Below are 72,089 nucleotides of genomic sequence, written 5' to 3'. Positions count from 1 at the left end.
TGGATAGCGTCGGCGAAGGAAATAATTCTATTACACTTCTTAAAGTATCAGCATTGCATGTTTCTCTTTCTCATGTCTTTATTCTTCATTCTTCTATTGTTTACAATCACAGGTTTATATATTGTAGTTGATTACATTACCAGGTACGTGGCCAAACAATCTTCGCACAATAAAACCTCAAAATGTTCTATAAAGATTTAAAAAAATATATCCCCTGGTTTCTAGATGTCCTATTAAAATATTTCCCCAAGTTCCCATTAATCACAGGTTGTTTCTTAGTAACCAAGCCAAGGAGTTATATGATTATTTCAATTGTAAAAGTTGGAGCTACTTGTTCCTATTTCTCTTCTTGCATGGGCAACCTTTTACAATGGTTCCATGAAAATATTTACAATGTACCTGCACGCTCTTTCTCGTTGTTTCCTTCAACTGAGACAGTGTTTTCTCCCTATCTTGGCAACCAATTCTGCTCTAGTCATTTGCTTTTCTGTAATTAATCTTCCTTTATAATAGAACCATAAATTTCCTATGTCATCAGGAACTCCGGCCCATGGCCATAACTCCATACTAGAGGGTGTTTTTCATAAAAACATCCCCTTAGGGCCTCCCTGGTGGCGCAGTGGTTGAGAGTCCGCCTGCCGATGCAGGGGATACGGGTTCGTGCCCCGGTCTGGGAGGATCCCATATGCCGCGGAGCGGCTGGGCCCGTGAGCCATGGCAGCTGGGCCTGCGCATCCGGAGCCTGTGCTCCGCAACGGGAGAGGCCACAACAGTGAGAGGCCCGCATACCGCAAAAAGAAAAAAAAAAAAAAAAAAAAAAAACATCCCCTTAGTTCCAGGCTCTTAATTCTTTACCCATTTCCCCGGGGCTTTAGTGGGTACTTCCCATTCTGTGGTAGTTTCAGGAGGGGGAGTCCTAGAGGAATTTTTCTTCCACGTGGAGCAACTTCCCCCCAAAATTGCCCCTGTATGTAAATTTATTATCATAAAACATAACAACGGAGCTGTAGTCCACCTTCCTGGCACGGCGCTGCCTTGCAGTTTCGCCTTCCGTTGCTCATGACTTTGTCATGGTGCAATGGCTCCAGGATGGCTTCCGACATTTATGTTAAGCTAATCTTCCCTCCCTCTTCCTCAAAAAGGCAGGGGGGAAGAACTGACATTCTAATTTGATGATGAACACAGTGATTTCTGAAATATGTTCAGAGAATGAAGGAAACAGGCTGGGTGTCTTCTGTCACTAGGATGTGGATCAACCTCTGAATAAAGAGGCAGAAGCTGAAATCTGCATTCCTGAGTGCAGGCAAACAGAGCACAGCATGACTCGCCCTCCCAGTTAGAGGGCTGAGGGTAAGGAGGAATGTGTCTAGAGAATTCTTCCTCCGATACCATGCCTGCGCAGTTTGGTGGTGCTTCAGGCTGTTCTCGCAGAGTCAGTGTCAACCAGCTCATATCCATAATGAACTGGCTGGCAATGCTGGAGCTCCTGCTGCCCAAACCATTGTATGGGACCATGCCAGGCAGTAAGGGCAGCTCAAGCATCAATTTTTTAGCAGCAGGAATGTGAATATACACAGCTAAGGAGTAGTCCGCTCGGATGATGCAGCACAGCGTCCCTTACTGAAGATCTCCAAGGTCTTCCCGTTCCAGGTGCCGGTGCTCCTGGAGGCGATGTGGTTCCCGCGCACGTTGGACACATACGTCTGCGTCTGGAAAATGGCAGCTTTGGGAACAATCAGACGAGAGGAACAATTCCCTATTTCTGCGTAGATTGGAGTAGCTTCTCCATTACAGTATCCCTTTCTTTCAGTTTTGGCACTCAGCGAGACTGGACCAGAGGTGGAAATCCAACAGCCAACCACCTTCTGTTGAGTTTTCAATACAGGGGTTAGTAATGCTGGTGGGTTGACATCGATGCGACTGACGACCTGGAGTCCCCGCTTAACCCTCTGATCAGGTCGTTCCCAAACCGTTCTCACACGGTACTGAGCACTTCCATATCTCCAGGTGAATGAGGTTACCAAAGGTTCCGATGCACGTTGAAAGCTCAATGAGAATTCATGTTTTCCAGGCTGTAGTAAGAGGATGCCGTCACCGGCCGGGGGCTCGCGCAGGCTCAGGCGTACGGTCAGGTTCTCCATCCCCGAGGCGGCGGCGGGGTCCGCGGCGCCGGCGCTCCGGCCCCAGGCGGCGGTGGCGCGGCCCTGGGCCTCTAGGCGCGGCGCGCGCAGGGTCACCGGCTCGGCAGCCTCCAGCAGCACGTGCCCAACCACAGCCTCGCCGCTCGAGTCGCAGCCCTTGCGCCTGTCCTCTCACAGCGGCCCTCGGAGCCCACCCCCGCCGCGGACCCCGCCTCGCCGTCCATCCTACCGGGCGACGCCGCCGCGCCAAGGAGGTCGGCGCCGGCGCGGAGCCGGGGTCTTGAGCAGAGCGGCGCCGCTGTCACAGACGCCACCCGCACGCCGAGGGCCACCGCGGCCGCTGAGCGGGGCCCGGTGGAGGCCCCCACAAGTTATTTTTTTATCCCCTAATAAATTATTATGCTTAAACTGTTTGAGTTATTCCATTTCTGTTCCTAAAAACCACAAAAAGAAATACAACAGGGACATCACAGTCAACATTATATTTACTTATTACAATCTTTTTCTTTTAGAAATTTTAGAAGAATGAATCTAGATGTCCTTAAGAACATATGTAAATGTTCACATTTTTCTTTTGCTCTTCAGGATGTTTTGAGAATGGTTGTTTTATATTCATCATGGTTTTTAGATAAGCCCATAAAGTTAAAAGATCAAAATTCTCCCTCAATATTTTATCTTGAAGTTTTACATCTTTCCTTCCTTACATGTCCTTCCATCACGAATTAAATAAGCCATTCTAATAAAGACATTTGAATGTCTTTTGTATGTGTTAACCTTTTTAACACAGGGCTCCTGGGACAGGAGCAAGGAGCTTCTCTAATCCCTGCTGGGCATTGAAGTAGCCCAGAGACTGGGGCATCTGGAGTCTCGTGGTGAGGGGCTGAGCCTAGTGGTAGAGTGAGTGTGGAGGGTTGAAAGAACCCTGAAACTAAAGACCAAAGTGCAGCTCCTTAGCTAGACCAAGAGGGAAAATTATCTGCGAGAAAGACTTCATGCTTAATCTGGCTCCTTCCTCACCCTAATCACACTCCCAAGACTTAAAGGCTGACTTTGCTTGAGACCAAGAAATAGAGTTCCTTTGCCATTGGCCTTCTGGAAACACCTCACGCTGCCCACTGCCCACCATAGGGAGGGAAGGTTTTTCTCTAAGTCCATGCTAGTCTCACCTAAGGGTCACTAAGGATGAGAGTTTCTCCTGACCATTCTCCAGCCCAGTTATTTGAAACAAACCATTAAACAGCAGGGCACATGCAATAGAGCTCACAGAGGAAAAGAAGATGTCTCTTAGGATACCAAATGTCATGGAGTGTCACTTTCAAGAGGAGATTTTAAACACTGTGACTGTGTCCTGCTGGCACTCCCTGGGTGGCTCTTCTCTCCTGCTTGCTTTACTGAAGCAGGATAACTTGTGGCTCCCTGACCCCTGTAGAGGCCCACTTGGCAAGGAACTATGGGCAGCTCCTAAACTGTGTCAGCAAGGAACTTCATCCCAAACAGGTAAAATTCAGTTGTACAGTTTTGTTGAAAGCAAAATACCAATCATCTTGCATAAATTTCTTTTTTTGTGTGTGTGACCGCCTGGAGGGGTGGGATAGGGAGGGTGGGAGGGAGGGAGACGCAAGAGGGAAGGGATATGGGAACAGATGTATATGTATAACTGATTCGCTTTGTTATAAAGCAGAAACTAACACACCATTGTGAAGCAATTATACTCCAATTAAAAAAAACATAAATTTCTTTTTTTAAAGTTTATTTAACGAGGTTCACATTCCTATAAATGAAAAAATACAGAAATTAAAACAATAGCATGTATCTTTCATCTTGTTATACAAATTCAGAAGACATTGTACATTGATTTTACCAATGATCTTCACATTGCAGGGTAATACGCATTTCATAAACTGCCAATGGGACTGTACTTAGTGAGGGACTCAGCGCAAATCTCGGGGCTCCTGGCAGCCCTGGGTCTTCCGGGCCACTGCACATCGGATCCGCTGCCACCAGCCTTGGGACGTGCGGCGGGTCCGGGGGGCAGGAGCCGGGCGACGCTCCATAGGGTCCCCGCCGTCAGCGTTCTCGGGCTCCGCTCGTCCGTCCGGGAAGCGGTGCCACCCGCCGAGGGAGGCTGCGGGGTCGGTGGCCGCCTCTCCTGGGGCGCCTCTGGGTCCGGGTGGGTCGCGGGCGTCTGGTCCGGGGCCGGTGGCTCTGCGTCCCGTCGCGAGGGCTTCGGCCTCCAGCAAAGTGTCTGTTTCGCGAACGGTCCCAGCGCAGAAGCCCGCCGCAGGGACTGGAAAGCATTTCCCAGTCGAAGGCTGGGCCGTCCCAGGAGAGCTCGCACGGGGCGGGGTAGAAAGGGAGCGTCCAGGGCGCAGAGTCGGCTGAGCTCGGGGGTGGCGGCGTCTGGGGCCCCGGCGCTCACAGCCAGGGAAGGGCTGCGCCATCGCGTGGGTCTCACACCGGGCGATACCGAGTGTCTGGGATTCGGAAGCCCCCAGCCCGCGAGTTTTTATGCTCTTCTGGCCTCCTGACCAGATAGGGGGAGTTTGGGTGGTGACATTAATCCTATAAGATAATTGCATCAGAAGACCTGATAATATTAATACAAAACCCAATCATCTTGGATAAAATTATTCATGGTCAAATCTCTTCATGATAGATGGGATTAGGGTTGAAAGGAAAAGTACTAGTACACCCGAGGGGGGAAAAACTGGGGGGCAATGGGGTGTAGAAGGCCCCAAATCATACTGCTAGTGTTGGAACAGACTTGGAAACCCAGATCTCCAAGCAAAGGAATGCTTGTAGCGGTCGGGGAATGCCACAGGAAGATTTGTGATGTAAAGGAGCGCAAAGAGTGGTGACCTAATTCTCAAAATGGACTTTCTGACTTTCCCAGTTTTGTCCTCTCCTAGTGAATTGCTCACTTCAAAGAACTTCAAATTGTGTTTGGACCAGAGTCACGACAAGAAGCTCCAGAAACTGAACTGCTTGGGTGCAGGGGCAGTTCCACCCCTCTCTGGATGAGTGACCTTCAGCAGATTATCTCCCCTCTCTAGGCCTCCTTTTGTCACCTCTGAAATGGAAAGCAAATAAACAAGGCAGCTTTCGTGAATGCATTCAATAATAAAAATGAATATTTAGGATTACCTGGCAGAAATTAACGTGCTCAAGTATTATTATCAATATCATCATGGATAGAATGATAATTTAATGAGAACAAATGTTAAACACTGCCTTTTGAGGGGAGATTTTTTTCCCTCTAAATGGATTTTTTTTCATTAACATAACATATCCATGGTGTATTGCATTGTAATATATCCTTCTTCATCTGTGTCAACCTGTTGAGAAAAGCATCAGTGGCTACATTATGGATGTCCTTGACTAGACATTTATTTTACTGTGACAAAGTACAGTCATTCCCAACACTTAGGAAGCACATTTTGATGTCCTTCCATGTTCCAGGTGCTGTGATTGGAGCCACACACAAAAAAGATGAAAATCTGGCTACAGCTTTCAGTCCTTACATCTTAGTGAGAGAGCGAAGTGGCAGTCAAGAGACCATTCAGAATACAGCCAAGTCCATGAGCATTGCCGTAGCTGATTTGCTGACCTGAAAGAAACGTTCTAAATGTGATGCCGCCCTTCAAAGCCAGATTTTTATTGTTTGCTTAACTGCAGGGAGGAGGGAAGAGCATGCTAAAATAATAAATGATAAATAACAAAACAGAAAAATCAAACAACAGGACAGTAAAGATGGCAGGTGATTGAAAGCTCAACTAGTTGCAAGGTTTACGGGGGCAATTTAGGACACTCACAGCGAGGTGAAGATTCCCACAAAGATACCCAGAATAGAAGAGCTCTGCCTGAGTGGATGGAGGTCGAGGCCAGCTCAGAATTGTTTGAACCCAGTCACAGCTGAAATTCAAGGAGGAGGGGAAGCACCGCAAGCAAGTGATGTGGGTGCACAAGGAGGAAGTCACTTTGGTGAAATCCAGCAGTGGGGTCCGTCTGCAGATGCTCAGCATCAATCACCAACAAGCTGCACAATATATGACTATAATAGCAGGGCAGGAACAAAGAGGTCTTTTGGCCCCCATAGTTGAGTGTGCAACATCTCCCTTTGGATTATCTAAAGCTCTGAAGTTCAGACAGAATACTGATGCATAATAACACCATCACATTCATATTAGAATTAGTCTACCCCTTTGCCTGGCAGAAAGTGTCTGATCTGCATAGCGGTCTGACAGCTTTCCTTCATTCTTTTTTTCCTTTCATAGGTATTACTCTTCAATAAACAGTTGCATGCCTAACTCCGTCCCTGCATCCTCTAGAACCTGACCAGAGAGAGTGTTTAAATAAATTCTACTCATTATTTTATTTGATATTCAAGTGTTGTTATCTTTGGTCAATGACAGCCCTGTAATCTCACTCTTTTTTCTTTGGTGGCATATGATCTCATAGTCTTTTACAGTTTCCTTGTTTTCTGGTGCAATGAATTGTCCCAGGTGCAGCTTTTACTTTCCTTGCCCCAGACCAGCAATCAGTCTTTTCTCCAAGGAGACTAGGTTCCTTTCATTGGTAACTGGTATGTGAAAACCACAATTTTTAAATTGATGTGCTCAATACTATTTTGTTGATAATTGCACCTAGTACTTTCAAGTACATAAATCTAAAAAGCACAATTTTTTAAGAAAAAAATCATGAATTTATTCTTACCTTCAAATTTAAAGTTACAGATTGCTTTGAGCATAGAAGAACTCCAGGGTAAGAAAATATAGAAACTATTAGAGAAGCTTCCGGGTAAGAATCATGCTTCAGTATAAGCTTCCTTTTATGAATTATGTAGAAAAATTAAACAATGGGACAACAGTTGCTAAAAGTATGTCATTGTTGTATGCCCTGGAAATAATGACAGCACACTCTCCAAAATGGGATGACAATCGTAGTATATAGAAAGAAGTATTTCTATACCATGAAGGACACATGGGTAAAACTGATTGATGACAACAAGGAAAAGAAATTTTCAAAGTCTAAAGTTCACAAGTTATTACATCTATATACATATAACCTCTGCAAATTAAATGATAAGGCAGGAAACCCAAAGGAAAATGTTCAGAAGATATGAATAGGCAATTCACAAAAGAATAGTATAATACAAGGACTTCCCTGGCGATCCAGTAGGTAAGACTCCGCTCCCAGTGCTGGGGACGCAGGTTCGATCCCTGGTCAGGGAACTAGATCCCACATGCACGCCTGCAACTAAGAGTCCACATGCTGCAACTAAGAAGTCCACACGCTGCAATGAAGATCCTGTGTGCCTCAACTGAGACCCGGCGCAGCCAAAATAAATAAATAAATATTAAAAATAATAATAACATAATACAAATTGGCTAAAGAGTGTGTGAAGAGAGGCTCAAAATCATTATAGATAAATAAATGTTAGCTTTTTCTGCTGCACAGCACTTGTGGCCTCTTTCAATTTTGAAGACAGCATAGGGCACTCTTGAGAATAGTACTACAACCAATTTAGTCAGTGACTCAGAAGGCTCTGAATGCTGAATGGGGCCCAGAGGAAGAGAGGGATCACGTCCAAAGAAGGACAAGGCAGCAGAAAAAGCCAACTTGCCACTTAGGCCTTATGACTCAATATATCCAATACTGGGCACCAAGTGACTATGCATACATTTATTAGATCCACTAAGCCATAAAGTTGAGCAGCATCCATTATATGCTGCATTCAGAATTGAGCTTCCACCACTTTAAATTCTCCCTGGCAGTTTATAGCATATATTAGTTCCCTGCACCTGCTGTAACAAATTACCACTAACTGGGTCACTTAAAACAACAGAAATTTATTCTGTCTTATTTCTGGAGGCTAAAAGTCTGAAATCAAGGTGTCAGCAGTAATTACCCCCTCTGAAAGCTCTAGGGGAGAAATCTTTCTTTGTCTCTTGCAGTTTCTGGTGGCTGTCAGCATCCCGTGACTTGTGGCTGCACTACTCCAATTTCTGCCACCATGGTCCATTGCTTCCACCTCTGTGTCAAAACCTCTCACTGCCTCACTCCTAAAAGGGCACTAGTCATTGGGTTTGAGACCCAGCTGGATAGTCCAGGACAATCTCCTCATCTCAAGATCCTTAATTTAATTATACTTGCAAAGACTTTTCCCAAATAAGGTTAATTTCATAGGTTATGGGGATTAGGACAAGGACGTATCTTTTGGGAGGCGACCATTCAACCCACTACAAGCACTATGTCATATCTTTATGTATACAATTTCTTCTGTGTATTTTCTTTAAAAGGAACATCAAATAAACACATCTGTCTATTCCTATAATATTCAGAATCCAGGCAGGTGACAGAAACCACACCAGTTATTTGAGCAGAAATTAAAATATAGAATTGGAAACTAGGTAGAAAGCTATCAATTATGTAAGCAAAAGAGTAAAAAGAGAAATCTAAGATATCACAGAGATAGCAACTGCACGGGCAGCTGGGGAAACAGAAGCAAGAGACTGGATTATTAAACTTTGAAGTGTAAAGAACAGGTGTTGCTGAGCTGAACCCAGACTGGGGAGGCAGGGGCAGCACTGGGCTGCCGCTATTTCTCTGAGCTCACAGGGGCTGTGTGGCTGGGACCCAGATCTTTGATGAGAGGGTGAGCTGATGTGGTGTTTCCAGGGGGACAACATGAAGCTATATGTTAGGAAAAACAGCAGATTGGGTTCAGCTGTTGCTTTGAAAAGGCTAACTACACCTTTAGAGAGAAAAATGCTGCTTTGTGGGAACCAACAGGAAATCTTCAGGAAGCAGCCAGGAAGAAGCAAGTGCTTTCTCTTTCCTCCAGCCTAGCCGTCTCCCTCCAACTTCTTACGAACAGGGAACTTACTCTGGAGCTAGGTGACAAAGTGGAAATGTGACTTGCAGAGTCCCAGCTCAGTATTACAATACAAGAGCACAGAAAAGTGGGTTTGGGGTCCAGAGAAAAATACTTCAATAACTCACATATTTCCACACGTCAATTTCATTAATTCCCTGAAGGCTACTCCATATTATCCTACAAATTGATCTTGGCAGGAAAAGGTAGATGAGGAATTGTGCAAAAAGTAAAGAGACGGCTTCATTTTCCAATCCATAAATTTTTTAAATATATATTTTTTAATTAATTTATTTTTGGCTGCGTTGGGTCTTCACTGCTGCATGCAGGCTTTCTCTAGTTGCGGGGAGCGGGGGCTACTCTTCGTTGCGGTGCGCAAGCTTCTCATTGCGGTGGCTTGTTGCGGAGCACGGGCTCTAGAGCTCAGGCTCAGTAGTTGTGGTGCACGGGCTTAGTTGCTCCGTGACATGTGGGATCTTCCCGGACCAGGGCTCAAACCCATGTCCCCTGCACTGGCAGGTGGATTCTTAACCACTGCACCACCAGAGAAGCCCAAATCCATACATTTTTTAAAACATCATTTTTTTTAATCTAGAAAATTCAAACCAATCTATATGGACAGAAGCAGGTCAGTGGCAGCCTGGGGGAGGGAGCAGGGGACAGTGTGGAGGGAGTACAAAATGGCACAAGACAACTTGACTGTGGTGATAATTTCACAAATTGTACACCTTAAATTATATACTGTAAATTATACACTTTATATGTATGCATTATGGTGTCAATTACACCTCAGTAAAGCTTTAAAAAAACTCATCCAGTTTTCTACCTCGTCAGGACTTCAAAAGCAGGGGGTAACACTACTGGGCATATACCCTGAGAAAACCATAATTCAAAAAGAGTCATGTACCAAAATGTGCATTGCAGCTCTATTTACAATAGCCAGGAGATGGAAGCAACCTAAGTGTCCATCATCAGATGAATGGATAAAGAAGATGTGGCACATATATACAATGGAATATTACTCAGCCATAAAAAGAAACAAAACTGAGTTATTTGTAGTGAGGTGGATGGACCTAGAGTCTGTCATACAGAGTGAAGTAAGTCAGAAAGAGAAAAACAAATATAGTATGCTAACACATATATATGGACTCTAAAAAAAAAAAAGAAAAGGTTCTGAAGAACCTAGGGGCAAGATGGGAATAAAGACACAGACCTACTAGAGAATGGACTTGAGCATATGGGGAGGGGGAAGGGTAAGCTGGGACAAAGTGAGAGAGTGGCATGGACATATATACACTACCAAATGTAAAGTACATAGCTAGTGGGAAGCAGCCGCATAGCACAAGATCAGCTCGGTGCTTTGTGACCACCTAGAGGGGTGGGATAGGGAGGGTGGGAGGGAGGGAGATGCAGGAGGGAAGAGATATGGGGATATGTGTATATGTATAACTGATTCACTTTGTTATAAAGCAGAAACTGACACACCAGTGTAGAGCAATTATACTCCAGTAAAGACGTTAAAAAAAAAAAAGCAGGGGGCAAGGGGCAGGGAAGGCAGTGGGGCTTCTAAAAATGGAAGGAGGCAGAAAGGGGAATAGGAGATAGTGCAAGGGGAAGAAAATCAAAAAGTAGTGTTTGGCTCCCAGAAAATTTTAGAGGCCCCAGATCATGGAATTTTCCCCCAAAGTCTTAAGTCAACCCTTCCCCCTTCCCACTCCCTCCACAACTCGCACATACACCAACACCCTCCCTCCCGCACAGGGGCTTCTGCAGGCACTTCACATAAAAATGACCACTCTGGAGCACCAACCCCTCAGCCTTAGCTCTTGGAAAGAGGAACTCTGACATCCTGCTCAACAGGAACACAAAGAATCTAGAAAGTCCAGGGAATCACCTTTCTACATTTGGAAGGAAATCACCAGGTCCAGGCCACACTGGAGAGAAGGATAGTATAAGAGGGACACAAAGACTAGGAGGTGGGGATAATGGGGGGCCATTGCAAAGGCTCCCTGCCCACTGGGAGAGAAGAGCACCTATTCCAGGGCAACAGTAGGCTTTAGGTCCAGGGGTTTGGGAGGGAGTGGGAGTGCCAGAGAAGACTGGACATTGGTTACATGCAGAGAGACTGTAAGACTTTTTTTTTTTTTTTTTTTTTTCTTTTTGCGGTATGCGGGCCTCTCACTGTTGTGGCCTCTCCCGTTGCGGAGCACAGGCTCCGGATGCGCAGGCCCAGCGGCCATGGCTCACGGGCCCAGCCGCTCCGCGGCATATGGGATCCTCCCAGACCGGGGCACGAACCCGTATCCCCTGCATCGGCAGGCGGACTCTCAACCACTGCGCCACCAGGGAGGCCCTGTAAGACTTTTTAAAATTTTATTTTAACATATGGAGAGTCAGGGCATGTCTCACAGATGGTGGTGTTTATATTCTATGAGATACTGAGGCTTCCATATTGTGCAGAGTTGTTTTAAGTCTTAATGTTGTGTTCCATGGGTCCGTCGGTCTATCCCTTATAAGGCATTTGTTTCACTGACTCTCTCTTCTGTGACAGTGGACTCGAGTGTATCTGTGAGAGGCAGAGACAAATGATGAGGAGAATAAGGGAGAAGTGGGGCTCATTTTAAACACATCTGCATTTATGCCACACCCCTCAAAGGCCACAATGGTCTTGGTTTTAGACTTGGAAAAGATGATGATGGTGCGGAGGCTCAGAGCTATCAGAGCAGGGGAATCTAGGGAGAAAAATAAGTTGGAAGAAAGAAGAAAAGTGAGAGGGAAGGAAACTTTGGGTCAAAAATCCTGTAGAATTGAGAGGGAATCCAAACTGCGATGCAGACGTAAAGTTTTGTCTGCTAGAGTCGCCCCTTCCAAAACCAACGGTCATCAAAATTCATTTGCAAAAGCTAAGCAAAACAAAACAACAAAAACTAAAACAAAAAAGCCCAGAGAGTTTAGATCTGGGTCCCTGCCAGAAGATCCGCTCTGTCCACTTTCTATGTCGTGTTCGTTTTGCACCTCTGCAAGCAGGGGAATAGCGCTGACTGGATAAGGGCTCCTGTCCTGCACCTCAGTTGAGGGACTTCATCTCAGCCCACCCTCCCAGTGATGGGCCTGACGATTCCTGCTGACTGACTCAATTATTTGGGGAGGTTTGAGGGGAGGAGATGAACTGTGGGTGGTTTCAATAGTCCAGCCAGTTTCAGCCTTTGTTAACCTCCAGGCTGGAAGGGGGTTGGGGCCCCCTCAGGCTGGAAGAAAAGCAGTGGGGACTTTGCCGCCCACTCACCATAGGGGGCAACAGCACGCCAGGCTCTACCGTGACACTGTGGTTCAGGGGCAAACCTGGAACCTGCAGTGGCCTATAAATCTGCACCCTTGGTCTGAGAGGATGGATCAACGTTACCGTTTTAAATTCAGCCACCAGGGGGCGGTGCTGCTTTCTTCAAAAAACATTTTTGTTTTGTTTTGGTTTTCTTCCCCCAGTTTTTTTGAGATATAATTGACATATCATATTGTGTAAGTTCAAGGTGTACAATGTGTTGATTTAATACACTTATATATTGTGAAATAATGACTACTGTAGCATTAGTTAACACCTTCATCACCTCACATAATCATTTCTTTTTCTGATGAGAGTATTTATCTACTCTCTTTGCAACTTTAAAGTATACAATGCAGCATTGTTGACCATAGTCTCCATGCTGTACATTAGATCCCCCAGAACTTATTCATCTTCTAACTGGAGTTTGTGCCCTTTGAGATCTCTCCATTTCCCCCGTACCCCAGCCCTGGCAACTATCATTCTACTCTCTGTTTCTACGAGTTCAGCTTTTTTAGACCCCACCTGTAAGTGAGACTGTACGGTATTTGTCTTTCTCTGTCTGACTTATTTCAGTTAGCATAATGCCCTCAAGGCCCATCCATGTTGTTGCAAATGGAAGGATTTCTTTCTTTCTCATGGCTGAGTAGTATTACATTTAGTATATATACCACATCTTCTTTAGCCATTCGTCTGTTGACTGACACTTAGGTTGTTTCCATGTTTTGGCTATTGTGAATAATATTGCAGTGAACATAGGAATGCAGATATCTCATCAAGATCTTGATTTCATTTTCTTTGGATATATACCCAGAAATGGGATGGATGGATCATATGATCATTCCATTTTTAATTTTTTGAGGAACCTCCATACTATTTTCCATAATGGCTGCACCAATTTACATTCCCATCAACAGTGTACATCCACATTCTCACCAACACTTGTTACTTCTTGTTTTTTTGGTGATAGCCATGCTAACAAGCGTGAAGTTTTATCCCATTTTGGTTTTGGTTTTACATTTCCCTCACGATTAGTGATGTTGGTATATTTTTTTGTACCTGTTGGCCATTTGTATGTCTTCTTTAGAAAAGGATGTCTATTCAGTTCCTCTGACCACTTCTTAGTTGTTTTTTTTTTTTTGCTATTGTGTTATGAGTTCTTTATGTATTTGGATATTAGCCATTTATAAGCTGTATGATTTACAAATATTTTCTCACATTCTATAGGTTACCTTTCCATTTTTTGATTGTTTCCTTTGCTATACAGAAGCATTTATTTAATATAACCTAACCCCACTTATTAATTTTTGCTTTTGTTGCTTGGGCTTTTGTGTCGTATCCAAAAAATCTTTGGCAAGACCAACGTTAAGGAGAGTTCCCCTATGTTTCCTCTAGAAATTTTAACGTTTCAGGTTTTATGTTTAAGTCTTTAATCCATGTCAAGTTAATTTTTGAGAGTGGTGTAAGATAAGGATCCAATTTCACTTTTCTTAGAGTGGTTATCTAGTTTTCCCAGCACCATTTATTGAAGAGACTATCCTTTCCCCATTGAGTATTTTTGGCTCCCTTGTCACATATTTGTTGACTGTACATGCTTGAGTTTATTTCTGTGCTCTCAATTCTGTTTGACAGGTCTACTTTTATGCCAGTACCATGCTGTTCTGATTGTTATATCTTTTGTAGTATAGTTTGAAATCAGGAGGTGTGATGCCTCCAGCTTTGTTCTTCTTTCTCAGGATTGCTTTGATATTTGGGTCTTTTACGATTCCATACAAATTTTAGGATTATTTTTCTATTTCTGTGAAAAATGTCAATGAATTTTGTTAGGGGTTGCACTGAATCTATAGAAAGCTTTAGATGGTGTCGACATTTTAACTATATTAATTCTTCTGATGCATGAACATAGGCTATTTTACATTTATTTGTGTCTTTTTCAATTTCTTTCATCAGTATCTTATAATTTTCAGTGTATAGATCTTTCACAGCCTTAAATTTATTCCTAAATATTTTATTGTTTTTGGTGCTACAGTTAATGGGTTTCTTTTCTTTTTTTCCTTTCTTTTTCTTTTTCATATAATCTGTTGTTAATATATAGAAACACAATTGATTTCTGTATGTTGATTTTTAATCCTGTGACTCTGCTGAATTTGTAGGTTAGTTCTAACAATTTTTTGGTGGAGTCTTTGGGATTATATAAAATCATACCATCTGCAAAGACAATATTACTTCTAGCATTCCTGGTGGATGTTTTCTGCTGTTGTTTTTGTTTGTTTTGCCTGATTGTTGTGGCTAGGACTTCCAGCACTATATTTATAGGAGTGGTGAAAGTTGACACCTTGTCTTTTTCCTAATCTTACAGGAAAAGCTTTCTACCTTTCACCATTAAGTATGATATTAGCATGGCTTGTCATATATGGCCTTTATTATGTTGATGTATGCTCCTTCTATACCAAACTTGTTGAAAGTTTTTATCATAAAAATATTTTGTATTTTGTCAAATTACTTTTATGAATCTATGAAATTATCTAATAATTTTTATCGTTTCTTTTTTTAATGTGGTGTGTCACATTTTTTTGTGTATGTTGAACCATCCTTGTATCCCAGGGTTAAAACCTATGTGATCATAGTGTAGGATCCTTTTAATGTGCTGTTGAATTCAGTTTGCTAGAACTTTGTTGAGAATTTTTGCATTTGCATTCATCAGAAATATTGGCCTATAGTTTTCTTTTCTTACAGTGTCCTTATCTGGCTTGGTTATCAGGGTAAAACTGACCTCATAAAATGAGTTTGAGAGTGTTTCTTCTCTTCAATTTTTTGGGAAGAGTTATGAAGGATTTGTGTTAATTATTCTTTAAGTATTTGGTAGAACTCACTAGTAAAACCATCTGGTCCTATGCTTTTCTTTTTGGGCAGGTTTTGATTACTGATTTAATCTTCTTACTCATTATTGATCTGTTCAGATTTTCTATTTTTTCATGATTCATTCTTGGTAGGTTGTATGTTTCTAGGAATTTTCTATTTCTTCTAGGATATCCAGTTTTTTGGTGTTCATAGTAATTTCTTATGATCATTTGTATTTCTGTGGTATCAGTTGTAATGTCTCCTCTTCCATTTCTGATTTTTTAAATTTTATTCTTCTGTCATTTTTTTCTTAGTCTGATTAAAAGTCTGTCAATTTTATCTCTTCAAAAAAACAGCTCCTATTTCCCTTTATCTTTTCTATTGTGTTTGTGGTCTCTCTTTCATTCTTTCTGCTCTGTTCTTTATTTCCTTTCTTTGCTAACTTTGGGCTTAGTTTGTTCTTTTTTTTCTAGTTCCTTAAGCTTTAAAGTTAGATTGCTCATTTGAGATTTTTTTTCTTAATATAGGCATTTATCACTATAAACTTTCCTCTTAGAACTGCTTTTGTTGTATCCCATATATTTTGGTATATTGTGTTTCCATTTTGGTTTCAAGATATTTTTTATTTCTCCTTTTATTTCTTCTTTGACACATTTTTTGTTCAGGAGTGTGTTGCTTAGTTTCCACATATTTTTAATTGTCCATTTGTCATCCTGTTATTGATATCTAGTTTTATACCATTGTGGTCAGGAGATAGTTGGTATGATGTCAGTCTTCTTAAATTTGTTAACACTTGTGCTGTGACCTATGATGTGGTCTGTCCTGGAGAATGTCCCAGATAGAAGGATGTGCTGGATGGAGTGTTCTGTATATGTCTGTTAGCTTCATTCAGTATATAGTTCAAGTCTACTGTTTCTTTGCTGATTTTCTCTCTGGAGGATCTCTCCATTTTTGAAAGTGAAGTATTGAAGACTTCTACTATTACTGAATTGCTGTCCATTTCTCCTTTCAGATCTGTTAGTATTTGAATAACATGTTTAGGTGGGTATATGTTGATTATTATATCTTCTTCGTTAATTGACTTCTTTATGATTACATAACGACTTTCTTTGTCTCTCGTTATCATTTATGGCTTAACATCTATTTTGTTTGATACAAGTATAACTAGCCTTGCTCTCTTTTGGTTTCTACTTGTATCAAATATCTTTTTCCATCCTTCACTTTGAGCTTATGCATGTTATTTAATCTGAAGTGAGTCTCTTGTAGGCAGCATATAGTTGGTTCTTGTTTTTTTAATCCATCCAGCCACTCTATGCCTTTTTTTTTTTTTTTTTTTTTGCGGTACACGGGCCTCTCACTGTTGTGGCCTCTCCCATTGCAGAGCACAGGCTCCGGATGCACAGGCCCAGCGGCCATGGCTCATGGGCCCAGCCGCTCCGTGGCATGTGGGATCCTCCCGGACTGGGGCATGAACCCGCATCCCCTGCATTGGCAGGCGGACTATCAACCACTGCGCCACCAGGGAAGCCCCCACTCTATGCCTTCTGATTGGAGAATTTAATCTGTTTCCAAATAGAGAATTATTAATAGGTAAGAACTTGCTAATGTAATCTTATTGTTTTATGGCTCTTTTATAGTTCCCTTGTTCCTTTCTTCCTCTCTTGCTGCCTTGCTTTGTGAATTGGTGATTTTCTGTAGTGGTATGCATTGATTCACTTCTCTTTATCTTTTGAGAATCGACTGTAGGTTTTTGCTTTGTGATTAACAGACGGCTTACATAAAACATCTTATAGATAGAACAGTATTTTTGTTTGTTTGTTTTTGTTTTGTTTTTGTTTTGCAGTACGCGGACCTCTCACTGTTGTGGCCTCTCCTGCTGCGGAGCACAGGCTCCGGATGCGCAGGCCCAGTGGCCATGGCTCACGGGCCCAGCCACTCTGCGGCATGTGGGATCTTCCTGGACCGGGGCACGAACCCATGTCCCCTGCATTGGCAGGTGGGCTCTCAAGCACTGCGCCACCAGGGAAGCCCGATAGAACAGTATTTTATGCTGATAATCACATAACTGATTGCATACAAAAACTACCCTTTTACTACATCTTTTTGATGTCACAATTTACCTCTTTTTATACTATGTATTCATACAAATTATTGTAGCTATAGTTATTTTTAACACTCTTATCCTTTAACATTTATACTAGAGTTAAGTGGTTAACACACCACCATATTACAGTGTTAGAGTATTTGACTATATAGTTACCTTTCCCAGTGTGTTGTATGCTTTCATGTTTTCATGTTACTCCTTGACTTTTCATGTTCCTTGAAGTTTTGCATCATTGCCTTCTCATTTGAAATAGCAGTCACCTCCTTCAGGCTTTACTAACTGCCTTTGGGAGAGAAATGTCTTCTCTCAGTCCTCCTAGAGATTCTGAGGCTATCTCAGACCGGCTATAGGTACACCTCCTCCACTCTTCTTGCTCTGTCTTGTGGCAGAATTCTTAGCTTGTATGCCTTCTCTGGATTCTGCAATGAACCTGGCCTAGGGATGACTGCCTCTCTTTTGTTTTCCCAAAGGTGGCGCTCAATCTCAAGTTTGGACACACTCTGGCTTGCAGAGTTGGGCAGGCTTTATGCACATGCTCACTAGCCATCTACCAAAGCTCACTCCTGCCACCACAGTGGGAGAGGGCCTCTTTGTCAGCATCTTGCAGAGTTAGAGAAGCAATGTATCTTATTTTAATATAAGGAAGATCATAGGCCAAGAAAACCTCCCTTGGCCTTACTGTGCTGCTTTGGGGGTGGGGTGATGCAAGTAAAGTCAAGCTGTTTTCTTACACCCTTTGATTCATCTAAACTCGTGTGTGTGTGTGTGTGTGTGTGTGTGTGTGTGTGTGTGTGTATTTTTCCCTCCAGTGATGTGCTAGAACTTCTCTGGAAATCTGGACTTCCACAAAAGGGTCTTGTCATCCATTGGTGATTTTCTAAAACGGTGCTTTCCAGGTGCTCCTGGGCCACAACCAAGGGAAGCTGGAGATGGATCACAGACCACCATAGTGTCCATAGGCAGGATCAAGGTCTAAATGCATATTACCTGGTGCACAGGTGGGCAAGACTTCTCCTGGGTCCCTTGGCATATGGTACGAGATCCCACAGCGCCCACAAAGGCACCTCTGTCCGTAAACAGATGGCAAATTAATGTTGTTGACGGGGAAGACAAAAATAAGGGACATTGTATTCTACCATGATGTTGACGCCACTTTTCTGAAAACTCCTTTTGTACCACTCTTCCTGAAAATATCTGCTGGGAGAGGTGAAAGGAAAGAATAGAAGGCAAATCTTTGTAACGTTGAGCAGAAGAAAAATCACGAGCTAGGGATGACTTGTGCAGGTATGGCCACTGCTGATCCTTTTAGCCAAAGGTGGTCTAAAGGAAGGGATGAAGATTATATTAAAATAAGACACAATCCAGGAAGAGCAAGAAATGGAATTCTAATACATTTATCCCTTTTCATTTTATTTTTTACATTATAAAGATTCATTTAAAATTATTTAAGAATCTACTATATGTAAGACACTGTTCTGGGCACTTCAGATACATAAGGGAACAAAAAAAATGTATCTGTCTTCATGGAGCTTACATTTAATAATAGCACATGCTTGGTGTAAAACATTTAGAAAATACTGAACCTTGTAAGGAAGAAAAGAAAAACAGACTATTACTCCACCAACAAAAGATAGTGAGTTTTTAGAGAATGGACTTGAGGACACAGGGAGGGGGAAGGGTAAGCTGGGACAAAGTGAGAGAGTGGCATGGACATATACACACTACCAAATGTAAAATAGCTAGCTAGTGGGAAGCAGCCGCATAGCACAAGGAGATCAGCTCCGTGCTTTGTGACCACCTAGAGGGGTGGGATAGGGAGGGTGGGAGGGAGGGAGACGCAAGAGGGAAGAGATATGGGGATATATGTATATGTATAGCTGATTCACTTTGTTGTAAAGCAGAAACTAACACACCATTGTAAAGCAATTATACTGCAATAAAGACGTTAAAAAAAAATTCCAGATAGTTAGGAGACTAGAAAATGGAATTATCTAGCACAATTATCCTCCACAGAAGATGAGTTGATAAGTTTCTGGAAAAACACATTATTTAGTGACATGGACATAATCAGCAAAATAATTAAAATTTTTAAAATTTTGAATTTAAATGTTTCAGTCTGGGAATGGGATAAGGGTGTGGAAAAATTAAAACTGAACGGACATTTAAAAAAATTCATTTATTTTTATTTTAAAAAAATGATAGTGAGTTTTAACATTTTGATGCATTTTTTAGTTCACTTTTTGCTAATGCCTATACTCACACATCTATATAGTTTTAAAATTTGGGATTTTATTGTACCCTTGATTTACATAACACTATACAATTTGTAAAAGGATATGAAACTATCAAGCTATCATAAAACTATCATAAACTATCATAAAAGTTGCCAAATGGCTTTCCAGAAATTTTGTTAGTCAACAGTCTGAGAGTTATTAGGGGCTTAAAATCAACAGAACTTGGTAATTGATTAGATGTATGTGTGTGTGAGAGAGATAGAAAAGTGGGAGAGAAAAAGAAAAGGGATACTTCTCAGATTTATGAGTTGCTCTACTAATGGACAGATGGAGGTATCAATAAACAAGAATAAAATTCATTAAAAGGAGTAAACTTGATATGCAGAAGATGTTGTTTTGAGGTACCCCAGGGGCAGCATCCCAACAGACCCACCAGCCTGGAGCTGAACTTTAATGTCTGAGCTGGAGATATGGGTCTGTATTGTATATTAAACAAGGCCAAGGGTGAGATCACCTTGTTAGAGTGTACAGAATAACAAGAAGATAGAAACTGAGTTTCAGGGAACTTGCACTGTCCCAGAGACTTAGCCTTGGCCTTCCCAATCTGGGGGAGCCGGGGATGGTTGGGATGTTTCTAGGAAAGTCTAGAGTTTTCATCTACTCTGGCATTCACTATACATGGCTCTAGAGTTCCCTGATTGAGTTATCCCTCAGGTTTATCCCTAATCAAATTGGCTTATGGGGTCAGAAGTTGAGGTATAGATTTTCTGTTTACTTCCTTCTCCCTCTACACACTCACACATTCCTTGAGTTTAGGTTAGATTTCTCCATATAAGAATTTGTAATCATGCTAGGAAATCACGTGGGAAAATTATACATTGGAAGTTCTAGTAACATCACTGCAAAGTCTCGAAATTATGTGTAAAACAGAACTTTGGGAGTCCTAGCAATGGAATATAAAACTCATATTTTAGTATCCTAACTTTCAGAAGTCAAATGAGTCATTCTTAAGAGTTTAGTCTAAAAATGAATTTCAGGGCTTCCCTGGTGGCGCAGTGGTTAAGAATCCGCCTGCCAATGCAGAGGACAAGGGTTCAAGCCCTGGTCCGGGAAGTTCCCACATGCCGCGGAGCAACAAAGCCCGTGCGTCACAACTACTGAGCCTGCGCTCTAGAGCCTGCAAGCCACAACTATGGAAGCCCACGTGTCTAGAGCCCATGCTCTGCAACAAGAAAAGCCAACACAGGGGCTTCCCTGGTGGCGCAGTGGTTGAGAGTCCGCCTGCCGATGCAGGGGACACGGGTTCGTGCCCCTATCCCGGAAGATCCCACATGCCGCGGAGCGGCTGGGCCCGCGAGCCATGGCCGCGGAGCCTGTGTGTCCGGAGCCTGTGCTCCGCAACGGGAGAGGCCACAGCAGTGAGAGGCCCGCGTACAGCAAAAAAAAAAAAAAAAAAAAAGAAAAGCCAACACAATAAGAAGCCCATGCACTGCAACGAAGAGTAGCTCCTGCTCGCCGCATCTAGAGAAAGCACGCACGCAGCAAGGAAGACCCAATGCTGCCAAAACTAAAAAAAAAAAAAAAAAAGAAAAAAGAATTTCATTCTTTTTTATGCCTGAGTGATAGCCCATTGTATATATGTACAACATCTTCTTTATCCATTCCTATGTTGATGGACATTTAGGTTGCTTCCATGTCCCGGCTATTGTAAATAGTGCTGCAACGAACACTGGGACGCATGTATCTTTTTGAATTATGGTTTTCTCCAGATATATGCCCAGGAGTGAAATTGCTGGGTCATATGGTAGCTCTATTTTTTTTTTTTTTTTTTTTTTTTTTTTTTTGCGGTACGCAGGCCTCTCACTGTTGTGGCCTCTCCCATTGTGGAGCACAGGCTCCAGACACGCAGGCCCAGCGGCTATGGCTCATGGGCCCAGCCGCTCTGAGGCATGTGGGATCTTCCCAGACAGGGGCATGAACCCGTGTCCCCTGCATCAGCAGGTGGACTCTCAACCACTGCCCCACCAGGGAAGCCCCTATTTTTGCTTTTTTTAATGAACCTCCATACTGTTCTCCATAGGGGCTCTGCCAATTTACATTCCCACCAACAGTGTAGGAGGGTTCCTTTTTCGCCACACCCTCTCCAGCATTTATTGTTTGTAGACTTTTTGATGATGGCCATTCTGACCACTGTGAGGTGAGTGATGTTGAGCATCTTTTCATGTGTTTGTTGGCAACCTGTATGTCTTCTTTGGAGAAATGTTTATTTAGATCTTCTGCCCATATTTTTTTTTTTTTTTTTTTTTTTTTGCAGTATGCGGGTCTCTCACTGCTGTGGCCTCTCCCGTTGCGGAGCACAGGCTCCAGACACGCAGGCTCAGCGGCCATGGCTCACGGGCCCAGCCGCTCCCTGGCATGTGGGTTCCTCCCGGACCGGGGCACGAACCCGCGTCCCCTGCATCGGCAGGCGGACTCCCAACCACTGCGCCACCAGGAAAGCCCCATATTTTTTTTAGAAATTTATTTATTTTATTTATTTACTTTTGGCTGCATTGGGTCTTCGTTGCTGCACACAGGCTTTCTCTAGTTGTGGTGAGTGGGGGCTACTCTTTGTTACGGTGTGCGTGCTTCTCATTATGGTGGCTTCTTTTGTTGTGGAGCACAGGCTCTAGGCACACGGGCTTCAATAGTTGTGGCACGAGGGCTCAGTAGTTATGGCTCGTGGGCTCTAGAGTGCAAGCTCAGTAGTTGTAGCATACAGGCTTAGCTGTTCCCATGTCCTCTGCAGTGGCAGGCAGATTCTTAACAACTGTGCCACCAGGGAGGTCCCAAGGTCTTTTGCCCTTTTTTTTTTTTTTTTTTTTTTTTTTTTTTGCGGTATGCAGGCCTCTCACTGTTGTGGAGCACAGGCTGCAGATGTGCAGGCTCAGCAGCCATGGCTCACAGGCCTAGCCGCTCCATGGCATGTGGGATCTTCCCGGACCTGGAGCACGAACCTGTGTCCCCTGCATTGGCAGGTGGACTCTCAACCACTGCGCCACCAGGGGAGCCCTCTTCTGCCCATTTTTTCATTGGGCTTTTGTTTTTTTGATATTGAGCAGCATGAACTGTTTGTATATTTGGGGGATTAATCCCTTGTTGGTTACTTCATTTGCAAATATTTTCTCCCATTCTGAGGGTTGTCTTTTCGTTTTATGGTTTCCTTTGTGTGCAAAAGCTTTTAAGTTTAAATAGGTCCCATTTGTTTAATTTTGTTTTTATTTTCTTTAGGAGGTGGATCAAAAAAGATCTTGATGAGAGGCCTATGTGCGAGCGCAGGTCACTGTCCATGCCACCCTTCCGGGAGCCTGTGCAGCCCGTCATTGCCGGGGTCCCGGGATCCAGGGAAGGCTTCCCTGGGAGAACGCATGGTGCGCCTCGGGCTGGTGCAACGTCACGCCTGCCTCTGCTGCTGCAGGCTCGCCCCGCACCCCGTTCCCCCCCCCCCCGGCCTGAGTGAGCCAGAGTCCCCGAAGCGGCTGCTCCTTTAACCCTGTCCTGTCTGAGCGAAGAACAGACGCCCTCCGGCGACCTACATGCAGAGGCGGGGCCAAATCCAAAGCTGAGACCCAGGAGCTGTGAGAACAAAGAAGAGAAAGGGAAACCTCTCCCAGCAGCCTCAGAAGCAGCGGATTAAAGCTCCACAATCAACTTGATGTACCCTGCATCTGTGGAATACATGAATAGACAACACATCATCCCAAATTGAGGAGCCAGGAGTCAGTGCTGTGCCTCTGAGGTGGGAGAGCCAACTTCAGGACACTGGTCCACAAGAGACCTCCCAGCTCCACATAATATCAAATGGTGAAAATCTTCCAGAGATCTCCATCTCAACACCAGCACCCAGCTTCACTCAACGACCAGCAAGCTACAGTGCTGGACACCCTATGCCAAACAACTAGCAAGACAGGAACACAACCCCACCCATTAGCAGAGACGCTGCCTAAAATCATAAAAAGTCCGCAGACACCCCAAAACACACCACCACACGTGGACCTGCCCACCAGAAAGACAAGATCCAGCCTCATCCACCAGAACACAGGCACTAGTCCCCTCCACCAGGAAGTCTACACAACCCACTAAACCAACCTTAGCCACTGGGGACAGACACCAAAAACAACGGGAACTACGAACCTGCAGCCTGCAAAAAGGAGACCCCAAACACAGTAAGATAAGCAAAATGAGAAGACAGAAAAACACACAGCAGGACAAGGAGCAAGATAAAAACCCACCAGACCTAACAAATGAAGAGGTACTAGGCAGTCTATCTGAAAAAGAATTCAGAATAATGATAGTAAAGATGATCCAAGATTCTATTTCCAAGATCCAAAATCTTGGAAATAGAATAGACAAAATGCAAGAAACAGTTATCAAGGACCTAGAAGAACTAAAGATGAATCAAGCATCGATTAAAAACACAATAAATGAAATGAAAAATACTCTAGATGGGATCAATAGCAGCATAACTGAGGCAGAAGAACGGATAAGTGAGGTGGAAGATAAAATAGTGGAAATAACTGATGCAGAGCAAAATAAAGAAAAAAGAATGAAAAGAAGAGAGGACAGTCTCAGAGACCTCTGGGACAACATTAAACGCACCAACATTCCAATTATAGGGGTTCCAGAAGAAGAAGAGAAAAAGAAAGGGACTGAGAAAATATTTGAAGAGATTATAGTTGAAAACTTCCCTAATATAGGAAAGGAAATAGTTAATCAAGTCCAGGAGGCACAGAGAGTCCCATACAGAATAAATCCAAGGAGAAATACGCCAAGACACATATTAATCAAACTGTCAAAAATTAAACACAAAGAAATCATATTAAAAGCAGCAAGGCAAAAACAACAAATAACACACAAGGGAATCCCCATCAGGTTAACAGCTGATCTCTCAGCAGAAACTCTACAAGCCAGAAGGGAGTGGCAGGACATAATTAAAGTGACGAAGGAGAAAAACCTGCAACCAAGACTACTCTACCCAGCAAGGATCTCATTCAGATTTGATGGAGAAATTAAAACGTTTACAGACAAGCAAAAGCTGAGAGAGTTCAGCACCACCAAACCAGCTTTACAACAAATGCTAAAGGAACTTCTCTAGGCAAGAAACACTGCAGAAGGAAAAGACCTACAATAACGAACCCAAAACTATTAAGAAAATGGGAATAGGAACACACATATCGATAATTACCTTAAATGTAAATGGACTAAATGCTCCCACCAAAAGACACAGATTGGCTGAATGGATACAAAAACAAGACCCATATATATGCTGTCTACAAGAGACCCACTTCAGACCTAGAGACACATACAGACTGAAAGTAAGGGGATGGAAAAAGATATTCCATGCAAATGGAAACCAAAAGAAAGCTGGAGTAGCAATTCTCATATCAGACAAAATAGACTTTAAAATAAAGACTACTAGAAGAGACAAAGAAGGACACTACATAATGATCAAGGGATCAATCCAAGAAGAAGATATAACAATTGTAAATATTTATGCACCCAACATAGGAGCACCTCAATACATAAGGCAAATACTAACAGCCATAAAAGGAGAAATCGACAGTAACACACTCATAGTAGGGGACTTTAACACCCCACTTTCACCAATGGACAGATCATCCAAAATGAAAATAAATAAGGAAACACAAGCTTTAAATGATACATTAAACAAGATGGACTTAATTGATATTTATAGGACATTCCATCCAAAAACAACAGAATACACATTTTTCTCAAGTGCTCATGGAACATTCTCCAGGATAGATCATATCTTGGGTCACAAATCAAGCCTTGGTAAATTTAAGAAAATTGAAATTGTATCAAGTATCTTTTCCGACCACAATGCCATGAGACTAGATATCAATTACAGGAAAAGATCTGTAAAAAATACAAACACATGGGGCCTCCCTGGTGGCGCAGTGGTTGAGAGTCCGCCTGCCGATGCAGGGGATACGGGTTCGTGCCCCGGTCCGGGAGGATCCCATATGCTGCAGAGCGGCTGGGCCCGTGAGCCATGGCTGCTGAGCCTGCGCATCCGGAGCCTGTGCTCCGCAGCGGGAGAGGCCACAACAGTGAGAGGCCCGCGTACCACAAAAAAAAAAAAAAAAAAAAAAAATACAAACACATGGAGGCTAAACAATACACTACTTAATAACGAAGTGATCACTGAAGAAATCAAAGAGGAAATTTAAAAATACCTAGAAACAAATGGCAGTGGAGACACGATGACCCAAAACCTATGGGATGCAGCAAAAGCTGTTCTACAAGGGAAGTTTGTAGCAATACAATCCTACCTTAAGAAACAGGAAACATCTCAAATAAACAACCTAACCTTGCACCTAAAGCAATTAGAGAAAGAAGAACAAAAACATCCCAAAGTTAGCAGAAGGAAAGAAATCATAAAAATCAGATCAGAAATAAATGAAGGGCCTCCCTGGTGGCGCAGTGGTTGAGAGTCCGCCTGCCGATGCAGGGAATATGGGTTCGTGCCCCGGTCTGGGAGGATCCCATATACCGCGGAGCGGCTGGGCCCGTGAGCCATGGCCGCTGGGCCTGCGCGTCCGGAGCCTGTGCTCCGCAACGGGAGAGGCCACAACAGTGAGAGGCCCGCATACCACAAAAAAAAAAAAAAAAAAAAAAAAGAAATAAATGAAAAAGAAATGAAGGAAACGATAGCAAAGATCAATAAAACTAAAAGCTGGTTCTTTGAGAAGATAAACAAAATTGATAAACCATTAGCCAGACTCATCAAGAAAAAAAGGGAAAAGACTCAAATCAATAGAATTAGAAATGAAAAAGGAGACGTAACAACTGACACTGCAGAAATACAAAAGATCATGAGAGATTACTACAAGCAACTCTATGCCAATAAAAGGGACAACCTGGAAGAAATGGACACATTCTTAGAAATGCACAACCTGCCAAGACTGAATCAGGAAGAAATAGAAAATATGAACAGACCAATCACAAGCACTGAAATTGAAACTGTGATAAAAAATCTTCCAACAAACAAAAGCCCAGGACCAGATGGCTTCACAGGCGAATTCTATCAAGCATTTAGAGAAGAGCTAACACCTATCCTTCTGAAACTCTTCCAAAATATAGCAGAGGGAGGATCACTCCCAAACTCATTCTACGAGGCCACCATCACCTTGATACCAAAACCAGACAAGGATGTCACAAAGAAAGAAAACTACAGGCCAATATCACTGATGAACATAGATGCAAAACTCCTCAACAAAATACTAGCAAACAGAGTCCAACAGCACATTAAAAGGATCATACACCATGATCAAGTGGGGTTTATTCCAGGAATGCAAGGATTCTTCAATATATGCAAATCAATCAACGTGATACACCATATTAACAAATTGAAGGAGAAAAACCATATGATCATCTCAATAGATGCAGAGAAAGCTTTCGACAAAATTCAACACCCATTTATGATAAAAACCCTGCAGAAAGTAGGCATAGAGGGAACTTTCCCCAACATAATAAAGGCCATATATGACAAACCCACAGCCAGCATCGTCCTCAATGGTGAAAAACTGAAACCATTTCCACTAAGATCAAGAACAAGACAAGGTTGCCCACTCTCACCACTCTTATTCAACCTAGTTTTGGAAGTTTTAGCCACAGCAATCAGAGAAGAAAAGGAAATAAAAGGAATCCAAATCGGAAAAGAAGAAGTAAAGCTGTCACTGTTTGCAGATGACATGATACTATACATAGAGAATCCTAAAGATGCTACCAGAAAACTACTAGAGCTAATCAATGAATTTGGTAAAGTAGCAGGATACAAAATTAATGCACAGAAATCTCTGGCATTCCTATATGCTAATGATGAAAAATCTGAAAGTGAAATCAAGGAAACACTCCCATTTACTATTGCAACAAAAAGAATAAAATACCTAGGAATAAACCTACCTAAGGAGAGGAAAGACCTGTATGCAGAAAATTATAAGACACTGATGAAAGAAATTAAAGATGATACAAATAGATGGAGAGATGTACCATGTTCTTGGATTGGAAGAATCAACATTGTGAAAATGACTCTACTACCCAAAGCAATCTACAGATTCAATGCAATCCCTATCAAACTACCACTGGCATTTTTCACAGAACTAGAACAAAAAATTTCACAATTTGTATGCAAACACAAAAGACCCCGAATGGCCAAAGCAATCTTGAGAAACAAAAACAGAGCAGGAGGAATCAGGCTCCCTGACTTCAGACTATACTACAAAGCTACAGTAATCAAGACAGTATGGTACTGGCACAAAAACAGAAAGATAGATCAATGGAACAGGATAGAAAGCCCAGAGATAAACCCACGCACATATGGTCACCTTATCTTTGATAAAGGAGGCAGGAATGTACAGTGGAGAAAGGACAGTCTCTTCAATAAGTGGTGCTGGGAAAACTGGACAGGGACATGTAAAAGTATGAGATTAGATCACTCTCTAACACCATACACAAAAATAAGCTCAAAATGGATTAAAGACCTAAATGTAAGGCCAGACACTATCAAACTCTTAGAGGAAAACATAGGCAGAACACTCTAGGACATAAATCACAGCAAGATCCTTTTTGACCCACCTCCTAGAAAAATGGAAATAAAGACAAAAATAAACACATGGGACCTAATGAAACTTCAAAGCTTTTGCACAGCAAAGGAAACCATGAACAAGACCTAAAGACAACCCTCAGAATGGGAGGAAATATTTGCAAATGAAGCAACTGACAAAGGATTAATCTCCAAAATTTATAAGCAGCTCATGCAGCTCAATAGCAAAAAAACAAACAACCCAATCCAAAAATGGGCAGAAGACCTAAACATACATTTCTCTACAGAAGATATACAGACTGCCAACAAACACATGAAAGGATGCTCAACATCTTTACTCATTAGAGAAATGCAAATCAAAACTACAATGAGGTATCACCTCACTCTGGTCAGAATGGCCATCATCAAAAAATCTAGAAACAATAAATGCTGGAGAGGGTGTGGAAAAAAGGGAACCCTCTTGCACTGCTGGTGGGAATATGAATTGGTACAGCCACTATGGAGAACGGTATGGAGGTTCCTTAAAAAACTATAAATAGAACTACCATATGACCCAGCAATCCCACTACTGGGCATATACCCTGAGAAAACCATAATTCAAAAAGAGTCATGTACCAAAATGTTCATAGCAGCCCTATTTACAATAACCCGGAGATGGAAACAACCTAAGTGTCCATCATCGGATGAATGGATAAAGAAGATGTGGCACATATATACAATGGAATATTACTCAGCCATAAAAAGAAACGAAATTGAGCTATTTGTAATGAGGTGGATAGACCTAGAGTCTGTCATACAGAGTGAAGTAAGTCAGAAAGAGAAAGACAAATACTGTATGCTGACACATATATATGGAATTTAAGAAAAAAAATGTCATGAAGAACATAGGGGTAAGACAGGAATAAAGACACAGACCTACTAGAGAATGGACTTGAGGATATGGGGAGGGGGAAGGGTAAGCTGTGACAAAGCGAAAGAGCGACATGGACATATATACACTACCAAACGTAAGGTAGATAGCTAGTGGGAAGCAGCCGCATAGCACTGGGAGATCAGCTCGGTGCTTTGTGACCGCCTGGAGGGATGGGATAGGGAGGGTGGGAGGGAGACGCAAGAGGGAAGGGATATGGGAACATATGTATATGTATAACTGATTAAATTTGTTATAAAGCAGAAAAATAAATAAAATTATAAACTTAAAAAAAAAAAAGTAAAATGGCATGGCATACCCAGTTGTTACCACTCTGCTCACCATAAAAAAAACAAACAAAAAGATCTTGATGTGATTTATGTCAAGGACTGTTCTGCCTATGTTTTCCTCTGAGAGTTTTATAGTATCCAGCCTTACATTTAGGTCTTTAATCCATTTTGAGTTTATTTTTGTATATGGTGTTAAGGAGTATTCTAATTTCATTTGTTTACATGTAGCTGTCCTGTTTTCCCCGCACCATTTATTGAAGAGACTGTAATTTCTCCATTGTATATTCTTGCCTCCTTTGTCATAGATTATATGACCATAGGTGTGTGGGTTTACATCTGGACTTTTTATCCTGTTCCATTGAGCTATATTTCTGTTTTTTTGCCAGTACCATATTATTTTGATTACTATAGCTTTGTAGTATTGTCTGAAGTCACAGAGCCTGATGCCTCCAGCTCCGTTTTTCTTTCTCAAGAATGTTTTGGCCATTTGTGGTCTTTTGTGTTTCCATACAAATTAGCCATAAAAAAGAATAAAATAATGCCATTTGCAGCAACATGGATGGGCCTAAAGATTGTCATACTGAGTGAAGTAAGTCAGACAGAGAAAGACAAATATCATGATATTCCTTATATGTGGAATCTAAAAAGGGGTACAAATGAACTTATCTACAAAACAGAAACAGAGTTACAGACGTAGAAAACAAACTTATGGCTACTGGGGGTGGCGGGGAGGGACAAATTGGGAGACTGGGATTGACATATACACACTACTATATATAAAATAGATAACTAATAAGGACCTACTGTATAGCACAGAGAACTCTACTCAATACTCTGTAATGGCCTATATGGGAAAAGAAACTAAAGAAGAGTGGATATGTGTATATGTATTACTGATTCACTTTGCTATACACCTGAAACTAACACAACATTGTAAATCAAGTATACTCCAGTAAAAATTTAAATAAAAACCATTATAAGACCCAGAAAAAATAAATTAAGAATAAATAAAAACAAATTTCAACAAACATTTGTTGAATGTCTGCTATGAACCAGCCACTGTGCTAGGCTCCTGGTACAAAGATGAATAAGACCAGGGCCAATGCAAGAGTTGGAGCCAGAGGAGGCAGGAGGCCCATTTGAATTAAGACGTCATATACTTGAAAGGCCTCAGAAACAGAGCTACAGTGACAGGAATGCAAGGTGGTAATTCTACAACTTTAACTTTTTGTCCCTGTTTGGCACTAATATTAAGTATCTTCTTTTTAAAAATCCTGTCATTTTTTTTGGAAAAGCATAACTATATTATATTATACTTTAATTTGTGAAAAAGCAGAAATTTATTAAATCAGAATTTTTAACAGGCTACAATTTTTGGAAAATTGTTTCAGGATTTCTCGGTGTTTTAATATGTGAGGAACTTCCAAAAATGAGAGAGACCCCTGAGAGACCACAAACAAGACATAGTCTCAATCCTCAAGAAACTTGCAATCTAAGGGGAGAGAGACACACATTAACAGGCCATTTCAGTTTTGTGTGAACCTGAAGCTTTCTTAAGCCCTATGTGAGAATGTTTCAAGACAAACCGGTATCAACAACAACAACAATGGTTTGGCCAGAAACAGATACTAAATTGAAGTACTTAGTGGTGAGGGGGAAAATGCTAAATTTTTTCACTCCATTTATTCTTCAATTTTCAACTAATTCCATGTCCCATTCTGCTATTCCTATCATTTCATTTCAATAAAGGTTCAAAATGTATTGAACAAGTTACTTTGCCTCTTTTCATCTAGTTAATGTCATCTTATGAAGTGAGATTATGAGCTATCTCTATTTCAGGGAAGACAAATTATTTGGTTGGAAGTCTATCCAAATTAAGAGTCTGCACGAAGACCATCCCAGGTCTCCTCCCTACTACAGGTTATAAACAGACTGTTCATACAGCACTATCCTCAATGTCTTTCTTTATACCCACTATAATGTTATTTTTCTTTTTTGACTGACATCAACTGCAGGACTCTGTTTGCCTGATCCTCAGAGGAAAAAACAAAACAAAACAGGAGTTTAAAAGATTCAGAAGAAACCAGTAAACATATAAGAAAGCACTACCTTCGTCAATAAAAATAATGTTCTGGGCTCTAAAGCTTACACAAAAAGTGGTGAGAGAGAGGGATCCTCACACTAAGCCCATGTGCCCTCACCCTATCTCAGTGGTTTTCCTTAGACCTGAAAAACTCTTATTTATCATTATCACCTCAGGCCAGCCAGGGCAGGGCACTACTTCCCCTTTAACTCTGTCTGGCCCAAGGAAGTACAAAATATTGATTACCAGCATAGACAATTATGGAATATTATAACATTCCAGAAACAGACAATGAGAAAAAATCCAAACAATATTAACAAAGAAGAGGCTTTGATGTGGGTTAAGAACCTATACCCTAGGATTAAAGGAGAACAAGAAGTAGATTGTTCCTCAAAGGGCAACAAGTTAATCTTTGAATCACCTCTATTTCTGACATTGGATAAGGTTATCCCAATTACCAATGTCCCTAGCTGCCTGCCAAAAGCAAAATTAAATCTTCTGTGGAGGCACGCCATGAATCACAACCAGACAGCCTGTGCAGCACAACTACTGAGCCCGCGCACTCTGGAGCTCGCATGCCACAATTAGAGAGCCTGTGCACCGCCCAAGAGCCCACGTGCCGCAACAAAAGATCCCTTGTGCTGTAACTAAGACCTGACAGCCAAATAAATAAATAGATTTTTAAAAAAATCCTTTATGGAGGAAGATAAAGTCATCCCATTTCCATTCAGTTCTTCTTTATATCTTCTATCACTTTGCTGAGGCTTTGTATTCTTTTTCATTTGTTTCAAGCATGTTCATAATTGCTCCTTGAAGCATTTTTATCATGGATAATAACTGTCTATTCATTCTCACGTCTCTGTCATCTTTTTGTTGGCATCTATTGATTGAAAATAGTTTGAGATCTTTTGGTTCTTGCTTGGTAGCAAGAACCCCCTTAGGGGGTTCACCCCCTTAGGATGAATGACTTTTTAAATTGAAACTTGGATATTTCACATGTTATGAGACCCTGGATTTTATTTAAACCCTCTGTTTTGACTGGTTTTTTATGACACTGCTCCTGCAGAGGAAATAAGCATCTTATTACTGCCCGATGGAAGTAGAACTCCAGGTTCCCCACTTGGCCTCCACTGACACCCAAGGAAGAGGTTGATCCTTGTCATTACTGGGCAGGAGCAGATGCTCTGACTTCCCACGTGGTCTTCACTGACACTGCAGTGGAATTGGCCTGTTACTGCTGCATAGTGGTGAGAGTCCTGATGCTCCACTAGGCCTCCTGTAACATCACCCCAGGGGGAGAGAGAGGGGAACCTTGTTACTGCTGGGTCTGGATTAAAATCTGGGTTCCTACTTGGCCTTCTGTGACATCACCCCAGGAGAGGAGGGGAATTGGGATCCCAGCATCACTACAACCTGGAGAGGGCAAACGTTTAGGCTCCTCACTCAGCTTTGCTGCCATGGGTAGCGGTGGGACCACATTCTTCTCTGTGGTGTTTGGCCTCAGTAGAGAAGTTTCTGTCTAAAAGTTTTATGTCTTGTGAGGCTGCCCCTTTCTTGGTCTTTTGACTAGAGAGAGCAGGCTATTGTAGGGTTTTTGTTTTTGTTTTTGTTTTTCGTGTGTTCATTGGCACCTCTGACTTGCTGGCTTCTTTGCCTACAAATCTGGGATACATAAGCCAAAAGAAACCTCAAGGAAGTTAACACTGTGTTGTTCCTCGGGTTCTGAGGTCCCTAGTCAGTCTTCTTTCTTCTATGTTTCAGAGTCTTCTTACGTTTGTTTTTTACATAAAGTGTCGGGTTTTTAGTTGTGCTTAGTGAGTGAAATAGTGAAAAGTACATCTATGCTATCTTCCTGGCAGTAGAGGTCTTGCATTCATTTTGTTTCTAAAAACATCGTATAAGAATAGTATTTATCTTGATTTCTGAGTTTTGACCCCCTCTTAAATTTGGCAACTCAGGCAAGTGCCTCCCTCACCTTACCCTTGTTCCAGTCCTATTTAGAAGTCATCTTAGAAGCCAAAAAAAAAAAAAAATCCAAAATAAGGCAAGAAATGAGAGAGAAATAACACAGAACAGTAAGACAAATAGAAAACAAATGTTAACAAAATAGATTTAATCCCAAATATATTAGAATTACAATAAAATTAATGGGGGGGGCACATGAACATGGAGAAGTTAAGGAAAACAGGAATATCCAGAGAGACCAAGGAGAGTTCAGTGAGTTTCATGTTTGCAATAAAAATTTAACAATAAAAGCAGAGTGCATGGATCCTAAAGGACACTTTGACAATATCAGCATTCGTGAGTTTCTCCAACTTCCAGGAGAATAGTAACCTCTTCCACACCTGGGTGTTATTACATTTCATATGGTTGTTATGCCAAGATGGGACCAGAGCTGAACTTGAACACTCAAGATTTAGCAGCCACTCGGGGCAACAATGCTGAAAAGAAACTTCTAGGTCTGGTGTGTCATCCCCTGCTTAACTTGCTGTCTTCTGTGATTTTTGCTGTCCAGCTGCTGTCCTGCCTTCCTCAGCTCCACAGGAATGATTGAGTGCTCTCCTAATTTGGAGTTTCCAAGCCAACATTAAAGTTTGACTAGTATAAGAATAAAGGTCACCATCTACAAGTTGGGAAGCAACTAAGTAACTGTCCTCAAGCACATACTGACACCCTAGTTCCAGCATGTTGCCTGAAGAAAGAAAAGGAAGAAATAACCCTAATAATTTGGTCAGTTTCTTATTTGTGGCATATGTAAAATATTATGTGCCGCTCTGAAAAATCTGGACTCGTTATGATCCCTTTATCAGCTTTCTGTATCTGTGGGCTCACTGGGGACATCCTGGATTTTTAGTTCCTTTGGGCAACCACAAGAAGATTTCTTTTTTTCTTTTTCTTTTTTTTTCCTTTTTTTTTTTTTTTTTTTTTTTGCCATGCCACACAGCTTGTGGGATCTTAGTTCCCCGATGAGGGATTGAACCTAGGCCCCAGCAGTGAAAGCACTGAGTCCTAACCACTGGACCGCCAGGGAATTCCCAAAGATTTCGTTTTTTGACCCATAAATAGCTTTTTAAAAATTTTAGCAGGTAGCAAACAGAATATAAACCTTATACTGGGGCATAACAATGAAGACCATGTAATGAAAGCTTACTACGTACCAGATACTAATGTAGGTGCTTCCCATGTATTATCTCATTTGCTTCCCCTAACAACACTATTTTAAAGATGAGGAAATATTTTAAAGATGAGGAAATGGAAGGTAAATGAAGTTAAACCATTGGCCCAAAGTCACCCCACTATTAAGTTGAACTAAGACTTCAGCCCAGGCTATCTTTCAAACCAAACTCTTAACCACAAGGCTATCTCCTTCCCAATGTTGCCTTAAAACATATACAGGAATATGGTAGCCAGAACTACCCTTAGTTTGTCAACTCTCCTTAAGTTTGAAGAATCCATTTTAACTCCAGAGAACATCTATAAACCTGGTTATTATTAACTGACACAAAATCTGCACCACAGAGAACTGTGGTTTTTTTTTTTTTTTGAGAACTGTGTTTTAACACTAACTTCATTCTTATGTCCTCATCCTTATTATCCTTCTAGGTACCTGATTACTAAATGCTTCTGGAGGAAATCACGATGCCTGACAGACTGCTATCACAGAAATTCGAGGTCACCAACTTCTACCAGATCCTGTTGATGCTATTGTGATATTATTATGTTCAAGATCCATTTGAACGCTTTCCATTCTGTGGTAGGCAGATTCTAAGATTGCTCCCAAAGATCATGCCTCCTAGGACAAGCATACTGCACTTTTAAAAATTTACTTATTTTTATTTATTTATTTTTGGCTGCGTTGGGTCTTTGTTGCAGTGCGCGGGCTTCTCGCTGTGGTGGCTTCTCTTGTTGCGGAGCACAGGCTCTAGGCGTGCGGGCTTCAGTAGCTGTGGCATGCGGGCTCAGTAGTTGTGGCTCATGGGCTCTAGAGCGCAGGCTCAGTAGTTGTGACTCACGGGCTTAGTTGCTCCGTGGCATGTGGGATCTTCCCAGACCAGGGCTCGAACCCATGTCCCCTGCATTGGCAGGTGGATTCTTAACCACTGTGCCACCAGGGAAGCCCTGCACTTTGTTTTATTGCACTTCGCAGATATTGTGTTTTTTAAATAAACTGAAGGTTTGTGGCAACCCTGTGTTGTCAGCTGATGGTTAGTATTTTTAAAGCAATAAAGTTATTTTTTAATTAAGGTATGTACATTGTTTCCTTAGACGTAATGCTATTGCACACTTAGTAGACTACAGTATAGTGTAAATATAACTTTTGTTTGCATTGGGAAAGCAAAAAATTCACGTGACTCACTTTATTGTGATATTCACTTAATTGCGGTAGTCTAGAACTGAATCTGCAATATCTCCGAGGTATGCCTGTAGTTCCACCACTGTATGATTACTTTCCTTTGACTGTGGGCTGCACCTGGTGACTTGCTTCTAACAAATAGGATACAGAAAAGTGATGGAATGTCACTTCTGAGATTAGGTTACAGAAAGACTCTGGCTTCAGGCTTCCCTGGTGGCGCAGTGGTTAAGAATCCACCTGCCAATGCAGGGGACGTGGGTTCGAACCTTGGTCCGGGAAGATCCCACATGCTACGGAGCAACTAGGCCTGTGCACCACAACTACTGAGCCTGCGCTCTAGAGCCCGCAAACCACAACTACTGAGCCCGTGTGCCGCAACTACTGAAGCCTGCGTGCCTAGAGCCCATGCTCCACAACAAGAAAAGCCACTGCAATGAGAAGCCCGCACACCACCATGAAGAGTAGCCCCTGCTCGGCGCTACTAGAGAAAGCCCGCCTGCAGCAATGAAGACCTAATGCAGCCAAAAATAAATAAATAAATAATTTTAAAAATCTATTAAAAAAAAGACTTTGGCTTCTGTCTTGCTTTTTCTCTCTTGCTCTGATGGAATCTGTCAGTCCCTATTGTGAGCCCCAAATGGAGGGAGGTGGTATAAAGAAAATTGAAGTCCTCAGTCTAATAGCCCAGGGGAAACTGACCTCTATCAACAACCACTTAAGAGAACTTGGAAGCAGATCCTACCCTAGCCAAGCGCTGAGATGAGAGCAGCCCCAGCAAACATCTTGATTAGAAACTTGGGAGAGTCCCTGAAAATCCAGCTAAGTGATATCCTCAGACCCACAGAAATTGTAAAATAACAATATTGTTTTAAGCCACTACATTTTGGGGCAATTTGTTTCACAGCCTTAAATAACTAATACATCTCCCAATCTCAAACTTTTCCTCCCCAACACACACACACACACACACACACACACACACACACACACACACACACACACACTCACACCTTTCTTCTCCTAATCTTGGCTTTTAGCAGATGACCTGGCCACCTATTTCATAGAGAAAATAGAGGTTTTCAGTTAGACGTGAATTTTCTCAACCTCCTGGAAGCAAATCTACACTCCTAAGAACACCAAATCTATTAATCCTTCCAGTGCTAACAGATGTTCTTCTTCTTGTCTAAAGCTGATTCATTCACCTATCCTCTCAACTTCATCTTCTTCAGTCTCTTCTTCTCTTGCACAATTAGCCCCTTTTCCTCCTGTATTTTTATCATCTTCCACTGCTGGATTCTTCTCTATCAGCATTTAAGTTGTTTAAGTCTCTCCCATACCAAAACACAAAAACTAAAACTGGCTTGACCTATCACCCTCTACAGTTACTACTTTCTTTCCTCCCTTATTATTTTTTGTTTGTTTGTTTGTTTTTTGCGGTACGCGGGCCTCTCACCGCTGTGGCCTCTCCGTCGCGGAGCACAGGCTCTGGACGCGCAGGCTCAGCGGCCATGGCCCACGGGGCCCAGTCGCTCCGCAGCATGTGGGATCTTCCCGGACCGGGGCACGAACCCGCGTCCCCTGCATCGGCAGGCGGACTCTCAACCACTGCGCCACCAGGGAAGCCCCTCCTCCCTTATTTTTTAATGAGGGTTCTGTCATTGTCAACTCAACTTATTTTCTTAATTATTCCTTAACCTACTTATTTATTCCTAGACTCCCCCCACCCACCATGGAACATTCCTAATCCTTATTTAACTTGAGCACTTTGGAGCATTTGGCACTCCTGATCATACCCTGTCTTTTGAAATACTGACCTCCTTGAAGTCATACTCCTCTGGTTTTCCTCCTTTATCCAGCTGCCATACTGTCCTTTCAGGTTCTTTTTTTCCTGCTAAACCCATAAACGTTGATACTTCCCAGGGATAAAGTCCTACACTTTCTTCCATTCTGACCCTGTAAGGCCGAGAGAATCCAAATTCAAATGCTTTAAGAAAAAGGCAAGTAAAAATGAATGATATGCACTGGGTCTAAGACACTAAAAAGTGATGGGGGCTATGGTGAACTACATAGTTCAAATCCCATTTAGAGATGGCAATCTCTATTTGGCTTAATCCAATTGTTATTTTATAGGAAAGTAGCCGTATAGACTGGAATTTCCAAAATGCCTATTTCTAGGTGCAATTTCTTAGTCTTAAAAACACTCTGTGAATAATGATAATATTAAACCACCAGCAGTCCAATTTAACCTACAAGCTGCTAGTCTCTCATCCCTGCAGATTCTCCTAAAATAATCTCATCTATTTCCATGGCTTCAATATCCACTTTATGCTAAATTTTTCCAAATCTCTAAGGTTAGCTCTCTCCTCCATGCTCTATACGGATCCATATATAGTTGCCTTTTTTTTTTTTTTTTTGACTGCACCACACGGCTTGCAGGATCTTAGTTCCCTAGACCAGGGACTGAACCCCTGCAGTGGAAGCGCAGAGTCCTAACCACTGGACCACCAGGCAATTCCCTCTATCAGTTTTCTAATCCCATTCGCCACCATGGTTTCATCCAGATTACTAACAGCCTCCCAACTGCTCTCTACTTCTATTTTGTCCCATTTAATCTATTCTCCGTAGAATTCTCTTTAAAAAGTAAAATTTACGATGTCACTATCCTGTTCAACCTCCAAGACTTCCCTTTGTGATTATAAGAAAATCTAACATCTTTAACACTGTTTCCAAGGCCCCTGTGGGTCTGCCCAGCAACATTCCTTCAGTTCCCGGAATGCTATAATCTTGGTGCCTCTGCAGGTTCTTGGCTAAGAACACTCAGACTTCATATTGCTTCTTATAGGTCACTAGTTTTCCTTGACCTCCAGATTATCTTGTTCTTCACATCTCATAACACTCAGCAGTCAGCACCCAGTCAATTCACTGTTCAGAATGTCTATTTACTCCATCATACTAAAATTGGGAAGGCAGAAACCACATATGCCTTGTTCACCATCGGAATTCCCAGTCCCTTAAACAGCGCCTAGCACAACGTTGGCTCTCAATAAATGTCAGTTGAAATAATGATTATTTACTCTTGCAGACAGCTATTTAAATCCTTCCCTAATCCCTAATCCTAATCTTTCTTTTGAGAGAAAAGAATAAGTAAATCTTGACTATCTCATTCTCAAAAGGCCAATTACAGAGGAATGAATGAATGACCCAGTCACGTGAGGCTAATTATGGGTCACTGGCCACTTTAAGCGCGGGGGTTGGGGAATGGAGAGCTGCAGTAACAGCACCATGCGTGAATAATCGAGCAGCTACAGGTCCTAAGCCTAGCAAACACGTGCTGCCCGCCGAGCACGGAGAGGGCGGGCACCCGGGAGGAAGATCCTAGGCGGCCGGAACGTGCTCGCGCCCGTGGCCGCCGCCGCCCGCGCCGCGGCCGTCCGGGTCTCGGAGCGAGCGCACGTGCGCCGGCCGGACCCAAGCAGAGGGAGCGCCCGGGCACTCGCAAGGAAATGGCGAGCAAGGCGCTGTTCAGGGTTAGGGAAAAGTGTGGGGCGAGTTACGCCCCGAGAGGGGAGAGTAGAGAAGGTAAGGCTTTCGGGACGGAAAGGAGAGAGGGAGGATCGTGAGCTAGGTAAGGCGTCCCGACCTAGGCCTTGGGAGGAAAGGGGGCGGGGGGGGCAGCGGTATAAAGGTACACCTGAAACTGGCTGCGAGTTTATTCTAAGGTCCGGGTCGGAAGTGCTCACACCTGGAGTTTGGCGCGGGTGGGTGGAAGGTGGAGCCCCACCCCGACAAAGCCAGGCCCTCAACCGGCCCAACCTCACCACAGCCCGACTTCCTCCTCCCAGCGCGGGCGGCCTGGCCTTCTCGAGCGCCAAATCCCCTCGCTTAGCTCCGCCCTACCACTAGAGGAGGGCGGTTGGGGGCGTGGCCCGCCCACTCCCTCGTCTGCGCTCAGTCGGCGTCCGCGTCAGCCGGAGCCCGACGCGGTGACGCGGCACGTCGACGTAAGTGACGCGCAGGCCCGGGCCGCTCCTCCTTCCTTGAGTGAGTGCCGGCCCGGTCTGGGCGGGGGAGAAGAGGGCGGGAGGGGGAGGGAGAGGCGACCCGGGAGTCGTAGTGGGCCGCGGGCCGGACCGGGTCCCGGGGCGGCGGGAGCCAGGGCCGGGCCGAAGGGCTTGGCGGGCCGTTAGAGGGCCGCGGCGGCTGTCGGGTCTCCTCCCCTGCCGGAATTGCGCGCCCCGGAGCCCGGGGCCTCCGGCGCTGTGCCCACCCCGCTCCAGCTCGCGTCTCCCGACTCCAATTAGGTCAGGCTCGGAGTCCCGCGGCCGCGGCTCCGGCCCCCAACGCGCGGCGGCCGCCCGGCTCGCCTTTCTTTCTTCCCTCGCCTTCCTCTCCTCTTGTCTCACCCTCCCCCCTTCTTTTCACGTTGCTGGGGTTTTGTTTTTTGTTGTTTTATGCTTTAGGGGTTTTGTTCCTCAGCCCGAGCTCATGGGTGTACGTTATCATGCTCCTCTTTTGTAGAACAGCCCGACGGCCATGGAGGCCGAAGAGACGATGGAATGCCTTCAGGAGTTCCCTGAACATCATAAAATGATCCTGGACCGATTGAATGAACAGCGAGAGCAGGACCGGTTTACTGACATCACCCTGATTGTCGACGGTGGGTAGCGTGGTGGGCCGAGGAGCGAATTTGTGGCTTCACATCTTCTCTCCCCTTCCCCCATCCGCCTTTTTTATCCACCTTCTATGGACTCCCTATCGAAAGTCTGCGGACGGTGTGCTCTGGAACCCGAGGACACTTATCAGTGTCCCTTCACGTAGACCATGCTGCAGAAGGATAGTCACACTTTCAACATAATCATGGCATTTTAACTTCTTGCAGCCTTTTGAAGTGTTCGCCTTGTACACTTGAGTGCAAGGTGGCGGGGATAGGGAGGATGTCTCTAAATGTTTGGTTAGTAGATTTCTGCTAAGCTGCTTTGAGCAGTCTCCCACAGGAGTCATTTGGGAAGTGTTCTTTCTAGTTTCCCAAATGGTCTTGGAGGGAAAATGTGAGATATTCCTTTGCAGCACTGGTACCCCCTTTGGTAACCCCCAAAATATAATGTGGTCTTTACCAGTCTTAGGAGTAGTCATTATAATGGATGCAAACCCAGCTTGGGTATCTTTTCTGTTTAGTGAAAATAGACTTCTTGAGGCAAGCTATACTTTATTATAGCCTACAGCAGGTCTGCTGTAGGTTGAGTTTCCAAATATTAGGCATACTAAAATGTTTTCCATAGCAAACACATCCAGCTTGGTGCTTATTCTGTGGCTTTTTCTTATCTTTTCAAATGACGTATAACCTTTTGGGTTGTGTTTATATTTAGCAGTTTCAACTGAATAGGATATGCCTTTGACTTAAGTGGTACCTCCTGAAATGTTGTAAGGTGGCCTTTATAAAGCTGACTTAATAAGGCCCTTGAGGTAAAGATCTTGCTTCATGTCTAATTGAGATTTAAATTTGTCAAGATAGCTGTCCAGAATATAGTTTTATAATTATATTAAGAAAGACCTATTTTACTTTAATTTCTTAACTTGTTTTATAGTTTTATATTTGATTTTTGTGAATATGATGATTTTATTTTGTTTTTTCTCTAGGACACCATTTTAAGGCCCACAAGGCTGTTTTGGCTGCTTGCAGCAAGTTCTTTTACAAATTCTTTCAGGAGTTTACTCAGGAACCTTTGGTGGAGATAGAAGGTAAATGCTTGTTTTAAATACAATATTTAGCAAGCATTATAATTTGATGAAGTTTTAGGCAGTTAATTTAGCAAGATACCTTGGGAAACAGGCATCAATGGTTTCTATTCGGTAACTGGATAAATTGTTCTTTTGACACCTGAGAATTCTTACTTTTAGTAACGTGCTTCGTAAAATGATCTTCCAGGAAAAAGTCTTACGTTAAACGGTTGGTCTCTTAAAGGAGTCTTTTTCATTGCTAATACCAGTGATCACTGTCTTTTGAAAACATGTATTAAAAGTGAATTTCCATCTTATTTAGTGGGCTTATGTTTCAGCCTGGTCCAGATGCTGCAGGCCTCTGTATTAGCAGCATGATATGCACAGTGTGAAATGGGCTGTCATAATATGGAAAAGGCTGGGAAAGATTAACTGAAGTAGCATTCAGAAGAAATTCTAGTGGCTATAGAAAGTCTAGGATGGAAGGGGGTCATCTACTAGATACTGTCTTAAAACAGAAGTTTTTATACTTGTTTGACTTTTTGTAATAATAGCCCACCAAGTGCCAGGTATTATGCTGTGTAGTTTGTGTGCATTTTCTGAGGTTCACAGCAGTGCTTTGAAGTAAGTGGTTTTATTTCCAATTTACATATCAGGGAGCAGGCTCTAAAAGGATACTTGACTGAGGTTGCCCAGCTAGCAGGGGATTCAGTTTGTGCTATTAATTCTGCTGCTACCATAGCTAGCCCTCTACCCCTCAATCCAAAACTGTAGGAAATAAATCAGCTTTCCTACATAAATACAGGGTTCTTGAGTTTGGGTTTTGTATCTCTCTCAGTGTGTATATATTCTCTGTTATGAATGGGTTGCCTAGAAACAGTATTCCCTTGGAAAAATTTGGTGTCTAGGGGAGTAAAGAAAACGTAGAGTTAACAGTATTCTCTTATTTTGATAGTTCCAGCTTACCTAGCATTCTGGCTGGTATCCATAGATAGATTATCTTTGATTATCTGTGGTGGACAGAGCACAGGCATGATGGAAATCCTCAAAGCTTACTAAAGTGAGAATCCATCAGCCTAGATGGTGTTTCTGTTACAAGGCAAAGTTTTGTCCGTTTATTCACCTGAGGTACTGAGACCCCAGGCAGTTTACTTTATCTCAATTGCTTATTTGCCTCTTCATCTGAAAAGTGGGTTAATAGGCTTGTACTATTGTACTAATGATTAATTGAAATAGCATCTGCAGAGTGCCTGGCGTACTGTTTGGTGCACTGTCAGAGCTTAATAGATTGGGGCTGTTTATCAGATTTAATACTTATTATAATATACCATGCCAGACCCAGGAAATGAGAAATTGATTAATAAGACAGCCCTTAGAGAATTTGCAAATTTAATCATGGATAAGCAACAGTTACGGAGTGCAAAAAATGTTGCAGAGAATTTTGTTGCAGAATGGTGTCACTAAGGAGGGAGGGTGAGTGGTTTAGTTTACTTTAGAGAGAAGGAGGATTTCAAAGATGAGTCAACTTCTGGGCAGAATCCTAAGTCAAAAAATAAGTGGCCCAGGCTAGAATATGCATTGCTGGTGGAGTGTGGAGTACTGACCTACCTGGAGAAGTAGGGTCTTTTCTTCTGAAGACTAATCACCTTGGGATTATCTCTTGTACTTCTGATGTGCTATGTCCATTATAGTACAGGACACACAACTTTCAGCATTTAAACTATAGAAAGTAAGAAAGAAAAATGTAAAAACGTTCTTCCTGTTTTTGCTATTTGCCAGATTCAGGTTTAAAGAATCAATTTGGCTCAATGTCTTCTTAAGCCCTTAACTTTGGAACTGCTGTACTATCTGGCTAGGTCACCTGGCTGGAGAGAAAGCCCTGGGCATGCACTTAGAAAACCTGACTTGTAGTCCCAGCTTTACTGTTTGTTAGTTGTGTAACACTGGACATCTTAGCTTCCTTTTTCTCTTTTAATCTGCAGAATATGTCAAGTAATTTTGGATTATGTCATGGGCATTATTTTTTTCCTTTTTTTTTTTTTTTTTTTTGGTCTGTCGGGTTGTTGAGGCATGCGGGATCTTTCGTTACAGTGCAAGGTTTCTTTGTTGCGTGTTTGGGCTTCTCTCTAGTTGTGGAATGTGGGTTTTTCTCTCTCTAGTTGTGGCGCGTGGGCTCTATAGTTTGTGGCACGTGGGCTTAGTTGCCCGGCAGCGTGTGGGATCTTAGTTCCCCAACCAGGGATCGAACCCGCATCCCCTGCATTGGAAGGCGGATTCTTTACCACTGGACCACCAGGGAAGTCCCTGTCATGGGCATTTTGAATATTATGTTTTGACACTCTGTGTGCTGTTAGAATCCTCTGGAGAATGCTTTTGGTTTTTGTTGTTGTTTTGATTTTGTTTTGTTTTAGCAGACAATCAACCTGATTAGGTTCAGACTGCCTTGTGTGGACTGTGGATCCAATTCCAATTTAGTTTTCAAGACCTTTGTTGTTCTGTTCAGGTCCCAGGTGTGCCGACCTGGGTGGTAGTCCACACCACAGTGTAATTCTCAAAGCCTTTGCTGTGCTGCCTCACGTCATTTTTGCACATGTGCAGCCGGGTGGTTAGCTCAAGACTGCATACACAGATTTAAAGGACCTCTCTCCAGCTCCCTCCTGATGGCCTCTGTACTTCAGCTCCCCTGAGCTCCCTTTCCTGGCCCTCTGGCCGGCAGACTAGGAGGTTAGCCTCCCTGTGCTGTCGTACATTTTCTGCAGTGGAATCCATTTCCTGGATAATAACATGGTGAGAGAAGAAAATAACAAGAATTCTCTCCATGCTCTTCAGATGATAATCTCTTTCCTAGTTCTCAGCCAGAGAGAACTTTCTCTTAGAGTTGAGTTGCCTGCTTGGTGGCAACTAGCCATAAATGTGCAGCGCCAGAACGGGGGCTTGTCTTGAGGGAGGGCTGAGAGAGGAATAAAAACCAGCTATTTTTCCCCACCCCCACACACTCTCCATCCCCTTTGCTGGTTCCATAGCCGGAAAGAGTTTCTCTTGGAGCTTTTTCTGTCTGCACCTGCTACCCAGTTACGTTACGGGAGTTGGGCTGTCCTCAAGCTGTGTTATGTGGGAGGAAAAATATAAAACCAGGAAACTTACTGCTGTTCTTTGAGTTTTGATTTCTCTCCCCAGTCTCTTTGCTTCTGTTTTTTCTTCGGAGTCCTCGTATATTTGCTTTATGTATTCTTTTCAGGATTTTTAGTTGTAATCAATGGACAAGATAGGGTGGCGTATGCGTTCTTCATCCTAGCTAGAACTCCCATCTGTAAAATAGGGATGGTTCTTGTCTTTAGCCGCTCATTAGAAACACCAGGGGAGCTTTTGCAAGTACTAATACCCATGCTTTTTCTCCAGATCAATTAAATCGGTCTTTGAGGGGTGAGATCCAAGCATCTGTATTTAAAAGTTCTCTAGGTCCTTGTTATTCAAGGTGTGGTCTGAGGATCCGTAATGCATGGGCATCACCTGTGAGCTTGTTAGAACTGTAGACTCTCAGGCTCCACCCTAGACCTACTGAATCAGAACAGAATCCTCAGATGATTCCTTTGTACAGCAAAGTTAGGGCAGCACTGCCCTAGGACAAGTCCAGTATGCAGCCAGTGTTGAGAACCACTGCCTTACAGGGTTTTGTAAAAGCAAATATATGTAAAGAGAATTTAAATTGTAATATGCTCTATGAGTATAAACTGTCATTAGATGCAAGCTGAGCCGGCTCTCTCCCTGTTTCCCTGGTTTCTGGGTCCCTGGTGAGGTAAGTTACCTTTGATTAGGACTGCAGGTTCACCTTTGATTTAAGTGAAAATTGTTGTCCTTGAAGCCAGTTGCATCCCAGCTCAGCTTGTGACTTGGATTCACACCATATAAAATCTTCAGCAGACATTCACTCCCTTGTTCAGAACACAACAGCCTTCTCCTAACCTGAGCCTCCAATTTTCCAAATCCATTCTTTTTTTTTTTTTTAAGGAATTTTGCCCCTTTTTAAAAATATTTTATTTATTTATTTATTTATGGCTGTGTTGGCTCTTTGTTTCTGTGCGAGGGCTTTCTCTAGTTGCGGCAAGTGGGGGCCACTCTTAATCGCGGTGCACGGGCCTCTCACTATCGCGGCCTCTCTTGTTGCGGAGCACAGGCTCCAGACGTGTAGGCTCAGTAATTGTGGCTCACGGGGCTAGTTGCTCCGCGGCATGTGGGATCTTCCCAAACCAGGGCTCGAACCCGTGTCCCCTGCATTGGCAGGCAGATTCTCAACCACTGTGCCAACAGGGAAGCCCCAAATCCATTCTTTACTTCTCCTGAAACCACAGATCCATAAGCACCTAGTTTCTCTCAAACAGCAACTCTACCATCGCGTCCAAAATCTTAGCCCCTAGGGGCTTCCCTGGTGGCGCAGTGGTTGAGAGTCCGCCTGCCGATGCAGGGGACGCAGGTTCGTGCCCCGGTCCAGGAAGATCCCACATGCCGTGGAGCGGCTGGGCCCATGAGCCATGGCTGCTGAGCCTGCGCGTCCGGAGCCTGTGCTCCGCAACGGGAGAGTCCACAACAGTGAGAGGCCGCGTACCGCAAAAAAAAAAAAAAGAAGCACTTAGGGTGGGCTTCCCTGGTGGCTCAGCGGTTAAGAATCCGCCTGCCAGTGCAGGGGACAAGTGATCGATCCATGATCTGGGAAGATCCCCAATGCCGCGGAGCAACTAAGCCTGTGCGCTACAACTACTGAGCCTGCGCTCTAGAGCCCGCCGCGAGCCACAACTACTGAGCTCATGCGCCTAGAGCCTGTGCTCTGCAACAAGAGAAGCCACTGCAATGAGAAGCCCGTGCACTGCCACGGAGAGTAGCCCCCGCCCGCTGCAATTAGAGAAAGCCTGTGCACAGCAATGAAGACCCAGTGCAGCCAAAAATAAACAAATAAATAAATTTATTTTAAAAAGAAGCACTTAGGGTGCTTATAAAAAACAGTTCCCTATCCCAGTTTTGATTCTGGAGATCAGGGACCCATGCTTAAGTCTACAGGTGATTCTGATTAACCAAATTTGGGAACTAAGTCCACAAATTCTTGGAGGCCAGTTGCTTCTTGAAATTACTAATTTTTAGAGTTTTCTATGGTAATCCACTGTGTGTATTACATAATACTCCCATTGGGGTCTGGGGCAATATCCTATAACCAAATGATAATTCAGTGTATTATTAATAAGCAGCATAGCTTATTAATATTTACTCTAAGTGGGATAAAGATTATAAATAGCCTCATGTCAGTTCAGATCAAATTTTGCTGCCAAATTTATGGGAAAACTTCTGGTTTTAAGAGATTTGGGGGACTTTGGAAATATGAGTAAAAGATTACAGTCCTGTAGTGAATGAGACATGGGTATTCAAACTCTTCCAAGCAGGAATGTTTCATACCATCATCCTATTTAAAAATCTTTATCATGCACTTTGGAGTCAAGCCATCTGGGTTTAATTCTAGTATTATCACTTAATAACTATGTGACTTTCACAAGTTACTTAACTTCTCTGTGCCTCAATTTCCTCATCTGTAAAATGGGGATTATAATAGTACTTCATAGGGTTGTCAGGAGGATTAAGTCAGTTGATGATTTGCAAAGTGTTTAGAGTCCTGCCTGATATGTATAGTAGGCATACATATGTGTGTTTGATTAAAAATCAAAATCTCATTCTGCTTCAGGAAAAATTTACACATTGTTTTTAGGAAAGATTTCTGTTGCACTTTTAAATGTTTGGTCAAAACAACTTAAAAAAAACCCCAGCAAAATCTAGTTGTCTGTTCCTCAGGCTACTCTCATATAATAAAGAACATGGTTAAAAGACAACCAGGAGAAAAAAGATTAGGGGACCCAATAAATTAGCCATTAATGAATCCAGTTATTTTTAGTTTGCTTATTTGGTAGCATGTAAATTGGTCATATTACATTAAATTTTATGGTGCTTCTCAATATTCAGATTGTTTTCAGGCATTTTGAAGATGAGTTTTCTGAGGCTCAGGGGTTCTGACTTGCCCCAGATTGCACAGGTTATGGAGAGACTGAACTGAAACTTGAAAGTTGTCTTCCTGAACGATATTTTTTCCTAACACAAATAGAAGATGGTGGATATTCCACCAGTATTCTTACTGTTGTCCTGAAGGCCACATTCAGGTGTATAAAGTACATGGGAAGAACATAAAAATATTTTTTCTTTTCCTATTTTTTTTTCTTTTTTGGCCACCCGGAGCTGCTTGTGGAATCTTAGTTCCCCAACCAGGGATTGAACCAGTGCCCTTGGCAGTGAAAGGGTGGGGTCCTAACCACTGGACTGCCAGGAAATTCCTGTTTTGTATTTGTAATTGTGCATATTGTGTGCAGCTTGGTCTTGGGCATTTCTTAGCATAAAAAAAATCTATAAAAACAAGTTTTCTCTTTGTTCCTGTCAGTAGCTTTTCATAGCCTTGCATTAGCAGACTGAAACAATATTATATAGCTTTGAAGAGCACAAAGAGGTAGAGTATCATTTGGGGCCAAAATTTAAACAGAAACTTGTAAAGAAAGCTTGGAATTGTGGAAGCTTAATTCTGAAAGTGACTTTAGCCTTTATCCATTTATACCTACTTTGTGTGCCTGCATTTTAGGAAGCATTGTGTTAGATACTGTGAGGTGGGTGTAGAGGCAGATTTCTGTAAAGTAGCTTACAGTCAAGAGTTGTCCATGAATGCTAACTATAAGACCAGGTACAGAGTTCAGCCTGAGGGAACTATTAAAGAGGTTCATTAAAGATGTGGCATTAAAATTGGTCCTTCAAGGGTGGTAGGATTTGCCGAGGTAAGGTGATTAAGCATTCAGGATGGAGGGTGTTAAGGAAGGCAAGGAAATTCTTAGAAAGTGAAGGGTTTGTTTGAGGATCAGTATATAGTGTGGGCTTGATATAGTTTAAAATTTGGAAGGAAAAATAGTGGTAGGTAGAAAAATAATGTGAAGGACCTTGAAATAAAGGCAGAGTGGTACTGAACTTTATTTGCTAAGCTTTTGAAAGCTCTTGATGATTTTGGAGCTGAGTTGACACAGAGCTCCCTGGCAGGCAACATAGCATGTCTGATGTAATAGCCCATTCGTGTATTTGAGTGAGAGATTTTACTGTTCTGTAAGAGCCTTAGGAAGTCTTTGGGAAAGATCTTAAAGTAGTTCGCTAGTTAGTGCTGAACTTGGCTACAAAATTATTATACTGTAAATGAGAATTCTGCCAGGAAATTATCTTCCAAAATGACAAATACTAATCATTTTCCAAACACTGGGCTTCTGTTTTTTTCTTTAATAAATGTTATAAGATTTGAATCAATGTGGATACATGTTAATGCGTGTCTTTTTTTTTTTTACAGGTGTTAGTAAAATGGCCTTTCGTCATTTGATTGAGTTCACATATACAGCAAAATTAATGATACAAGGAGAAGAAGAAGCCAACGATGTATGGAAAGCAGCAGAGTTTCTACAAATGCTTGAAGCTATCAAAGCCCTTGAAGTCAGGTAATTACTTATTTCCTTAATGGGGAACAAATAGTTATATTCAGTCATGTTCACCCTGACTGTTAGTCAAGAATTTACTGTCATGCCATAAGGAACGGATTTCCTTAATGAGGCAGAGATAGTTATAGTCAGTCATGTTCACCCTGTTAGTCAAGAATGTATTGTATGTATCATGCCGTAAAGAGCTGATGTTTTGAAATTAAGAATATGTATTTAAGGATCTATAAAGTCCTACTGGTTATGATTGTTCTTTCCCTCACGCTTGATTTCTTGTCCGTATGTAAAAACTGTGCTAATATTAACTCAGGTAGCATCTTTTGTTTCTAATAAAATAAGGAGGACTAGGCATCTTTTTAGGAGTTCTCTGGGTTCCTATAAACTATTCTGTGGATTCAGGTTGTTAATTGTACCAAGACTTACTCTAAAAACAGTTTGGCTTACAAAGATTAATATGGTACTGTTTAAAAATAAGTGAGGAGGGGCTTCCCTGGTGGCGCAGTGGTTGAGAGTCCGCCTGCCGATGCAGGGGACATGGGTTCATGCCCTGGTCCGGGAAGATCCCACATGCCGCAGAGCGGCTGGGCCCGTGAGCCATGGCCGCTGGGCCTGTGCGTCAGGAGCCTGTGCTCCGCAACGGGAGAGGCCCGTGTACCGCAAGAAAAAAAAAAAAAGTGAGGAAATCGGTGAAGATATAAGAAATAGGCCAGGTGGAAGTGATAATCAGTGAAATGTGATAGCCAAAATGCATGCTGTTTAAGTCTGTACACTTGCTAGATGGACCGAGTCTAGCTCTGAGTTCTGAAGTACCTAGCGCAAAGAAAAGGGGAAAAACACCTCAGTTACATTATTTATAATAAGATGAGAACAAATCAGTTTAGGAGCCATTCTTGGTTTTAAAACACACAGTTTCTCATAGGAAGTTATTAGGAAAACATTAAGTGATATAATGAATAAAGACCTCAGCATCTTACATAATAAATAGTGGCATGGTAGTGTCTAAGAACAAGAGCTCTGGAGTCAGACTGCCTCGGTCTGCTATCAGCTGCTCAGTTGCCTTATCTGTCAAATGGGGATAAAAATGGTACTTTCTACATAGGATTATTTGTGAGGGTTGAATGAATGAATGTAAAGTGGTTAGCATGGAGTCTGGCAGGGGGGTTGTTGTTATCTCCTGGCTTTGTTTCTTGTGACCCTCAATATAGGTCATTGGTATAACACTAATGTGCAGTTTGGTAAAATCAGTTTCACATGGGACAGAATGATCTAGTCTGACTCACTGATGTGGTTCAGTCAAAAGATATAACTTGGAATAACTAAGAAATAATTGAACTGTAGTCATCCAAAAATACTATTTCTCCTAATGAGCTTTTAATTAGTTTGGTGACAGAGTTCAAGATTAGACTTTTCTGACAAGAGCGTGGTGTATATATTTTCTCTGATGACTACTGCTTGGCACATAGTAGGTGTGCAGTAAACATTTATGAATGGATGAATGGGTGCATGCCCATTAAAACCAAGCCAGTATTCTCCTGCAGAGAGAGCTAAGACACGGCTAGCAAAATAGAGGTGTGTTGAGGATATATACCTGATTAGGTCATACCTTCTCAATATGGAGGTAGGCTAGGGGAATATATATGCATGGGGCAACATCAGATTTGTGGTTAGATCCTGTATGAGAACTTTTTGAAAACATGTTCTGTGTGGTCCCTTTGTTGCTCATGGTAGCGAGTAGCATCTTACTACAGGGAAAGTTCTAAGTAACAGAACATTGGAATATGTTCTGTGACAACGGCCCAGGTTGGATTTGGTAGGCATTTAATTGAGTTCATGTGTCTAGTCATTGGGTAAGAACAGCTGGGTACAGCTGTTTTACTAGGCCTATTTAGAACCTTTTAGAAGGTTTATTATTATAAGACTGGGATCCTTATAATAATTATAACCATCAGCGCTTTACAATATAAATATAGTAGCATGTTGAATTGTTTCATGAACCAGTTAGGCATGCAGTATACTCTGAAGAATTCTTCAGAAAGATAGCAGTATTACATATTGGCTGTTTATAATTGGCTGTGTATAATGTTATACAATTTAGGAATAAAAATTACATAATGTAGTTGTATTTAAATCAACTGGTGAAGGCAACTCTATATTGAGTAGGCTATTGTATAACTGTTTTGCAGGTACGGAAGGTGAATAAGGCTCTTCTCACATTTGCAATATGCAAGTATTTTTGGAATATAGTGTACACTTTTTGAATGGCACTGAAAAAAAATACTAGGACCTTATTTTGCTGAAATTGCATCATTGTTTATTTAAAACTGTAGGAGAAGGTTCCTGTTATTTGTTAGGAAGAAGCATTTGCCTTACAGATTTTTTCCTCCCCAGCCTTTTAAGATGTAATTTACATATAATACAATTCACCCATTTTAATGTAGAGTTTGAATTTTGTTAATTGTACACAGTGGTGTAACCACCACCACAATCAAGACATAAAAACATTCCCATCATCCTAAGTTTTCTTATGACCCTGCAGTCAACCCTGATCCCCAGCCCCAGGCAGCCAGTGATCTGATTTTTATCACTGTGGCTTTATCTTATTTAGAATGTCATATAAATGGATTCCTAAGGCGTGTAGTCTTTCGTCTTTGACTTTCTTCACTTAGTGTCATGTTTTAGAGGTTTGTCCATGTTGTTGTGGGTTCCTTTTTATTGCCGATTATTATTCCATTGTATGGATATACCATCTGTTATGGACATTTAGGATGTTTCCAGTTTTTGACTGTTACAGGTAAAAGTGGCTACGAATGTTTGTGTGTAGGTCTTTGGACATATGGTTTTATTTCTCTCAGTAAATACCTAGTATTGGAATAGCTGGGTTGCATGGTAGATGTATTTAATTTTTTTTTAAGAAACTGCCAAACTGTTTTCCAAAGTGATATATTCCAACTTGCAGTGTATGAGAGTTGCAACTGCTCCACAGCCTTGCTAATACTTGGTATGATCATACTTTTTCATTTTAGCCAAGTTGGTAGGTATATAGTGGTTTTAATTTGCATTTCCCTAATGACTAATGATGTTGAGCATTTTTTCATGTGCTTTTTTGCCATCTGTTTATCTTTTTTGGTGAAGTATCTTTTGCCCATTTTTAAAATTGGGATATTGTCAAGAACTGACAGGTGGAAGACTTTATCCTATTTGCAAGCTAATAAGTTGGCCTGCCACATTTTTATGGATGCTGGCAGAAAACATGAAACTCATGAGTCAGAAAGGACTTTATTTCTCTCACAGCATATGGAGCAGCATGAGTTTCATGTTCATATCAACATGAAGCTCATGATGCCGCCCCCCCGCCCCGCCCCGAGTCCAGTGGGGAATGATGCAGTGGCCTCGCTGTGTACCGTGCTCACAGTGGTTTACATTACAGTTGAGGAACTCTGGGCTTTAGGAAACCCAAATCTTTTATAATGAGCTGTAAGCAAACCTGCCCAGCTTTTGCCCCAGAGGGGCTGTTATCTTTATTATTCTGTATAATAAACGAACCTGCCCTCCATTCTGGTGGAAGACAGGCTCTATTTTCTAAGGCAATTTGCTGTACAGACAACCTTGAAAAGATAGAACAAAAGACTGCCAGTGTGTTTGTGTATAAGATATGCAGAAACATGAGGGATCCATGGAGAGTTTTCTTCTACACTGTTTTAGCTTCTGGTGAATTTTCCCATGAGCACACTACTCCGTGACCACTCTGATTGATCTGACAAATAGGGGACTGGGACCTAATCCATTCAGTTTTCCTTACACTGGATTTAATTAAGACAGCTATCAGCAGCACTCCAAGTAGCAGGATGTGGCCACCCTGCAGTGCTAAGCTTAAGCGTGCACGTACCCCCCCTAAGGTCCTACACTCAACCAATTGAACAAATCCCTAGAAAGCCAGGTGGCTTTCTCCTTTAGTTTGTGTATTGACTTTTCCACTTAGCCCTAAGCATTAATCTAAGTATAGCAAGATGTTTTAGCCATTGCACAGTCTGAGCATTGGTCCACAGGGAGGAAGTCTAGGGCAAGTCTAGCCTCTGTAATAACCCTGGCCAGTGATTTGAGGCTGACATGAATACCTTCCAGAGCCCAAGTGGTGTCACTGATCACATTGTCTTGAGTCAGGCACAAATTTTCTACCACCTTTTTATTTGGATGACTCCCATTGTAGAGAAAACTGCCCGTAGGGCTTGCATAAATGAGTCAGTTATTCCTCCAGGACGCTCCCCCAAGTAACCAAGGGTTACTTTTCTTCTTTTGGCCGCCCAGGCGGCACGTGGGATCTTAGCTCCCTGACCAGGGATTGAACCCGCGCCCCCTGCACTGGAAGTGTGGAGTCTGAATCACTGGACCGCCAGGGCAGTCCCAAGGGCAGCCTCATTTTGGAGAGACCTCCACGGTCATCTGAGAACTGAAGTGATCTGCTAGTGGTGTTTCCCTGAACGCTGGGTGGTCCCCGCTTCCCACCTCAGAGTTGCAAGGCATATGTTTGGGAGGGAAGGAAGTTAGTACTTGGCTTCCATACAGGAAGTATAGTTGTTTGTGCCCCCAAAGGGGGACCTTCATCAGTCAGGGGCACAGGTTGACATGGTCACCAACATTGTCTCCCTCTTTCCCAGCTCAGAATGATTGGGTCTAGGCCTTGTTTTTGGACTGAATGTCTGAGGGCAGCCAGTTCGGTCTGTTCTGTTTATCCTGAGCACCTGGATGCCAGCTGAATGGCAGTCAGCCGCCTCGCGAACTGAGCCTCAGCTTTGGGAATGGTAGTGGGCCAACATCTCGTGTTTTGCATGGGGCATGCAGGACGCTTGACCATCCCCTGCTGTTTGCAAAATACTTCTCGGTAAAGTTAAGGGAGATGGTGATCCAGTTGTCAGAGCCCTCTGGCGTGGGATGGCAGATCCAGCACGTTTCAGCAGTTGGGGAGAGCTGCATGAGAGCCTCTTCCTAGCTGAGGAAGGCTCTAAGAGTGGTTCTGAAGAACAAAGGTTTTTAATGTCCCTTCTTCCCCCATACCTCCTGGAGTCTAAGAGGTTCTCTCTCCAGGTTCCAGGGTGGTGGTTCTCCCTCCACCTCCACAAAATCAGTGTATCCCATTCTAGTAGCTGTAACTTAATCCCTTTTCCAGTCATCTCTTCCCCTTACCCAGACCTTTCATCTGGAATGGTCAGGGACAAGAATATTTTATAAAACTTAAGAGACCCATTATGTCTCCCACTTTGGCTCACAAGGGCCAATCTGATTGTACTTGGCAAGCAGTATATTCAACCAAGTGGTCATTACTCTTAGGATCTAAGATGATGTCCATTCAATAAGAGAATCCAGATGGCTGAACTTGAACTAGGTTTGAATCTGCTAGGCCCACTTTTGACCAGGCTGTCACCTGGAAGTGGTACCAACCAGGCCGTCCCAGGGTTGCCATTAGGCAGAAGGAAAAAGATTGTGTCTGAGAATGGTCGGGACAGATCCTGAACTTCCATTTAGGTTTATGTAACTTCCCACCCCATTAGGCTTGATCATTACCCAGGAGGCAGCTAAAAACAGATCCTTTTCCTGGGAGAGCTGAGTTTGATGACCAAACTGCCTTACTAGGACCTTTGGACAAGGAGGAAGTGAGGGAAGTAGAGTCTGAAATCTTTTTGAGTCAGTAATTGAGGAAACTATTGTAATTCTCTACAATATCAGTATCTGTGGATGGCAGGGAGCTTGAAAGTTTTAACAATACCTTGACTAACAGCCAATTGAATAGCTTTTGGTGCATCATTATCAGACTGCAGATGGTCCAGAAAGCTAAACATATGACACAGCTTAGTTTCAAGAGCCATCTGGTGTGTCCAGAACCAACTGCTCAGACTGGAACAGCAACAGTGTAACCTGAAAAAGTGTCAGTAGTTGTGAGGCATCAGGGATAGCCCTGAGATGGGGTGAAAGGTCTAGTGTAGTCAGCCTGCCAGGAACAGTTGGACACAATGCCCTGTATGATTTGGCCTCATTCACCATGAAACAAACAGGCCAACTTTGGCAGGTGTCACAAGTCTGACATGCGGTAGCAACTCCTCCATCAGAAGCATAGGGTCTTTGAATTTCTGCCCAGTCTCTGATGGTGGATGTGTCACCACGTTCAGAATAATGTTGGGCCTAGGTGGCAGTGATGGAAGTCTGGGCAGTGTAGGTTGATAAGCAACTTGATTCCAGTTGGTATCAGAGAACAGGCTTTTACCATGAGCGTCTAATCAGTTATCCAGAGAGTTGAAACAATAGCTGCTCTTCGTTGCCACAGTTGTGGAAAGATGGGTGTCTAATCTGCCAAGACTTGCAGGTCTCCCAGACAGCTTGGCCATTGCAACAGCCCAAGAGTCAGTAAAAATACAAGGCTCATAGTGGAGAGTGTCGTCCAGAGCGACAAAGACAGCCTTGAGTTCTGCCTTCTGAGCAGAGCAGCCATGTCCACTTTTGGTTTTGCAAAGTTGGTGTTAAGGCTGAGCATCCGCAGCAGCCCAGTGAATACCGTCAGCCTTCAGCTTAGCCAAACCATTAGTGAATCAAAGACCCCATCGATCTAGTGGCTTTCTTTGGGCAGCAGCGTGGGGGAGCCACCACTTTCTCACGTAAAGCCGAGAGACCAACTGCTTTCTTGACTGTCACTATTTCTTTATGACCAGTGAGACTTGTTGGGCACATCTTACCTTGCTAGTCATGAAGTCTTAGTTAACACACTCCCAAACGGCAGTATCAGGCTAGAGAGCCTCAAAGTTTCCATGGATCAGGCATCACTTTTAACAAGAGTCCAGTAGCAAGCTAATCCTTTCTTGTCAAAGGGAGCGTACCTTGTAGCCATGTCAGGGAATTGGCAAGTCCAAAATCCAGGGAATACCTTGGGGTGGAGACAACCTCCCGTTGCCAGAAGCTCTAATCTGCAAAAAGCGTCAGTCTCAGAGACTTACAGCTCAAAGAGGTCGTTAGGGTTTTGGGGCCTGAAGGTAGAGATTGTGCCACAGCTTGGTGGAAACTTCCAATGCAGCCTGTTGGTTGGAGCCCCACTTAAAAGACGCTGTTTTGCAGATTGACTGATATAACGAAGAAAGTAGAATGTGCAGGTGAGGCACATATTGTCTCTAGTACCTAAAAAGTCCAGTAAGATGCTGGGCTTCATTTTTGGTGGGAAGAGGGAGGAGGTGAAAAAACAGGTTTTCTTTTACTGCTGCAGGGGATTGAGTGTTGTGAATCTGCCTGTCTAGTCCCAAGAAACTCTACCTGGTGAGCAGTCCTCTGAATTTTGTTGGGATTTATCAGCAACCTCTGCTGGTAGAGGTGTCATAACACTACGGTCAGGGCCTTCGAGACTGAGACTTCTGGCTTGCCAGTCCGTAGGATATCAACAGTACAGTACAAATTTTAGATATCAAAAGATAAGACACTTGTGCTGAATTCTGACCCAGCTACTGGTGGCTAACGTAGGGGAGTTTGTTCCAGTAGCTCTTCTCTACATCTGGCTCTTCTCAATTGGGGTGTTCCGTCTCTGGTACTTATGGGATGAGAAGTGGTAAATGCACGTGCCATACCAATCCCTGCTGTGCATTCAGATGTCAAAGCAACAACAGTATGTAGAATCAGGCCCACCCCCAGGGTCAGGACAGCCTCCCTTTCCTGCTGTGATCCTTGCCCAAGCCCCATCAGTTGAATGTAAGTGCCTCCTCTCTGTGGAACCAGGTGGGATGGTGAGTTGGACACCTGCTGGATAAAACAGAGCCATGGAAGTTTGAGCCTCTCCCATTCTTGAGTTTTCCTCAGCATACTTGGACGCACACATGGTGTCTTCACTGTTTACCCTTGGGAACAAGGAGACCTTGGCTCCAACCCTGATTATCTTTCTCCAAGCCGGTGAGGGAAGGTAGAAGGAGGGGAAGTGGTGTGGGGGGAGAAAGTGATTCTCTGCCAGGGCGCAAAAGGCACATTTTGGTTTCAAGCAGCACTGGAGCTGCATGTGGCTCAGCCGAACAAACCTCCAGTGTTTTCAGCCCACTCAAAGCCCTCTATCAGGCAGCAAAGTCATCACTACTGACACTGTCAGTGTCAGTTTGGGGGACCCCTTGATTCAGTAGCCCCATCCACATTGATTTCTAGTTGGGGCCATGTGGTTTACGCCTTTTAGCTGACTCAGACTTGACTTCTGCAGTGGTGGTTTTTTTTCAAGAGTGTAGCTTAATCTTGGACATTTGCTGCCCCACTGTCATGATAACATCTCTTACACTTTTTCCTGGTCTAACATAACAGGGGGCTTTTCAGCAGGCCTGACCAAAGAATTTTATATTACCTTGGATCCTTTTTTCATTCCCCAGTGACTCATCTTCATCAGCATTATAAACCCAGTTGGGCAGGAAGACTCTTAACTAGTCAATGCCTCATCGTAGGAATTTGCTTCAGAGAAGTCTCTCCAAGAGCATCCACAGCACCCTTATGGCAGCCAGGACCCACTGCAAAAAAACTCAAACCTTTTACAATCATCTCCAAATAGATCTCAGGTGGACATGACAAACTGCAGGAGGAGCTGAGCCCTGAGATGGCCCAGGTGTTGCAATTCTTCCTTGCTCTACAAGCATTATGTTGCCCCCTCATCTCCCATGTGGACCAGCCAAAGTTCTAATGACTCAACTGGTTTCTGCTCGTAGCAGTTGTGAATTTCCCTCCTGGCACACTTGGTTTAGGTCCATGTGACAGTAACTTGTCTGTGAAGGGGCAGGACCTTCTGTCTCCACCCTCCTACTCCCTTTGAATCTTAGTGTTAATTGTTACTGTGGGCAGACTTCAGGCTGACCACCCAATCGGCAGGGAAGTCCTCCGCTGCCTCCCCCACCCCTAGCAAGTTTGCAGCAACTGGGACACCATTCCAGTTGAGTACTGCCCAGTACTCATCCTGTAACCACCTTCTGAGTTCTTCCTCATTAATAGGTGTTTTCGTTTCCTGGGGCTACCATAACAGAGTACCATGAACTGCATGTCTTAAACAACACGAATGTATTCTCTCACAGTTTTCGAGGCCAGAAGTCCTAAATCAAAGTGTTGGTAGGTCCGTGTTCCCTCAGAAGCCTCTAGGGGAGAATCCTTCCTTGCCCTTTCTAGTTTCTGGTAGCCCCAGGTGTTCCTTGGCTTGTGGCAGCATACCTCCAGTCTCTACCTGTATCTTCACATTGCCGTCTTCCGTCAGTGTTTTCATACGGCCTTCTCTTCTTTGGGTCCACATGTCCCTCTTATAAAGACTTAGTTAGAGTAGGGCCTGCTCTAGTGACCTCAGCTTAACTTGATTGCATCTGCGAAGACAATTCTAAATAAGGTCGCATTCACAGATATCAGGGGTCAGGACTTCATCATATCTTTTAGGGGCACACAGTTGAACTCAGAGCAATAGGCAAATAAGTAGAGGACCATTTATTGCCCAGTTGACCATACAATTTGGTAAACAGGTTTACTGCCAGCTCTAGTAGACTTCCTCAAATTCCATTGGCTGTGTGAGGTTTCATCCTTCCTGTTCCAGAAAGCCTTCCTTGTCTTTTTCAGCACCCTGTTCTTGGTTGCCAAACTTTGGCAAGATCTGTGAGGGATCTGAGTTTTTATCCTACTTGCAAGCCAAGAAATTATCCTGCCATGGTTTCATGGATGCTGATAGAAGATAACAGGACTCGTAGGTCAGAAAGAAGGACTTTATTATTCTCTGCACAGCAGGCAGCATGAGTTTTCTATTTGTGCCACTTTTCCCTTCCTCAAGTCCCACAGGGGTAACATAGAGTGGCCCAGGTGAATGCTCTGCATGTGGTCATTTTTCATCACAGCTGAAGGATCTCCAGCTTAGGAAACCAAAATCTTTTAGAATGGGCTGCAAACGAACCTGCCTGACCTTTATCCCACAGTGGGGGATATTATTATATTGGACAGTAAGTAAAGGTGTCCTCTTCTCCAGTGGGAGCCACTCTATCTTCCCAGGCTGTTGGCTCTTCAGCAAACAAACATCCTTGAAAACTAGTCCAGAACCAAAGCTGTCAATTCACAAGATATGCAGAAACACAAGGGACTCATGGGGAATTGTCTCCCAACAGTTGTCTTAAGCCGTTGAGTTCACTGAATTGTACGAATTCTTTTTGTATTCTCTATATAAGACCTTCGACAGATATATGTTTACAAATATTTTCTCCTGGTCTATGGTGTGCCTTTCTGTTAACTGTGTATTTCAAAGGACCAAGTTTTTAATTTTGATGAAATCCATTTTATCAATGTTTGCTGAAAGTCTCTGCTTTCTGTGTGCTATTTAAGAAATCTTTCAATGTTGCAAAGATTTTTATCCTGTTTTCTTCTAGAAGTGTAATAGTTTTAGTTCTTACATTTAAGTCTATGATCCATTTTTAATTTTTTTGTGTATAATAGGGTAAGGGTCAAGGTTTATTTTTACCATATAGATACCAGTTGTTCCAACACCACTGTTTTATATTTTCTCCATTAAATTACTTTGGAACCTTTTTTCAGAAGTCAGTTGACTATATATATATGTAGATCTATTTCTGGACTTTATTCTCTTCCATTAATCTCCATGTGTATCCTTTCACCAATATCACATTGTCTTAATTTTGTAGCTTTATAGTAAGTCTTGAAATCAGGTAGTATAAGTCTTACAGTCTTGTTTTCTGCCTTTCCATACAAATTTTATTATCAGCTTATCAATTCTTCCAAAAAGCCTGGTAGGATTTTGATTGATCTTATAGATTTTTTTAATCCATACATTGTGTATTTCAGGAACAAAGAAAACTCAGCTCCACTAGAGGAAACTACCACAGGAAAAAATGAAGCAAAAAAAAGAAAGATTGCAGAAACTTCAAATGTTATCACTGAGTCATTGCCGTCTGCAGAATCTGAACCTGTTGAAATCGAGGTGGAGATTGCTGAAGGCACAATCGAAGTGGAAGATGAAGGCATTGAAACGTTAGAGGATGTGGCTACTGCCAGGCAGTCCATAAAGTATATTCAGAGCACAGGTTCCTCTGATGATTCCGCTCTGGCATTATTGGCAGATATCACCAGCAAGTACCGTCAGGGTGATAGAAAAGGGCAGATTAAAGATGAAGATGGCTGTGCCTCTGACCCCACAAGCAAACAGGTAGAAGGTATTGAAATTGTGGAACTTCAGCTGTCACATGTGAAGGACTTGTTCCATTGTGAGAAATGTAACCGTTCATTTAAATTGTTTTACCATTTTAAGGAACACATGAAATCACACTCCACTGAGAGTTTCAAGTGTGAAATATGCAATAAAAGGTATCTTCGGGAGAGCGCATGGAAACAGCACCTCAATTGTTACCACCTTGAAGAAGGTGGAGTCAGTAAGAAGCAAAGAACTGGGAAAAAAATTCACATATGTCAGTACTGTGAGAAACAGTTTGACCACTTTGGACATTTTAAAGAGCATCTTCGAAAGCATACAGGTAATTAGCAAATACTTTATGTTAAAAGTATAGATTTTCCACATTCACTTGAAGCTAAGTGTCTAAATCCTTTTTTCTTATTTTAATTAGCACCACAGGAACCACTTCCTGTGTTCCCTAATGTGCCGGCTGAGCACACAGTGTTTTTATAATATTAGTTGAAATATTTATGCTTTCAAAGCAAAATCAGTACTAACTTTGAAAGTAATTTTCATTCTTACATCTTGCCAATTTTTATTTTTATTTTATTTATTTATTTTTTAAGATGTTGGGGGTAGGAGTTTATTAATTTATTTATTTTTGCTGTGTTGGGTCTTCGTTTCTGTGCGAGGGCTTTCTCTAGTTGTGGCAAGCGGGGGCCACTCTTCGTCGCGGTGCGCGGGCCTCTCACTATCGCGGCCTCTCTTGTTGCGGAGCACAGGCTCCAGACGCGCAGGCTCAGTAGTTGTGGCTCACGGGTCTAGTTGCTCCGCGGCATGTGGGATCCTCCCAGACCAGGGCTCGAACCCGTGTCCCCTGCATCGGCAGGCAGATTCTCAACCACTGCGCCACCAGGGAAGCCCCCAGTAAACAGTTTTTAATTGTGTTTGTGTTAATAAAGGGTGGATCATTTTGGGTTGGGTCTTTGTTGCTGCACATGGGCTTTCTCTAGTTGTGGTGAGCCGGGGCTACTCTTTGTTGCGGTGCGCAGGCTTCTCATTGCAGTGGCTTCTCTTGTTGCAGAGCAGGGGCTCTAGGCACATGGGCTTCGGTAGTTGCAGCACACAGGCTCAGTAGTTGTGGCGCACGGGCTTAGTTGTTCCGCAGCATGTGGCATCTTCCTGGACCAGGGCTTGAACCCATGTCCCCTGCATTGGCAGGCGGATTTTTAACCACTGCACCACCAGGGAAGCCCCACATTATGTTTATTTATTTATTTATTTATTTTGCGGTACGCGGGCCTTTCACTGCTGTGGCCTCTCCCATTGCGCAGCACAGGCTCCGGACGTGCAGGCTCAGCAGCCATGGCTCACGGGCCCAGCCGCTCTGCGGCACATGGGATCTTCCCGGACTGGGGCACGAACCCGTGTCCCCTGCATCGGCAGGCGGACTCTCAACCACTGCGCCACCAGGGAAGCCCCCCACATTATGTTTTATGTCTGTGTTTCCCTTCAGAATTATGTGAGATAACTTAAGTACCTTAGTTAAGTAGTTGTTACAAATTACAGAACCAGATGCCCTTTGAAGGAACAGTTCAGTATGTAAAGCAAACTGAACTTTTACTGTCTTTTTTAACCTCGATCAATTATTGTACTAGTAATTAGTGACAAGACAGTAGCATATGTGATCAGTGATTTAGTAAATTCAAGAGGAACATAAGTAAACAGGGTTTTTAAAATAAATAAATAAATTTATTTATTTATTTATTTTAGGCTGTGTTGGGTCTTCGTTTCTGTGCGAGGGCTTTCTCTAGTTGGCGAGCGGGGGCCCCTCTTCATCGCGGTGCGCGGGCCTGTCACTATCGCGGCCTCTCGTTGCGGAGCACAGGTTCCAGACGCGCAGGCTCAGTAGTTATGGCTCACGGGCTCAGTTGCTCCGCGGCATGTGGGATCTTCCCAGACCAGGGCTCGAACCCTTGTCCCCTGCATTGGCAGGCAGATTCTCAACCACTGCGCCACCAGGGAAGCCCCCAGTAAACAGTTTTTAATTGTGTTTGTGTTAATAAAGGGTGGATCATTTTTCACTTATAACAAACTAAGTGTAAAGATAAATGGTCCCGTTCCTGTTTCCTACTCTCAACATATACATAATACACCCCCCTCAATTTCATATTTTGCATACTTTCATTAGTTTAGTGCTTTGGTTTCTTGTATGTTCTTAAAGCATGCACAGTAATCCACGCTTGATTTGCAAAATTTTGGCTGTTACTTGTCCTGAATTACTTTGTTTCCATTTGGATAATAGTGATGATAATGCCAGCCTGATAGGTCATGGAGATAAATTTTAGAGTCCCTGCCTTCAAGGAGCTCAAAGTTACGTTAGGGGAGACAAGCAGGCACAATCAGCTAAGTGCTGATAGAGGTAAGCAGAGTCTTATGGGAGTGCCTGCTTGTGCTGTTTATGATGAAGGAGACAAGGATGGCTTCCTAGAGGGTTTACCCTATGACTCCCAAAGGAAAAGGAGTTAGCCAGGAGATGAGCGTTCCAGACAAAAGAAATTAAGTGTACACAGACATAGAGGAGAGATAAGTCACTCATTTGGAGTACTTGCTAGCAGGTTGTTATGACTGGAGGATTGGGTCCAAATGCCAGGAGATGCAGCTAAAGAGTTTGGAGGGCTGACCATGTGGCATGCACTTAGGCATCATGGACGATCTCCCAGTGGTTCAAGGACAAGAGAGAAAGTGATGGGACATGAGGCTAAGATCATGTAGTTATTTTCATTTAAGTGCTCTAAATGAGTTTGGATTTTTATCTTGAAAGACTCTGGGTCACTTTAAAGAAATTTAAGCCAGGGAGTTTTCTGATTAAATTTGTGCTTTAGAGAGAGAGAACTGGCAGGGTAGATTGGAGTGGGTGAAGCCTACTGGGTCTAATTCGAAGGCTGTTGGAGTAATCTAAACAAGGATGGGGGATTGAATAAAGGCAGTAATAGTGAAAAAGGGTTGGAGATAGAACATTAAGTAGGCAGAATCAACAGGGTTTGGTGATTGGTGAGATGTAGGGGTAAAAGAGAAGGTGACTCCCAGCTTTCTGATTTGGGTGGCTACATGATTGGAAGTTTATTAATTTAGAAAGAAAAATATAGAAGGGTAAGATTTGTGGGTGGGGGGAGAGAGCAGATATATTGACAGATATGCCTGTGGGACACTGCATGTGAAAGAATCCAAAGATGACCTGTAACCATGTTTTCAAATAATTGTTCCCTAGTTGCCCAGAGAGGTAGTGTGGAATTGTAGAAAAAAATCTGGGTCCGGAAACCATAATTAGATTCAGGCTCCAGGTTTTTTTGGTTTTTTGTTTTTTGGCCACACCGCGCAGCTCTCGGGATCTTAGTTCCCTGACCAGGGATTGAACCCTGGCCCTGGCAGTGAAATTGTCGAGTCCTAACCACTGGACCGCCAGGGAATTCCCAGGCTCCAGTTCTGACATTTGTCAGCTTGATGAACTTTATCTTTGGGCCTCTTTCCTTGTCTGTGTAAATAAGAATAATGATGCCTACTTTACAGGGTTGTGACAAATAAGAGAAAATGATAAAAGCACTTGGAAGACTGTACTTTCTGCACATCTAAAGTATAATTAATCTCTTACAATTCCTAGATTTTATTGGGCTTATTAAACTAATTTTTTAAATAGCAGAAGCTCAAATGATATGCACTGAAAAGTGAATCTCTTTCCTACTTAAATAGATCTCCCCAGAAGCAGTTACTGACATCGTTTTCTTATTTATCCTTCCAGATACATTCTTTGCATTTTCAAGTAACCATAAACAGACACACACAGAAGTTTTGAAACAAACAAACAGGAGCATGCAATACAATGTTACGCCATTTAATTTATCTTGAACTCTTTAATGGGTGAAACATTCATGAATCTACTTAATTTTTTTCATTGTGGCTGCGTGGTATTTCAGTGTTTGGGTATGCCATGATTTACTTAACCATCCCTGTTGATACACTTTTAGGTTGTTGCTAGTCTTTTACTATTACACACTGTGCTGTAATAAACACACCTGTACATAATCTTTGTGTACATGTTCAAATAACTTAGTTTTTGACAGCAGAATTGCCAAGTCACAGAATATGTGCATTTTATATCTTGGCAAATATTATCAAATTGCCCTTTAAAGAGGTTATGACAATTTTTATCTGTAGGCTTCATTTATAGTGAAAAATTATACACTATTAAAACAAAACTGTTCTAGTTAGCAGTATCTCCCAACATTTGGGGAGTTGTAAAGGAGTTTCTATACCAACAATAATTCTAGGCGATTAGGTCTTCTCTCTCAAATTAATTTTTTCATCTCATGAAAATTATATAAAAAATAAGCTATAATTGTTTTGTCAGGGATAAAACACAGCTCAGAGTTACTTGACTGTGTCTGTTCCACGTGAGTATGAGGGTCATGTCTAGGACCAGATCATCACTGAGGTTCCACCTCTGAAATCTTAGTCCTGTTCTCTACAAGCATCATCCTGTCTCTTGAATTCTCACCGCTTTCCTTACTTTGACTGTGGGAGTCTGCCTCATTTAGCCTTCCTGTCTTTCCATACCCCTTTCCACCTAGTTTACTGCCCCATTTCTGACGTTATCTTGTCCTCATTGTATATATCTTAAGTCACTTTTTCTTGTACTCTAAGCATATTCCCTTTGGCTCCGCCCCCCCCACATTCAGTATTTTTATTTAATTTTTTAGCGGACAATTTACATACCTCCCCCACCCCTTTCTTTAAGTTAGTGTGACAATTTTCCATAATAAACTACTTAAAGAGAAGCTTTGGTCAAGAATGGAATGAAATAGCAAAACAAAAAAACAAAACCCAAATCACTGCTGCTTTTAAAAAACCAACACTTACACTAATTATCCTCAAACAAAACACACAACAAGGTTTGCGCCATATGTGTCTTCAGTGTTTCCTGGTGGCTGGCTCTCCTGCGATGATGCAAATGGCGCAGCTGCCCGGCGCAGCCTGTCCGTCCTCATGCTAGATCTGGGAGGCTCGCTCAGCTTCACATTATCTGAAGGCCCTGGATAGAAGACTCTAAGGTCTTGAAATCCCAAATGGTCATGGCTCCATCGATGCCAGCAGTGCAAAATTTGCGATAATCTTGCTTGTCCACCTCATTAATAGACGCTTGAGTGATGCTGTTCTGGTGCAGTGTCTCCAGGGCCGTATTGCGGTCCTTGGTTGTGGCCCACTTGTCCGTGTTGCAGAAGCGCTCCATGGCCGACATGTTGCGCTGGATGCTCTGTTTCGGGATGTCTAGCTTGGAGACGAAGGTCAAGCAGCCGCGGTCAGCGCAGCTAAAGAGCATGGAGCAGCAGTCACGGCCAGCGGCCACGACGCTGTTCTCCAAGACGAAGCACACACTCAGGAGGGGCAGGAACTGTCTTCAGAGTTGAGACCTGCACACTTTTTGAGGCATCGGCAACGGACATGGTGCTATCGTGGCTGACCCAGGCCAGGCAGCTCCCGCTGGCGGAGAAGCTGACCCCGTGCACCCAGCCACCAGTGCCACTGCCACCACCACCAAACTCTGACATCAGCTGACCAAAAGGCATCTTGCTGCCCCAGGGTGTACTGGCTGGCTTCTCATCCACTTCTTTAATGTAGGCAGAAAACACTCTGCATTTGAAATCACAGGATCCTGCTGCCAGCAAGACATTGTTGGGATGCCAATCCAAGCTGAGGACCGTGGAACGAATGGGTTTTTTAATGTGCTTGCTTACCCACCAGTCATTTTCGGACTCGAAGTAACAAACAGAAATGAGTCGTGCTCCGCTGCCCACAGCAAATTTGTTCTCTAGCAGGGACCACTTGACAAAAGTGGCTGCACGGTTAATTCTCAGGATCACCAGGGTCAGCTTCCAGGCACCATCTTTCTGACTCCACACGTAGGCATTGCGGTCAGCCCCACAAGTGACAACGCGGTCACTCTTGGGAGCCCAGTCGGTACCTGTGATGTGTCCGTTGTGCTCCTTGAGTTCATGAGCTTTCACCCACTGGCTCCTGTTCTCATAGATGTGGACTTCGTGGTTATTGGGGCTCAGGGCAATCTGGGTACGATCCCTGTTCCAGGCATGACAGGTGATTGGCTCTAGTAAAAGCTGACGCAGGGACATTATTCTTAGTGTCTTCAAAGGACAGAAAGCTGGGGGTCGGGGCCGTCCGATCGGGCTCGGAGCGTTGAATTCGCGGACTCTGGTTAGTCAACGCGAACAGGCTCCGGTGGGCGCGGGCGGAGGACCGAGGCCCTGCTCCCTTTGGCTTTTGAACCCTACATCCTGGAATGAATTATTGCAGTCATTTACTTCTGCTTCCTGCTGAGCACTGCTGGAAAAAATTCTTATCAGACCTTGAGTTAGGCCTTTTGGTGTCTGATTTATATCTTTCCTGTCCTAATTGGCATTCTAGACCTTCAGTGCAGCACTCAAGACCTCTGCCCACACCCCACCCCAGCAGGTGACATGTCTGACTTCCTACCCCCAACCTAGCTGTGGTGTAAACGATGTGGTTCCTCGTTGTCTCCTTCTCTTTTATTACAGAGAAAGATATTTCCCTTTTCTTCAAGGCCAATCCTGAATCCCACACCTTGATGTCTCCTCCAAGACCATGTTTCATCTGTCATGCCTACTACTCTCTCCTTCTCCACGGGTTCCTTCTCCTTCAGCAAATAAGTAATGACTCTCTTCTGGCTTAGAGAACCTCTTATTGACATGTCCCCCTCTAGTCACGTCTCCTCTTTACTTCCAAGCCTTCTTGAAAGAATTCTGTACTGACGGTTTCCATCAACTTGCCTCACTCATGCTCCCTTATCCCACTGTAGTGTGGCTTCTGATTCCACCATACCACTCACAGTGCTCTTGCTAGGGTTATTCCAGTCCCCTGTTACCCTACCTGATCTTTCTGTTCAGTTAGGCGCTGTTTATTACCTCATCTTCCTGAAATTTCTTTCTTAATTTTCCTCAGTGTTCTTTCCTTCTAATTCTGGCTATTCTTTTTGTTTTCTTTGCTTGCTTCATTGACCTGCTGTTTTAACTGGATGTTTTATTGGATTCTATATCTGTACGTCAGTCCACCCTCTGTTTAGCTCCAGATTTGTCTATGTAACTGTCTACCAGATTTTCCACTTTGCTTTGAGTACCTCAGACTCACCAACTCAAAAATGAATTTATAATCTTCCCTAGCACATCCCACTCCAAACCTACTTGGACTTCTCTGTTCTTTATTCTGGTTGGTATTCTAAGCCAGAGATCTGGGAGTCAGTATGACACCTCCCTCCTTACTCCTCACCTGCTATGCTGTTTTACACTTCTGTGCCTCTGCCTAGAATAACCTATTTCTTTCCTGTCCTTCTCTCATTCCATTCCAGGCAGAATTCATCACTCTCCTCCTCTGTACTGCTGCAGTCCCGTTTCCCATTGCCCTCTTCTCTGTAACAGGCCTTCTGTGGTGCATTGCATTTGTTTATGTTCATGTATTTCACCTTCCTGAAATACTCTGGCCTATGATATGAAGTTTTTAAAAACAAGGACAGTTTATCTTCATTACCTAGCACATGGCCTGGCAACGCAATAATTGCTCAAAAAATGCTTGTGGAATGGAGAGGGGTGCATGTCCCCAAAAAGGAAATTGACCTTGATTTCTATCTAAGGGAAAATATACAATTTTTTAAGAAATGCAAAAACATGGAACAACATTCAGATCCAAGTTTTATTTCTTTGCTAGAGCACAGATACAATTATAAGAATCATTAAAAACTTACTATTTCCACCTCTTAGAATAGTCTTTTGGATGTGGTGGAAACATCTGAGTTATAAATTCTGATCCTTCTTTCAAGAAGGTGCTATTAGAATTAACCAAAAAGAAAAAACTTTTTGCATTTTCTGTTTTTCTTAATTTGTCAATATGATTTTTTTTTCTATTCTAACAGGTGAAAAACCTTTTGAATGTCCGAATTGTCATGAACGATTTGCTAGAAATAGCACCCTCAAATGTCACCTGACTGCATGCCAAACTGGAGTGGGGGCAAAAAAGGGAAGAAAGAAGCTTTATGAATGTCAGGTATGTGTGGGTGTACTCCATCCTTAGCAAAGGAGTCTGTGTTTGAAATCATTAGAAGTGAAGGGTGACAGACCTAGAGCAAAGGTACAGAGCTGACAAGCTTAGAAAGAAACGAGAGTAAAGAACATCACTGTCTTCCTTTCATAAGGGGGAATAATAGTAGTAGTAGTTGTTGTTTTTACCCAACCCTAGAAGATACCAATGTCAATAAAATTATGTCCTAAGTAACATAGTCTGAAACTATGGTTACTCTTAACCATAGAACAATCATTAGAATTCAGGAGTGGGGTGGAGGAGGCAGACCAGCTATAATTGGCTCTTCCATGATTAGTGTGTATTTATTCCACATGGTGAAATTGTTCTTAATGTTGATATCATGGAAGAAATTATAATAGTGTTACTTTATAGTCCTTTAATATAGGCAATATTAAAATGTTCCCCAAAAGGATTTAAGTTGTTAGCTAATCAGGTAAAATATCAAATAAACAAAAGAATTATGAAATTTCCTTAGACTATGTTACAGATGTCATATTTATAACATTTTCAGAAAAATCTTCAACTTTTTTCTTATAGAGAATAAATGCATCCATATTTCCTTCAGTTTGAATATAAGTGTTAACACCAAATGTTTGGTTATTTCAGGTCTGTAATAGTGTGTTTAACAGCTGGGACCAGTTCAAAGATCACTTGGTAATACACACTGGAGATAAACCCAACCATTGTACTTTGTGTGACTTGTGGTTTATGCAAGGAAATGAATTAAGGAGGCATCTCAGTGATGCTCATAATATTTCAGAGCGTCTAGTAACTGAAGAAGTTCTTTCAGTAGAAACACGTGTGCAAACTGAACCTGTGACATCAATGACTATTATAGAACAAGTTGGGAAGGTGCACGTGTTACCATTGCTTCAGGTTCAAGTGGATTCAGCACAAGTGACTGTCGAACAGGTCCACCCAGATCTGCTCCAGGACAGCCAAGTGCACGATTCACATATGAACGAGCTTCCAGAACAGGTCCAGGTAAGTTATCTAGAAGTGGGTCGAATTCAGACTGAAGAAGGTACCGAAGTACATGTAGAGGAGCTGCATGTTGAACGGGTAAATCAGATGCCAATGGAAGTACAAACTGAGCTTCTAGAAGCAGACTTGGATCAAGTGACCCCTGAAATCATGAACCAAGAGGAGAGAGAGCCTACCCAAGCAGATGCTGCTGAGGCGGCCAGAGATGATCACGAAGATGCTGAGGGTTTAGAGACCAAATCAACAGTGGATTCCCAAGCTGAAAAGTCAGGAAATGAGAACAGAACACCTATGCCAGTTTTAGAATGAAATAACAAACGAATATATTTTTAAATTTATGTGTTGAGTTTTTGAACTGATGGGCAGTGTGACTGTCCTTAAGCTAACAGACATGTGGACCAAAGTTAAGCTCTTTCCTGTTGTGTTGAACTGTTTCTGTTGAAACAAACTGATTTTCCCCCACTTGATGCCATGGAGGAGGGATCTTTCCCATAAGTGAATGGGAAGCTTTGAGAAGTATATTTCTGGAAAACTGAAACGGATTATATTCTTATTATATAGTTGGGTACGAATGTATCTATTTTCATTGTGGTAAGGGTTCTCCCTTCTCTCTTTGTCCAGTCATGTCCTTCCTCAAGTTTTTTTTCCCCCATATTGTAAAATCAAATGTAAAATCATTAGAATACAAGTTTATGTATTCTAATGCATGTTAGAACATTTGAATATATAGGATACACAAGGCTGCATGAAGAAAAGTGCATTGTTACTGTGCAGTTAAATTTTGGCTTCTGGCTTTCTTTAGCTTGAACAACACTCTTGTCTACCCTGACAGTCACAGATGTCATCTCTGCAACAGAAACGGTGGTGGTGGCGGCGGCAAATTTCTAGAATGTTTAAAAACCAACCACACCCATGTGCCTTTTCAAATTCAACTAAACTTCTGTAAAGCGCCTCTGGTTCTTTCAGAGTTTGTGTTGCAAGGAGCAATGTAGGTCATGCTATAGCACTCGGTATTTTCCTTACAGTGACAGCTACCAGTTCTTTTTCACTTCAGTTAGATTGAGAAATTTCATTCAATGGCAGCTGAAGGGCCATTTTCAATTGGGAAAATTCACTTATATCTGTGGTAAACTTTATTTTGATGAAAAGTTGCACTAGTATTTTACCACCAGATGAAAAAAAGATAAGCATCACTTAAAAATTAATGTATTTAAAATAAAGTACAGAGAAAAAACATGTATATAATATATCAGGCTTTGTTTTGAATGAATCTTTTTCCCCAATCCTTAATGTAAAGATCTTGTGCTATAACTTCTAAAGCCATACAAATAAGAGTGCTAAACTGTGGACTTAAAAGTAGGTGTGTAAATATTTTTAATCAGTATTACTTGGAAAATAAAATATAACAACCACATACACCAATATGCTATTTTCTTTACCTGTTAAATATTGGGAGATATTTACATTTTTAAAGTAAACTTTAAAATTATGTGTTCATGACTCTTTTTTCACCTTACCAGTGTGGAAGTTGGTTTGTGGTCAGAGATGTCTTCTCATCTGTATTAACATGACTGATACACGAATTGAGATATAAAATTCTCAGTACACATTTCCAGTCCCCAAAAATCAGTTCAAAAGAAAGGAAGGAGGAAGAGGTTGATATTTGCTCTTCTATATGGTGGAGCACAATAGCCAATGGGATTTTAGTACAGCCTATTTTAAAAATACTTTCTCCACTTACTAGTGTGTTAAATTTAAAAGATCAATTCAACATGACTTTTAGTAATGCTGATGTTAGATGGTATCACATTTATGAAATATACTGAAGAGGATGGCTTCACACAACTGGAGAAGTCATGGATTTAAAGATAATAGGAATTAGAAGGTTGTTTTTATTTTAGGATCAAAGTGTATGAACACTTTCCAAGTCTGTTCTCTTTGGCAGTTGGGTATCTGCTACAAAGCTTATATTTTTATTTATATAGATATATATTTTTTTCTTTTTTTGAAGTCAGAAAATACTAATGATAGAATTATATCATATTGCATTTTTCAGTTTGCCTTAAGATGTCCACGTTCCTGAATTAGTTGTAGTTTAAAGAAATGTTTCAATTCCTGACAGATAACAGTGGTCTCAAGTATATAAATTACTAGTTAGTATCTAGTGAATTTTGAATGCTGAAAATAGCTCACGCTGTGCCCTTAAGCCAAGGTATGAAGCAAGGTTTATTTTTAAACATAATCTTTGTGGAGCCCTGACCACAAGGTAGAGATCAGGGACAAAGGCACAGCAAAGCATTAAAATTATCATTTGAGTTTTTAGATTTGGCAAGGCCTTCCAGAACAGGTTTGAGGAACAGGTATAGTTCATTTTACTTTTCCTGAAAGGTGTGAAGGCTGTATCAGTGTGCTCCAAATGCCAGTAAATTTGATTGCAGAAGAGAGAAGGCTACCCACTGGTGGTAAACCTTAGGTTGACTAGGACTTTGCATTTCAAAGCATTTTACAGTAACAGCTATTAAAAACCATGATGTATATTGAAGTACTGAACTGGATATTTTGTTCCTCTCACTTTACTCCTACTGGAGTTTTTAGCTAGGTCTACAGTGTGACACCTGGGCAGTAGTGCCAGACAGTGGTCATCATAGGAATCCCAAGAGCACTGGAGAATGATAGGAGAGCCTCTTCTGTCTCCCCTACTCCACTGTTCAACAGCAGTTCTTTGATTATCTAACACCAACTGGGTTTCCTTCAATTCTGACAGTACCAAGAGTTA

The 72,089-nt window shown here is 42.5% G+C and overlaps 1 protein-coding gene and 2 pseudogenes across 11 annotated transcripts; 1 reads left to right on the top strand and 2 right to left on the bottom strand.

The window, feature by feature from the left end:
- Positions 1-1,202: 1,202 nt before the first annotated feature.
- Positions 1,203-2,365, bottom strand: LOC309805058 (arrestin domain-containing protein 4-like; annotated as a pseudogene). The gene has a single exon. The product of its transcript is annotated as an arrestin domain-containing protein 4-like (transcript).
- Positions 2,366-39,189: 36,824 nt separating this feature from the next.
- On the top strand, positions 39,190-70,766 carry ZNF131 (zinc finger protein 131). Of its 9 annotated transcripts, XM_082621650.1 has the most exons (8): positions 39,865-40,056; positions 40,274-40,412; positions 41,393-41,494; positions 48,882-49,026; positions 59,842-60,202; positions 60,305-60,527; positions 68,163-68,293; positions 68,936-70,766. In XM_082621650.1, exons 2-8 carry the CDS (start codon positions 40,289-40,291, stop codon positions 69,620-69,622), a joined length of 1,773 nt encoding a protein of 590 aa, XP_082477776.1. In that variant the 5' UTR covers positions 39,865-40,056; positions 40,274-40,288; the 3' UTR covers positions 69,623-70,766. The 9 variants fall into 9 exon arrangements, with proteins under 9 accessions (XP_082477774.1, XP_082477771.1, XP_082477770.1 ...); XM_082621648.1 differs by lacking the exon at positions 39,865-40,056 and adding an exon at positions 39,190-39,334 and having other exon boundaries at positions 40,279-40,412; positions 59,842-60,527; XM_082621645.1 differs by lacking the exon at positions 39,865-40,056 and adding an exon at positions 39,190-39,334 and having other exon boundaries at positions 59,842-60,527.
- LOC309805126 (actin-related protein 2/3 complex subunit 1A-like) lies at positions 64,927-66,311 on the bottom strand (annotated as a pseudogene). The gene has a single exon. The product of its transcript is annotated as an actin-related protein 2/3 complex subunit 1A-like (transcript).
- Positions 70,767-72,089: the final 1,323 nt, after the last annotated feature.

This window comes from Mesoplodon mirus, assembly GCF_964341445.2.
Source record: "Mesoplodon mirus genome assembly, chromosome: 5".
Taxonomy (NCBI): domain Eukaryota; kingdom Metazoa; phylum Chordata; class Mammalia; order Artiodactyla; family Ziphiidae; genus Mesoplodon; species Mesoplodon mirus.
Note: the sequence above shows the minus strand (reverse complement) of the source record. Positions and strands in the feature narration are given on the sequence as shown.

What these genes read in the sequence shown, in the direction of transcription:
- ZNF131 (XM_082621648.1), top strand. Translation starts at nt 40,289, where the DNA reads ATGGAGGCCGAAGAGACGATGGAATGCCTTCAGGAGTTCCCTGAACAT. An exon ending in ACCTTTGGTGGAGATAGAAG is followed by an intron (nt 41,495 to 48,881) that starts GTAAATGCTTGT and finishes TTTTTTTTACAG; the next exon opens with GTGTTAGTAAAATGGCCTTT. An exon ending in GCATCTTCGAAAGCATACAG is followed by an intron (nt 60,528 to 68,162) that starts GTAATTAGCAAA and finishes CTATTCTAACAG; the next exon opens with GTGAAAAACCTTTTGAATGT.